The sequence below is a fragment of the Lytechinus pictus genome, chromosome 2 (genome assembly GCF_037042905.1).
Source record: "Lytechinus pictus isolate F3 Inbred chromosome 2, Lp3.0, whole genome shotgun sequence".
NCBI classification, from domain to species: domain Eukaryota; kingdom Metazoa; phylum Echinodermata; class Echinoidea; order Temnopleuroida; family Toxopneustidae; genus Lytechinus; species Lytechinus pictus.
This window is the reverse complement of record NC_087246.1, coordinates 19,151,600-19,223,688: the sequence shown is the minus strand read 5'-3', so window position 1 is coordinate 19,223,688 and position 72,089 is coordinate 19,151,600. Positions and strand designations below refer to the sequence as shown.

The following is a 72,089-nucleotide window of genomic DNA, read 5'->3' as shown; positions in this document are numbered from 1 at the left end:
ACACATGTTTTCACCGGTTTCTCACCTAAGCTATCCCACGGTTAACAAAAGACTTTATGCATGGCTGATCGTCAACAAAACGGAGTGTCGAGTAAGTCTTAAAGATATCCAGTAAAACCTCTTCATTTTATGACATTCATGGAATTCAAGATTTATTTCAAATAAACAAAACTTTGTTACTTCTAGACCGTTTCCTGTAATTGAGGTATCAAATTAAAGAGCAGATATTGAACTTTTTTTTAATGTGATTTTCTTTTTGAAACTCAGATACCGCCCGCCAAGTAACTTTTTGATTTCCTTTGTTCAAATTGTATTTGCTCACTCATTCATGAATGACGAATAATCTAAGTTATTTCAAGTGAAAAAGGAGACTCTCAGCTTTACAATGATAGGTCATTTGTCTATTGTATTTGTGATTAAGTTATTAAGTTATGACAAATCATCGATAAATCTCGGTTTCATTTTTTCTGGGACGCACTGTATATATATATATATATATATATATATATGCAAAGGTCACACTTATATATATGCAAAAGTCACACTTATATACATGACTTATATATATATAAGTGTGACTTTGACAAAAGAGAGAGGCTGCAAGACGTAGCAATATTGTCCGACTCCTTTATTAGGCCAAGCTTTCGACCGTGTAACCGGTCTTCCTCAGGGCTTTGAGGGACACAAAAGAATATAAACGAAAATAAACAAAAATAATTAAAGATGTAATGACTGTAACATAAACACAATCCAAACAAGCGTGCAACGGAAACAAAAAACAAAAAACAAAAGGTAAACAACAGAACACAAGAAAACAATAATTGTGTAACATAACAAAACTTAATAATAATTGAAGGAAACTTTTTTTTATCTCAAAGATGTTTAACGGAAAGTGAAAATAATATTTGAAAGTTACCTTGAAAGGAGGATGGGAAGGGTTTGGTAGGTACGTGTTGTGAGATATTCCCGACCTTTCGTTGGAGAACGCGAACGCTTATTTGCGACGGTAGTTGATTTTGGAAGAGACTTTTGGGCCCGTCTTAATGGTCGTAAAACTCTGTCCTACAATGCAAATTGTGTGACATGATATTTTTTTCCGTTTCGCATCTGGAACGGAAACATGCAATCTGCGTTTCGTGTGCAAAACTCTGGTTGCTACTATGGTAACAGCGATATATCCGATTTAGGACGACTTTCCAAAGCCACATTTGGTTCCTCCCAGAGCTCGAGAGGCCGGCCGGGGGGCCCACTTCCATTTAAGAGTGGATACCAGGCGCGACCACGCGTAAAAAGGGAAAGAGTGGGCAAGTACGTTACGTATAGGCCTATGTAACGTTATAAGGGTGTCAAAAACGATGTTTAAAATACTGAAAAGGAGGATATGTTTTCAATACTTGTAGGGTTTCACAAGCTAAATACTTGTTAAGAGATGCATTTTCATAATCTTTTCATAAGCTTTTCGAAACCGCATGGTCGTGCCTGGTATCCACTCATCAATGGAAGTGGTCCCCCCGGGAATTTGAATCTAATCCCATTTCTGGGGAAAGTAAAACATAATTAATGTCCATTACATTGTGTGCTAGAGGCATACCGTTTGTATAGAAGGAGCATACAAAAGAAGAAAAAAACGCAAATACGTCTGAATTTCAGTCGAATTTGAGGGTTTTTTTCTTTTGTTTACTCCTACACAAACAATATGCCTCTAGCACACAGTGTATATAGGCCTATTGCATATGCTGTCTACATATCAACGCATGCGAAATGGTTTCGGCTGGAGCGGTGATCTGACCCATGGAATCAATTGCCAGTGATCCACCAATAATCCATATTAAATGCAATACCAATTCGATGGACTAATGATCTATATCTAAGCCTTAATTCAGTAACTTTTCCCTCACTCAAAGTACTCGATTTGTTTAAAAAACCACTTTCTTATCCATGTCATAATCTATTGTAGGTCCTGCATTTCGAATATCTCCAGCCATCAGTCGTAATGTACATGCATGTATGGTACGGGTGTCGTGGGAAAGAATTTTGCACACGAAAAACAGATCTGTAGGGCCTGTAACCCCCCCCCCCCCCCCCCACCCCCTAACACAAAGCTTATAGCATTGATTGTAGAGCAGTTCTCTACGTTTGATTCTATTGACTATAATGTACAATCAATCTTAAAAATCAAGTGTATGATTAAGCGTTAACTTTTGTGTTAGGGGACCCTAATATTGGCGTCCGTGAGGATTGCGAAAGGTCCCAAGTGTCTGGTGCGGCGAATGCAGCGAGGGAAGTGGTGAAGGCATGCAGTGGGATCACCCGAAAAGTTTCTATAGGTGGGCATTGGGGTGTGAAGATGCTGTGGAGGAAAGGCTGGGGGGTGTCAAAAAATGTGGGGGACCTTAATGTAAAGGTTCGTTCTATAGGTACAGATAAAAACTACGTAGGCCTATTAATATATCATTACACCTATTTTTGTATACACAATATACGGAATGAAATAAACAAAAATATAGGGAAATACTAGTGTAACTTATTGCACATGTCTAATATACATACATACGAGTCATGGTTTGACGGTCTGCGAGCGTGTTTGTGTAATAAAAATGCGAAGACGAGAATACAAATAGAAAATTGGAATACATAACACAATGTACGATAAATAGAAGGGAATATATATATATGAGTATAAATAACCGGGAGTCTCCTTCAAACTCCTTAGGTATATCTCCCGGGGGCCACTTCCATTGACGAGTGGATACCATGCGCGACCATGGGGTCTCGAAAAGCACGCTAAACACGTAATTTCCATATTCTGAAAATGCACCCCTTAACAAGTATTGGCGTGTGAAACCCCACCCTTAACAAGTATTGGAGAAAAAAAAACGATACTCTTGGCTAATATTTCCTGAAATGAACCCCTAAACAAGTACAGGAATGTTTTATTGTTATGTCACGGGCCCTTCGGTCGTCGGTCTTACCTTTTATATACACATCATTTGGTTTAGTACGACCCCACATTCTACACCTCGCGCAAATCGGACTCTAAACACGTAGTGTTGGGGCAAAAAGGACATCCTTTATAAAACATTTTAATTTTGTTTTATCATCCCCGCAAATTTGACCCTAAACACGTAATTTTCATAGCGAAATAGATACCCTTTTTTCATTATTTTTGTGTTTTTGCCACCCTTATCACGTTACGTACGTAACGTGCCCTATCTTGAAAAAGACATCCTTTTTACGTGTTTTTTGGGTCGCGCATGGTATCCACTCGTCAATGTAAGTGGCCCCCCGGGCAGGTATTTTGGTAATGTGAAAGCAAACTACGCGTAATTTCCCCGAAAGAAAATACCCGCTAAATAGTAGGTACTTGGCGAAATTACGAGAACTTTCGCGGGGATTTTTCCATGGTCGCAGGTATTTTGGCAATGTGAAAGCAATTTACGGGAAATTTTAGCCCAGCGTGTAGTTGGGCGCGGGCGCCGTGGGTGGCTGCTGAGCTAGTGGTTTTGAATCTCGCGCCTTGCCTGCTTATCAGACCATACTGCACATGCTCCTAACTTCAGGAATTTATCCTGAAGGGTATGTTTCGGGGCGGTGTGAGTGCAGGAATAATTAATGGGTATTTTTTAGCCTAAAAAATCTCTCGTAATTTAACGGTGATTCTTATGATCGAGGCGGTTTGAAACCCACTTGGACATTTCGTGTGCCCCAATCTATTATCCCTTTCAAGATAGGCCTTTCGGGGTAGGCCTATAGACCGCCTCGAAGTTCGTCAGTTCCAGGTATTCTCTGATCGGGAAATTTACCCCGATCAGAAAATACCAGGTATTTTGGTAATGTGAAAGCAAACTACGCGTAATATCCCCGAAAGAAAATACCCGCTAAATAGTAGGTAGGCCTACTTGGCGAAATTACGAGAACTTTCGCGGGGATTTTTTCAAGGTCGTGGGTATTTTGGCAATCTGAAAGCAAACTATATACGGGAACTTGTATCCCATCGATCACCGCGAGAACTGAATTTCCGGTTCATAGCCCGCGCTGTTCGATATGCATGGATATGCGAGGCTAGCTGATGCGAAGCCTACCAGCAAGCCAGCGCCAGTGCAGTGCATATGCAGCGATAAACATACGTACACTTTTCATGCGACGTGACCCGGGGTTCGACTTTGACTAGGCGGTTTGATTCTTCTTCTTAAAAAAATAGTTTTACGAATTAAGGGTGATATTTACCGGTATTCTACATTTTCACACCAGATGACATCGCACTGGAGTGAGGAGGCCACCAAGGCCTTAATTTCAATGTGGAGAGAAATCTAGTGCAATTGCAGATGATCAAGGGAACAATGATTTGCGCATACGATCGAGTATAGTTATTACATACGGCTATTATACAAATAGCGAATAGGCATGAGTGCGATGGTGCGAGATTTCGCATGAGGTGAAAGAAAGATGCTCTATTCAACGAGGCGTTAGCCGAGTTGAATAGAGTGTTTCTTTCTTTCACCGAATGCGAAATCTCGCACCATTGCACGAATACGAATATTCGCTATTTGTGTTGTACAACGCCTCGGAGTTTAGCGAATTTATGAAAAAACAAAGAGTTTTTCCTGCAGTAATCTATGAAAAGGGAGCAAAAATATGAAAAGCGAAAAGCAAAATCCCACAAGCGAACACCTCGGGCATCATTGCGCATTTAGCCAGCAGGCTATACGCGTATTGCACCTGCATTTTTACTGAGCGCAATGAATTGAATCGTATTGTGACGTCACCTCCTGAAGCCGTGCAACGGTACATTTTGGACGGTACATTTTGGATGGTACGTCTTTTGTGCAACGGTACGAATGTTTGACATTCAGCCTCCCATTTGCTCGCGTACAACAAGCTAAGTAGGCGTTGTACAATAAACAAATATATCAGGCTTTGAGAAAGTATAGTGGAATTATTTATCCGAGGCTGGTCTGGCAATTACTATTTTTCCCGAGGGGCGAAGCCCCGAGGGAAATATAGTAGTTTTGCGAGTCCAACCGAGGATTAATAATTCCCACTATGCTTTCGAATGAAACGCCTGATATATTTGTTTTATATCCTACTTTATATCCTCATTTATAACCAAAATCTATGCGCTGAGCTTGCAAATTCCGGTTACTTGCGTTGAATTACCTACTTTTCTCCGAGCCACCGCGCTCAGCGGAACGCAGATTAGTGTCTGCGCTGACGCATCGCGCTGGACTTGCGCGCCCGGGAGAGAGAGCGCGCAAGCCGGTGCGCCGAGATATCCAGTTTTGTGAAATAATGACGTCAGAATATTGGTATATCCAAAAATATATCGAGGTCTGACGTCACGCAACATCATAGTTGAAATATATTCGGTCACATGATGCTACTTGAACCAATCACTGTACAGGATTCAATCTATGTAGGATATAATACGTGCTAGAGCTACTCTGGCCGCAGGCGGATTTCCCGCCCCGGCCGTCCCTCGATCGTACCGCTAAAAGCGCGCGCTTCTTCGTCTGCTACCAGACAGTACTGCGCATGCTCATAACTTCGATAAATTTCCCCCAAAGAGTGTGTTTCGGGGCGGTCTGAATGCGGGAATAATAATATTATCTGGTATTTTCTCGTAATTTAACGGGGATTCTTGTGATCGAGGCGGTTTGAAACCACCTAATCCACATCATGTCTAAAAACTTTTCATTTTCTGTCTTTACCCCTTGTTTTTGTGACCTACAGGTGATAATAGGCTTAATAATTGCTGATATCACAACATTTGCTCTTCCGGCTTACACTTGGTACTTCGTCAAGAAGCAGGCAAAAGTTGGCCGGATGTCTGCCACCGAACAAGTTAATATTTAGTTTTATAGTCCATCCGCCGTTCCAGATAATTTTTATTTGCCTTCTTCCTGTTAAAAATTAGCTTTTCTGATTTCCATTTGGTACTACAATTGCTCGTAAAATCCGATGCAAATTAGGTTAATGTCAATGTTATTGTCGTAATAACTATCATTTTTGTTTTGATTGTGGTTTCATTAGTTTCCCACACAGCATCAATGACTATCAGGGTCATCAGAAGTCCCAGATTTCAAGAAAGAGTCCCGTATTCCAGCAATTTGTCCTGCGTCCAAGTATGACCCTAAATCACTGGCGTAAATCCCGGGCGGGATGGGGAATATACCCCCCCACACTTTTCGAGGAGGGGGGGTGGCCTGTACACACATCCCCCCCCCCCCACTTTTTACGAAAGAAATGAAAAAAAAATCACGAGAGATAATTGTTTTATTGGTAAAAATTCTTCCTGAAATACCGCTTAACAAATCAATTATTATTGAATCATAAAATGCTTTTTAAGAGCCTGTTCACCATTTCCAAACGAAATGCTTATGTCCTTTTTATAACATTGTAGAGAAACCCCGTTTCTTCCAATTCATCAATGTTGAGGTCTTTGGGTATGAGCGCCGATTGTACCAATATTATATAGAACAATTATTTGTTATATAATCATTATTTATTAAATAATAACTATTATTTGTATATAATTTACATTTTATTTGTAAATAATTACTATTATATAAAATAACATTTCTAATTATTTATATATAATTCCAAGTAATACTTCATTATTTGTAAATGATAATAGTTCGACATTCCATTATTTATAAATAATGATTATTTGTTTTTCATTATTCATAAATAATGATTATTTGATTTTCATTATTTATAAATAATGATTATTTGTTTTTCATTATTTATAAATAATGATTATTTGTTTTTCATTATTTATAAATAATGATTATTTGATTTTCATTATTTATAAATAATGATTATTTGTTTTTCATTATTTATAAATAATGATTATTTGTTTTTCATTATTTATAAATAATGATTATTTGTTTTTCATTATTTATAAATATAATGATTTATTGTTTTTCATTATTTATAAATAATGATAATTTGTTTTTCATTATTTATAAATAATGATTATTTGTTTTTCATTATTTATGAATAATGATTATTCAGTGCCTTTTATTATTTATAAATAATGATGTTCGTTTTTCATTATTTATAAATAATGACACTACATACTTCATTATTTATAAATAATCGCAATTCGTTTTTCCATTATTCATAAATAAGTTTTCTATTATTTATAAATAATAATTATTTATTAACAATGCCAGTGCACATTTCTTTATTTATAAATAATTTGTTGAGTTTCCCATTATTTATAAATAATGATTATTTGTTAAATAATGAAAACGTCTACTTCATTATTTATAAATAATTTTTTCGAGTGCGCCATTATTTTCATTATTTATAAATTATCATTATTTAATGTTCGAGTTTTCCATTATTTATAAATAAAGATTATTTGTTAAATAATGAAATATCTACTTCATTATTTATGAATAATAATTTTGTTTCAATATCCCATTATTTATAAATAATCATTATTTATAAACAATTTTTACAGTTTGCCATTATATACAAATAATCATTATTTATATACAAATAACCATTATTTATAAATAATGGAAAACTCGCCATAACATGCAAATGTGGGACCGCCCATGATATGAATATTCATGATGCGATTTCCTTTTTCGTGATTTTTCTTCACAAATTTTTGTCCATTTCCTCTTCATAATGACATTTCTTGAAGCAATTTTCTAGGGATATGGTCTGATTGTAATATTCTTCATTTTCTATATAACTTCGTCTTCGTAGAAATATCAAAAAGTGTAATTTTATACGATTTTTCCTACAGCTCACAATCCCCATAGGCGCGCGTGTATTTCACCTTTTCTCTCTGATCGTAGGAACAACCAAGGGTTCATTACATGTTGTCGCGCACAGAAAAATCAAGCCATTGAAGTTGCGTGTTGTGGACACCAGAAGTGAGATCCCAGCACGCGAGACCCACTTGTTAGAAATCCACTGAAAAATGCAGTTCATGGTGCGACCTTAGTATACGGTACCTCGCAATACGTGTGAGTGGGAACAACCGGTGAATCGACGAAATGCTCTTCATCGAAATATTACGTTGGTTGGTCCCCGGAACTGTCGGGCGGATTTAGCCCGAAATCCTCATGGAATCCTTAATGGAAGTGGATCAAGTGCATATGAGCTGAGAAAGTGAGTGCATCAGGCCCTTCTACTTTCTATAATTTTTTGTTTTTTTGTTTTTGTTAAGTTAATTTTTCCCCAAAATGCTCGCAACGACCATACGGGGGCATGATGACCCCTAAATTTTTGAAAACTTATTTTTCTATTGAAAATTTTCACCAAAAGTGTGCACGAAAGCCTTCATATTTCACTTTTAAAACTCCAAAAAGTGCCCAAATGACAAGCTTGGTCGCTTCGCTGTGTCGCTTTCAACTTGAGAACGAGTTTACGCGCATGCTCCCCCCCCCCCGAAAGAAATTCTGTGTACGGCCATGCTCAAAAGAGCATATGGCACCATTGATTTATATATACTTTTCGGGGGGGGGGGGAGCGAGCATGACGCGCGTAAAGTTTCTCAAAAAAAATCTTTAAAAAGCGAAGCGACCAAGCTTGTCATTTGAGCTTGGTCGCGTCGCTGTCTCGCTTTCAAGATTTTTTTAGAAAGTTTACGCGCGTCCTGCCCCCCCCCCCCCTGGAAAAAAATTCGGCATAAGGCCATGATGATAATGTGATAAAAATAATGAAAATGAAAAGTATATATAAATCAATGGTGCCATATGCTCTTTTGAGCATGGCCGTTCACATAATTTTTTTTCGGGAGGTGGGGGCAGACGCGCGTAAACGCTCTCAAGTTGAAAGCGAGACAGCGAAGCGACCAAGCTTGTCATTTTGGCTTGGTCGCGTGGTTGTCTCGCTTTCAAGGTTTTTTTTTAGAAAGTTTATGCGCGTCATGCTCCCCCCCCCCCCCCCCCTGAAAAAATTCTGCGAGAGGCCATGGTGATAATGAGATAAAAATCTAAAAATAATGAAAATGAAAAGTATATATAAATCAATGTGCCAGGCTCTTTTGAGCATGGCCGTACACAGAATTTCTTGCGGGGGGGGGGGAACATGCGCGCAAACTCGTTCTCAAGTTGAAAGCGACACAGCGAAGCGACCAAGCTTGTCATTTGGGCACTTTTTGGAGTTTTAAAAGTGAAATATGAAGGCTTTCGTGCACGCTTTTGGTGAATTTTGTGATAATTTTCAATAGAAAAATAAGTTTTCAAAAATTTAGGGGTCATCATGCCCCCGTATTGTCGTTGCGAGCATTTTGGGGAAAAATTAACTTTCTCAGCTCATATGCACTTGATCCACTTCCATTAAGGATCCGGATTTCGGGCTAAATCCGCCCGACAGTTCCGGGGACCAACCAACGTAATATTTCGATGAAGAGCATTTCGTCGATTCACCGGTTGTTCCCACTCACACGTATTGCGAGGTACCGTATACTAAGGTCGCACCATGAACTGCATTTTTCAGTGGATTTCTAACAAGTGGGTCTCGCGTGCTGGGATCTCACTTCTGGTGTCCACAACACGCAACTTCAATGGCTTGATTTTTCTGTGCGCGACAACATGTAATGAACCCTTGGTTGTTCCTACGATCAGAGAGAAAAGGTGAAATACACGCGCGCCTATGGGGATTGTAAACTGTAGGAAAAATCGTATAAAATTACACTTTTTGATATTTCTACGAAGACGAAGTTATACAGTGCGTATCAAAAAAAAGTTTACACTTAGAAAATATCCTGTAAAATTATACATTTGTAATATCCTGAAGATTTTTCCACATTGTAACATTGGTACAGATCCATTTAAGCAAATGACGATATAACTGTCGAAAAATATTTCCGCTTGAGTGAACACCACTTACTTTTGAAAAGTTAGTGAAAAATGATTTGCGCAGAACTTTGAAATAGTTATGCGAATAAAAGTAGACCTTAATCATGAAGAACAAGTTGAATTTATCTATTAAAATTGATTTGAAGATATCTTTTACCTTTTAAAACTTTTTTCCTTGCCCAAAACACTTCGAAGAGTGCATTGCGCCCCATCCCACCGTCCCCCACACACTGAGGCATTCGTGACGATATTTGCTTTACACTGAGCTGTGATTTACATGAAATGGCTTAGGCTTGATTTTCATTTTGTTAATCATTGTAAAGCTTGGAAAAGGTGTGGAGAAACAGGTATTAAATAAAAATGAAATGTAAACCCACTATAAATGATAAAAACGTAGTGAAAAAATGCTAGAGATGTCTGATATAAACTTTTGTTCAGATTTAGTTATGTCCTCAGATCCAGCTGGCACAAAAAGGTTAAAGGTTATGCTTATTAAGTGTTGAAATTTCAATTTGGGTGGCAAAATTGTTACAAAATGCTTGAATGTATCCGTCTAATTTCTATTGACTAAAAGTGCAAGGGAAATGTATGAGAAATGTTTCGCAGGGTAAATTTGATTTCGCCCTTTCTCCTTGACACTGCGTGAAAACGAGCATTTCTGTGCAATAGATTTCTGCGAGCTTTACAAAAATGGACAGTGCTCACTCAAGTGTAATATTCTGTCAAAACTTTTACTTGCATTGGATAGATGAGGCCCAAACCTAAGATTATATGTGAAAAAATTACCCACATGTTGTATATTTTTTAATTCCCAGGGCTTTTTCAAAGTGTAAACTTTTTTTTGATACGCACTGTATAGAAAATGAAGAATATTACAATCAGACCATATCCCTAGAAAATTGCTTCAAGAAATGTCATTATGAAGAGGAAATGGACAAAAATTTGTGAAGAAAAATCACGAAAAGGGAAATCGCATCATGAATATTCATATCATGGGCGGTCCCACATTTGCATGTTATAGCGAGTTTTCCATTATTTATAAATAATGGTTATTTGTATATAAATAATGATTATTTGTATATAATGGCAAACTGTAAAAGTTGTTTATAAATAATGATTATTTATAAATAATGGGATATTGAAACAAAATTATTATTTATAAATGGTATCCACTCGTCAATGGAAGTGGCCCCTCCGGGGTATATCTGCAATAAATACTATTTAGGCACTTAGGTATACATACATGAGTACATGCGAATAAGCGTGGACTAATACATATGCGTATCGTTACAGGCAGATATAAACATAAATGCGAGTATATACATAATACATATATAACTTGACTGGTATATATATATGTATCACTATGCATGTATATACATTTCCATACCATCACGTGAACGTTACATTATGAAGATGTGGAGATTCGAACAGGGACCTGACAAGCGGGGGTGCTGGGGGTGCTGCGTGTATTATTTTCCATAGGCAGCACCCCCATGACATCCCCCCTGTATTTTTTTAAATATGTTATAATATACATAATTATGACATCCGACAATCGCAAATCATTTACATAGTCTTTCACATATTCCAATAACATCCCTCCTATAACGCGACTCAATCAAGCTCCGGCAATCCGATACAGACGTTAGTCCGGGTTATAATTGAGCAAGGTGCCACACGGAAAAGGAGAAATTTTCATATAGTGCTTCTAGACCAATTTTTCACGCTGAATATGAATATATGAGGTAACCAGGCTGTATCCTGAAAATTAACCCGTGAGGGCGCTTTTTTCAAAATGGCCGCCAAATTTTCAGAACATTTGAATTTTCGTACATAGATTTTGACATAAACATTCCATTGCCACAGAATTAGTGTTATATGAAAGACAAATAAATTTCCTACAATTTGGTACCATTTATAGGGGATAAGTAGGTTATTTGGCTGAGATTTGAAGTAGAAAACTGCATTTTTTGTCATTTTTTTCCAAAAATTGAAAATTTTGCAAATACATGATTTTACATATTTCTAAGAAAAATGAATCAATTACCTTGAAATGTTCCAGAAAACTTTATTGATATACTATTATCATATGGATGAAATTCCAACTCTGTATCATTCTTCTTAGCAAATTTATAAGGTATCAAACTTGAATACTTCAATTTCAGATATGTCGCTTTTTGTATGCATTTCCATAGACTAATACGTATAACATGTATAATATGTATAATGTATAGTTACAAATTAAAGGCAATTATCTCTGCTCGTTAATCACTTGGATAGTTAAAAGTAGGCTTTTCTCTATCAGCTACATAAAACAAAATGTTGGCACATCAAGGCCTAACACTCTCATGGGGTGGGGGTGTCGAAGCCCCCCCCCCCCCCCCTTGGCTATATCATGTTGTTGTATATTGCCTATTTGTTGGAAAAAAATCACTGTTTTTTTGGAGCACCCATTGAGGCAAAAGGCATTTCTGCTATACAATACAGCCACTTTAATTACTTTCAAACCACTTGGAGAGGAAAAGAGTAGGCTTTGTTCTACCAGCTACATCAAAAGAAGTGGCACGTACATCGTAGCCAACCCCTCTCGGGGGGGGGGGGCTGGGGGCGCTGGGGAAGTCACCCCTCCCCTTTTTGCTAATTGCCAATTTATTTGAAAATTCACCATTTTGGACCCAACATTGAGGTAAAAAAGTGTTTGTGCTTTATAGTATTTTATTGCTTTGAGAGAGTAGAATTAGTTCTAGCAGCTACATAAATAAGCGCTAGCACATCGAACCCTATCCCTCTCAGGGGCTGTCAAAGTCACCCCCTCCTCTATATCATGTATATTGCCTACTTATAGAAAAATTTCACCATTTTGGATCACCCATTGAGGCATAAGGGCGTTTCTATATCATACAGCCAATTTTATTTTCTTGCAATGACTTGGAGAGGAAAGAGTAGGCTTTGCTCTATCAGCTACATATAAACAAGTGCTGGCAAAGAAAAGCCTACCCCCTCCGGGAAGCTGTTGAAACCACCCCATCCCTTTTGCATTATAGCATAATTATTGAAAAATTCACAATTTTGAAGCCCCCATTTACGCAAAAAGGGGTTTCTGATATATAGTTATGCCACTTTTACTGCCTTGAAACCACTTAGGGAGGAAAGAATGGGTTTTGTTTTATCAGCCACATAAAGAAGTGCAGGCAAATAAAAGCATACCCCCTCCGGGAGGCTGTTGAAATCACCCCATCCCTTTTGCATTATTGCCTATTTATTGGAAAATTCACCATTTTGGAGCCCGCATTGGGGCAAAAAGGTGTTTCTGATATATAGTTCTGCCACTTTTAATGCCTTGAAACCACTTAGGGAGGAAAGAATAGGTTTTGCTTTATCAGCCACATATAAAGGTGCAGGCAAATAAAAGCCTACTTCCTTCAGGGGACTGTCGAAATTACCCCCCCCCCCCCCTTGAAGTTCACCATTTTGGAGCCCGCATTGGGGCAAAAAGGTGTTTCTGATATATAGTTCTGCCACTTTTAATGCCTTGAAACCACTTAGGGAGGAAAGAATAGGTTTTGCTTTATCAGCCACATATAAAGGTGCAGGCAAATAAAAGCCTACCCCCTCCAGGAGGCTGTCGAAATCACCCATCCCTTTTGCATTGCCTATTTATTGAAAAAGTCACCACTTTGGAGCCCCCATTGAGGCAGAAAGTCATTTCTGATTATGTTTCTGCCGTTTTTCACCCTTGATAATATTTTGAGAGAAAAAGAATAGGCTTTGCTTTAACAGCTACATATAAAGACATGCTCGCAAAAAAGGCCTATCCCCATCAGAGGGCTGTTGAATTCACCCCACCCCTATTTCATTATTGCTTATTTATTGGAAAATTGACCATTTTTGAGCCCCCATTTAGGCAAAAAGGCGGTTCTGATACAAATATACAGTTCTGCCACTATTACCGCCTTAAAACTACTTGGAGAGGAAAGAGTAGGGTTTCCTCTAACAGGTACATATAAAGAAGTGGCTCTACTATATACCAGAAACACGTTTTTTGCCTCAATGGGGGCTCCAAAATGGCGAGTTTTCCAATGAATTGGTAAAAATCGTAAAAAAGGTGGGGTAAAATCATGAAAAAGGTGAGGTAACATCTACATGTATCGTCCCCTGAAGTGGGTCAGGCTTCGATATGGCAGCAATTCGTTATATATATCTGAAAGAGGGGAACCTACTCTTTCCTCTCCAAGGGTTTCAAGAAAGAGAAATTGGGTGTTTTATACAGCAGAAGTGCATATCGCCTCAATGGGGGCTCAAAAATTGTGAATTTTCAAATAATTAGGCAATAATGCAAGAGGGGTGGGGTGATTTGACAGCCGCCCAGATGGGTAAGCTTCAATGTGCCAGCACTTCTTTACAGAGCAAAGCATATTCTTTCCTCCTTAATTGGTTTCAAGGCAGTAAAAGTGGCAGAACTATATATCAGTGATGCCTCTTTACCTCAATGGGGGCTCAAAAATTGGGAATTTCCAATAAATAGGCAATAACGCAAAGGGGTGAGGGGGCTGATTTCGACAGCCCCCGGAAGGGGTAGGCTTTTATTTGCCAGCACAAAATTATGCAGCTGATTGAGCAAAGCCTATTCTTTCCTCTCTAAATGGTTTCAAGGCAATAAAAGTGGCAGAACTATATATCAGAGACACCTTTTTGCTTCAGTGGGGGCTCCAAAATGGTGACTTTTCAACAAATAGCCAAATACCGAAAATTAGTGGGGTAACTTCTAAAGCCGCCTGAAGGATATAGGCTTCGATTTGCCAACACTTATGTAGCTGATAGAGCAAAGCCTACTCTTTCTTCTCAAAGTCATTGCAAGAAAATAAAATTGGCTGTACTATATAGTAGGAACGCGCTTTTGCCTCAATGGGTGATCTAAAGTGGTGAAATATCCAATAAATCGGCAATATACTTGATATAGAGGGGGGGTGACTTAGACAGCCCCTGAGAGGGCTAGGGTTCGATGTGCCAGTGCTTATTTATATGTAGCTGGTAGAACAAACTATACTCTTTCCTAAGTGGTTTCAAATCAATAAAATGGGGTGTACAACAAAGCACAAACGCTCTTTGGCCTCAATGTTGGGTCAAAAATTGTGAATTTTCAAATAAATATGCAATATTAAGCAAAAGCCCCCCCCCCCCGAGAGGGGTAGGCTTCGATGTTCCACTTCTTTGGATGTAGCTGGTAGAACAAAGCCTACTCTTTCCTATCCAAGTGGTTTCAAAGCAATCAAAGTGGCTGTACTGTATAGTAGAAATGCCTGTTTTTGCTTCAATGGGTGCTCCAAAAAACAGTGATTTTTTTTTCAACAAATAGGCAATATACAACAACATGATATAGCCAAGGGGGGGGGGGCTTCGACACTCCCACCCCATGAGAGTGTTAGGCCTTGATGTGCCAACATTTTGTTTTATGTAGCTGATAGAGAAAAGCCTACTTTTAACTATCCAAGTGATTAACGAGCAGAGATAATTGCATTTAATTTGTAACTATACATTATACATATTATACATGTTATAGGTATTAGTCTATGAAAATGCATACAAAAAGCGACATTTCTGAAATTGAAGTATTCAAGTTTGATACCTTATAAATTTGCTAAGAAGAATGATACAGAGTTGGAATTTCATCCACATGATAATAGTATATCAATAAAGTTTTCTGGAACATTTCAAGATAATTGATTCATTTTTCTTAGAATTATGTAAAATCATGTATTTGCAAAATTTTCAATTTTTTGAAAAAAATGACAAAAAATGCAGTTTTCTACTTCAAATCTCAGCCAAATGACTTACTTATCCCCTATAAATGGTACCAAATTGTAGGAAATTTATTTGTCTTTCATATGACACTAATTTTGTGGCAATGGAATGTTTATGTCAAAATCTATGTACGAAAATTCAAATGTTCTGAAAATTTGGCGGCCATTTTGAAAAAAGCGCCCTCACGGGTTAATTTTCAAGATACAGCCTGGTTACCTCATATATTCATATTCAGCGTAAAAAACTGGTCTAGAAGCATTATATGAAAATTTCTCCTTTTCCGTGTGGCACCTTGCTCAATTATAACCCGGACTACGTGGTCGCGCTCGATACGTGATAACCATAGTTTACACACTACTCGATAGCAGGGAGGGACATATGGGATATGGGTGTGGTTGGACTTAAAACTTCCAGGTTTTATGTCGAATCAAGTGTGCGCGCGCCCGACCGCCCGTGTTTGAAATCAAATTTCACAGTCTTTTTCGCCCTGTCCCATGGCCCTGGGAAGCGGGGGTGCTGGATGTGTTATTTTCCATAGGCAGCACCTCCTGGAAAGCTAGTGGTAGGTATGATAAATGACAGAAATGTAATCAAAATGAACGACGTTTTGTAGAACCCCCCCCCCCCGCCTTTCAGAATTTTCCGATACAGTACTTAACATAAAATAGTGTTTAAATTCACCCTTTTTCAGATCGGAATATCAAATATTTTCGGTCGCGCTTCGCGCTCGCATTATTGATTTTTATAATAAAAATGTATTCAGAATGCCCAGATACTAGTTCTAACTCTTAATACGCGCACGCATGTTTATTCAGATACGCAGCTTGTTTTGGGGGTACTCCGGGCTGAAAATATTTATATCAAATACATTTTATCAAAATAAATAAATTTTATGAAAATCTGATAACAAATAGTTAAGTTATTTAATTCTAAAGTTTAGCAATATTTTATGAAAATGGTGATATGCATGTCGTCATGAATATTCAATAGGTGGGTTGACATGGGCGGAAATCTGACCCAAAAAGGTAAGGGGACCAGGGCCTGTAAAATTTGACAAGCAAAAAAAAAAGGTTATCACCCTAAATGTAAGGTCATTTTAATCCTAACAAAATTTGACAAGCCCCCCCCCCCCCCATAAAAAAAGGTTTTCACCCAAAATGTAAGGACATTTAGTCTTAAATACATGTATTATTTCGATTGTAAAGTGATGTATTTTTCTCCATCATGAAAGACCAAAATAGTAGGGGGGGGCATTTGATATTGTGTCCCCCTGTCCCCTCTGGGATTTCCGCCCATGTGGGTTAAAGATGTCACATCCCTACTATCCTGTTTCTTGTGTTATTTCATGGAATCAAAATTGTTTCATTTTTTTCATACCAGTGTGAATAATAAGTCTCCCTTATAATGAAATAAGATGCAGCAAAGAGTATCTAATGGACTAAATCAGTTGTCAATTCAACTATTTTGGTTCTTGAAGGGAAAATATTGAATAAACCTAATTCTATATAATAAAATACAAAAGAACAAGTGGGGATATGACATCATCAGTTTGCTCATTGAATATTAATGAAGACTGTTTCACCGGAATAATGCTAATCTTTAAAATGCAATAACTTTGATATTCTAGCTTGTCGGATTTCTATTAAATCTTTATTCTTATGTTCGTCTGATTTTTCTTTATCTGTTCAAACCAAATTACATTCAGTGCGGAGTTTCAGATCAGAATATCAAAAAAATTCTGCTCGCGCTTCGCGCTCTCATTATTAATGTCAGAATATATCCAATTACCCATCATTTTCTTGATTTACAAAGCATGAATAGAATGTCCCGTTTATAGGTCTGAAATCTCAATTTTGTTTCCGCTCGCATCAATTGTATAAATATATACCTATCCTGTTCATGATTAGAAAAGTGCTTAAGATGTCCTGTTTTTAGGACTGTAATCTCGTTTTTATTTCCGCTCGCATCAATTGTATATATATACCTATCCTGTTCATGATTAGAAAAGTGCTTAAGATGTCCTGTTTTTAGGTCTGAAATCTCATTTTTATTTCCGCTCACGCTTCGCGCTCGCTTCAATTGTTTAGGTATATACCTATCCTCTTCATGATTAGAAAAGTGCTTAGAATGTCTCGTTTGTTGGTCTGAATCTCAATTTTGTTTCCGCTCGCGCTTCGCGCTCGCATCAGTTGTATATTTATATACCTATCCTGTTCATGATTACAAAAGTGCTTAGAATGTCCAGTATTTGGGTCGGAATGTCAAATTTTTCAGCTCGTGCCTCGCGCTCGCATTATTTGATTGTTGATATATATATCGTCTTAATGGGTAACTGCAAACAGTCCTTATAACACGTCCCTTTTGATCAGGCCAGAGCGTATATAAAGAATATCTGCTTGCGCTGATCACGTTCGCAGTTATTATTTGTTACATACGCATCTTGTTCAGGACCACAAACATTGCCCAAAATGTTACATTTTCAGGACAAAATACATGAAATCCCCCCCCCCCGAAAAAAAAATAGCTCGCGCATCGCGCTCGATTTATCTAATTATATATTTATGTTCTTTTATAAGAAGAAAGCTAAGAATGACTGTCATACATATGTGTATATATATCAGTAGTGTGTGTGTGTGTGTGTGGGTGTGGGTGTGAGGGTGCATGTGTTAGGGTATGTGTGAGTGTGTGTGTGTGGTGCACTATTGTGTGTGTGTGTGTGTAATTATGGAAAACTCAATTGTGTCCACCCCCACCATTGAGGAGAGATTTCAGCACCCCCACTGAAAAAATCGTTCCCAGGTCCCTGGATTCGAAGGTGGGGACGATGGTTGGGGGAAATTTTGAGTGCTTAGGGTTCTGCGTTGCTTGATTTCGTGTGGTCGTGAAGTTTGTAATTTGGAGATCCAGTAGGACTCGCGCTTTAGTATGATTTGGGGCTCTTGTTTCTTGATGAGTTCTATGCCTGTGATTTGTACATTGTTAACAGAGTGATTAGGTAAATTGAAGTGTACGGTATAGGGGAGGGTCTTGTGGTTGGACGAGTTGTAATTGATTATTTCAGAGCGCGTGTTATTTAAGCGGGTGTAGAGGGATGTTTGAGTTTTACCTACATATTGCAGTTTGCATTCAGTACATGCGATTAAATAAATTACCCAGGAAGATTTGCAATCGATATGGTCTGTTATGAAATAAGTCATCTTTGTGGAAGTGCTCGTGAAAGTGAGGGTTTCTTGGATGTGTTGATGTAAGATGCATTTTTTAATTTGCATCTGTGGAAGCCAAGTTTTGCAGAGGCTGGTTGTGTGACTCGATTAAGCGTGGTGTCTGGGGTGATGTGAGGATATTCATCGTTGCTTTGCAAAGCATCTTCTTCGATTGCTTCTACTAGCATAGATATTGTTTGGGGGTCTTCATTTTGGTCTTGGTCTGTGTTGAAAGTGTGTGTGGGTGATTTTGAGTTGACAAGTATGTCACGTAAGGATCTAGTGCGTCGATAAGAAGTGACTGGTGGTTTGGGGAAAATTCTGCGCAGTTTGTCACATTCGTTAATTAGGGGGAAGTGTTTGTGAATGATGCAGGAAACATTGGCTGTGGCGGGTGTGTAGGTGATGGGAAAGTGTATGTCGTCGGATGAGTTTCGATTTTTGTATTTGAGGAGGTCTTCGCGAGGGGTCTGTGATGCCCGGGATATTTGTTGTTTGACCATGTTTTGGTTATAGTTTCTTTGTGTTAGGTGTGTCTCTAATTGTTGGAGGTGGTGGGAGCCTGGCTGTATGGAATGCTGGTGAATGTATGTTTGGGATGACATGATGAGGGGAGTAGGTATATGCGTGTCGGTAGGTTTGGTATGTAGTTTAGTGTGTAATGTACCGTTTTCATTGTATAGAGTTACATGTGTATATATATATATGTATATATATATAATATATTTCGGGAGAGGAAACAAATATGAGAGGAGAAAATATGCAGGTTTATGGGAAGCGGCCTACTTGACCAAGCCAGTAGTCAAGCAAATTTGATGCAGTTTATGATATTGAATGATGAAATAAAAAAAATCATAAAATATGAACAAATATATAGCTATAACATAAAAATACCATATCATAGGCGTGATTTTGGGGAGCTGCAACCGTTGACACAATTAACACTTGCCCCGCAGCACCGGCGACAATAGTCCAGATTGGACCTTGTTGTTTGAAAGTGCCCTTTCCCAAAATCAACATAGAGGGCACATGACTCTCAATCTCTTATCAGCGCCAATCCACTCATCTTCCCTCCCCAGGGAAGATGAATGGATTGGCGCTGATAAGAGATTGAGAGTCATGTGCCCTCTATGTTGATTTTGGGAAAGGGCACTTTCAAACAACAAGGTCCAATCTGGACTACATCAGGGGCGGATCCAGTTTTTTTCCAAGGGGGGGGGGGGTTGACCAGAAGGACCATCATCCGCGAAGCGGCGAGCTGATTTAAGTGATGATTTCCTGGCATCTATATACTAACGCAATGGAAACCATAAAAGGCAGTTAAAGGTCAAGTCCACCCCAGAAAAATGGTGATTTGAATCAATAGAGAAAAATCCAACAAGCGTAATGCTGAAAATTTCATCAAAATCGGATGTAAAATAAGAAAGTTATGGCATTTTAAAGTTTCGCTTATTTTTCACAAAATAGTTATATGAACAAGTCAGCAACATGCAAATGAGAGAGTCGATGATGTCCCTCACTCACTATTCCTTTTGTTTTTTTATTGTTTGAATTACACAATATTTCAATTTTTACAAATTTGACAATAGGGACCAACTTAATTGAACCATAAAATGTTAAAACAATGGTAATTCCACGTGTTCAGAGAGGAACAAAACTTTCTTTCACATGACAAAGAGGGGAAAATTAGAATAATTCATATTTCAAATAATAAAATACAAAAGAAATAGTGAGTGGATGATATCATCAGTTCCCTCATTTGCATACAGACCAGGATGTGCATATGACAGTTTTGTGAAATTAAGCGAAATTTAAAAATGTCATAACTTTCTTATTTTACATCCGATTTCGATAAAATTTTCAGCGTTGTGCTTGTTGGATTTTTCTCTTTTTATTCAAAACAACTTTTTTGTTGGGGTGGACTTGTCCTTTAATGCTTTCGGAATATATTTTTAGGGTCTGGACATAATAATAGGATTAAACCGGTATTAAAGTACACACGCAAAACGTGCCAACATTTCCAGAGTGCGCGTTCCCTAGGGGGGAAGGGCAGAGAATCTTTCGATGTCTAATCAAATTCAAATCAAAAGAAGACGTCTCCTGTGTCTCTAGTACCCTTTTCAGCTCGAATTCGAATCGTCTCAATTGCTGTGTTAATTTTTTTTTGCGTAAATAGGAAAAGGTTGAGGAATTTGAAATAATCCCTCTTCCTGCGCGAAGTGCATTCATTGAGTGGTATAAAATGCCAAACTTGGCATAATTGCCTACCTTGGTCAGATCAGATTTGAGAGAGAGAGAGAGAGAAAAAAAGATAGCCACATTATCTTTAACTCGCAAAACAGAGTAGAAGACGGTTATGCAGGGATTAGATATTTCTTTCCACGAATAACGTTGAACCTCTGAAATTTCGAAATTTTAATGAAACCTTAACTTGCTCTAATTCATCGGATTTTTCTTAGACTATGAACAAAAAAGAGCTTAAAATGGGAAAGGGGTGGTACAAGGAGAGAGACTCTTCCTTTTCCTTGCACGCGAAGCACCTAAACCTCTGTGGTTTATTTTTTTCAACGTGTATTTCGCTCACATTAAGTGCTTCTTTTTGCATGATCAAGAAACTTGAGTGATATTCAAAATGTTAAATTAATTGCCCAAATCAAGACAGGAGATGAATGTGCAGCGATATCGAATAAAGTTTCATCGGATTTATTTTTGCATAAAGCGCGGCACGAACTTTATGCCTGCCCCTTAGAGAAGACACTTTCCCAAAATTGCTTGCTGAAAAAAGAAGAAGCATATGAAGAGTGGGGGTAGTATTTACCATATTCGACCAAAAGAGCGGAAATTTTGAGTCAATGCAATTTAAAGAAATTACTCTTTATTCTGTACACTAATGTATACTTTATAATTTCTGGCAACTATAGCCGGGGAGGGGAAAACGGAGTAGAGAAATGGTGTGGGGAAACAAAGAGAAAGCCAATTTCAGCGCGGAGCACGGAAGCCAATTTTTTTTTATGAAGAAAAAAAAAACGTATGGATTAGGTTTTTATTCTATTTTGACAAAGAAAAAATAGAAAACTATAAAGCTATATCCTTCTTCCATTTTCTCCCTCCGCTTTTTCCTTTCTCCCTCCGCTTTTTCCTTTCTCCGCTTCTTTTTAATATTTAATGGATATTATTTAGTTTTACTTAGCAGCTCATTTAATTTGGGTACCGTTCCGTACGGCTGCACTGTGTTTATTCCAGTAGCGTCTCAGTAAACCATGTGGGCTTTGGAGTGAGGTGAATGTCGCCATCTAGTGGCATTCGCGAATTATTAGGTTTTTTTCATTATTATCTTAACTTTTTTGTAAAGGCATGACATTCAACACAATCCACTCTATTTTCCAACCACATTAGCCCCCTCTTAATTGTTAACTTTTTTATATTTGTTTTGTCAGTTGCTGGAACTAAATAAAGACTTAATATCTTGATTTTTTTATTTGATTCAATGAGAATCGATTTGATAATATCAGGCTATTTCAGGCTATTGAATAAATAGGCCTGTATTTCTAAGTGTATATGCATAACTTCGCTCTTGATCCGTGGATCGTGGATCCGTACGAAAATCGTACGACCATCGTACAATTGTGGTACCCCTTTCATAAACCTATCCTCCAATTAGCCGCCTAATAGTAATGCGGATAATTCAATAAAAATTGCGTTCACAAACTCCGAAAATTATCCGCATTATTTTTACGAGCGCCCGTCCTGAAAAAGGTGGATAATCGTCATGACAACTGGACACGCCCCCTCCGATGCGGTTGTGTTGGAAAAGGGTGACCTTGTGACCGCACCATGGCAATTATCAGCATTATTTGGAAATACGTTCATAAACTCAAAATCTTGTCCCGATGTTGCTATTATGCGGATAATTGCAGCATCAAAATAATGCGGATAATTCTGGTCCTCCTCCGATTTTACGACCAAATTATGCTGCTATTAGCCGCATAATTTTTTTTTTTTTTTTTTTTTTTTTTTGGGGGGGGGGCTTATTTCAACAATAACCAGTATAATCAATGTTGAATGAGTGTTGATAAATATGATCATGACAAAATGGCCCAAACTTTTATTTAGGGTCGTCCACTGCATGTCTTGCTTCCGCTTTTTTTCTAATGTAGATGACTTAGGACAGTTTGCCTACACATCTAAATGCAGAAACACGAGGGTATTTAATTCATAGCATGAAATAAAAAACCATTTAAAAAAACAACGCAAATACACTCAGGTATTATACCGATGTCCTTCCTCCTTAAACTGGGTTACATTGAAAATAAATGAAAATGTTAGTACATAATCTGTATACATACTAGTACTTCATCGGGTGTGGTAATATTTATCCTTATTAAAATTAAGATTTTTAAGACATTATACATGGCTTTTCAGATTCATGAAGATGTATTATTTTATTATGTAGGCCTATATTTACACGGCGCGCAACATGCTGTTCTGTAGGCCTTTATATAGTACTTACATGCGAGCATTCCATAAAATAATCAACCTTTTTGTACGCCCGACCCCCATGTTTCTCAAGTATTACTTCACTTCATAAACTGACCAAGTCATGGTCCATTGAGAACATTACAGACTGGAGCAAGAAATTAGAGACATAAATTTCATGAAGGTTCCACATATAGGGGGTCGGACGTACATATATTATGGAATTGCTCAATGCCCATGCATATAATATGTATGTATTCAAATTTCAGAGTAGGTCATGTAAAATATCGTCCAACTCCTTAAATGGTCAATTCCATGCACCCTAATTTAAAAATTTGAAATAAATGATAAATGTTAGAAGTCAAACAATTTACTACCATTGACTTCGTGAGATAAGCATCCCAAATAGATACATGTTTGGAATGTTAATGAAACGACATGAAGACAATCGATATGACTTCATAGACGAAACGACGAATGACCATCCATAATAGGTCAATGTTGAAATCAGTTCTATCTTTGAAAAGAATAAAACTCAATGTCGATTATCGCTTTCTTGTCTGGTTGTGACGTCTGGTACCAATCATGAATATTCATATCTAACATTCTGAAATCTAAACTGAATGCACCAGTCCTTTTATGGACAATTAATGCACATTATTCCAGTCTGACCAGGAAACTGAAGCAACCTAGCCGGATGCAGTGGGGATCGGTCGAGGGGTGGGGTGGTCTATTACTTTTAACAAAGCTAACAATTAGACTAATTGGAGATCCCATTTAATTCCCTTTGTTTTGGCGCAGGAGGATAAATTTGATCCAACCTTATTTCATTTTCATGATACCATTTTGAATGTTAATTTCATCATCACCACTATTTGTGTATTCATTCATTCTTTCGTTTATTCAGTTATTTATGAATTCGTTTCATTCTATTAATTAATTATTTTTTTATTATTATTCACAACTCCTATGTTGATCTCCCAGAGCGCTTACATGTATGACTATACTACATGGTACATGAATGAGAACAAATTCAACACGCTAACACGGGTAAAGGGTACTCTAATTATTTTGAATATGTTAAATAACTAGCAAGCTTAATCTAATCTAAAACATGAACTGTTTGACATGAGAATCAATATTGGAAGTGTTTATCAAATAAAGACATTTTCAAGGTATGCCTACATCTTGTTTACTGACAGGGAAGAGGTTTGTAGAACTTTCTTTCCGGATTCACACTGGTTTCTGGAGATCTACATGAACATATTTACTGCACTTAAAATTCGAACTAACAGCAAGCAAAATCCCTTTCGTACCCGTCTATCATGTTGATGTCCACTCGCTTAGAAAACACGATTGATTCGAAAACGTTTTTATATTTATATAATTCAAAAACTCAATGAAAATATCACACAACATTATCACGCACCGCAGACCTATACTCCCTTTTGAAGCTGCTTACAAAAGTCAATAATACTGTCTATTCCAGGCTTACTCGGTTAGCAAAACACCAAACACAGCAGATGAACTGATTTTATTGTTTCCATCAGGGGCGGATCCAGGATTTTTCGCAAGGGGTGGGGGCACATTTTCCCTAGGAAAAAATTTGACAAGCCAAAAAAAGGGTGTTTTAACCAAAAATTAAGGGGATTTCGATATCCTTTATTTTTCATTTGGAGAAACGGATCATCCTAAAAATGGCAATTCATAGAGGCATGTCAATATTTGCCGGGGGGGGGGGGCTTTCATTGACGAATGGATACCATGCGTGACCATGGGGTTTCAAAAAGCACCACAAAAGCACCCTAAACAAGTATTTCCATGTTCTGAAAACGTACCCCTTAACAAGTATTGGCGTGTAAAACCGTACCCTTAACAAGTAATGGGTACAAAACGGTACCCTTGACAAGTATTCCCTGAATTGACCCCTAAACAAGTAAAACGATATCTTATAATCGTTATGTCACGGACGTCGGCTATAATACGATTTTAAAAGTTATTAACTGAATACGAATGAAGACTGGTAACAGAGTAGTATTCAATTGCTTAAAGGACAAGTCCACCCCAACAAAAAGTTGATTTGAATAAAAAGAGAAAAATCCAACAAACATAACACTGAAAATTTCATCAAAATCGGATGTAAAATAAGAAAGTTATGACATTTTAAAGTTTCGCTTAATTAAAAAAAACAGTTACATGCACATCCTGGTCGGTATGCAAATGAGGAGACTGATGACATCATCCACTCACTATTTCTTTTGTATTTTATTATATGAAATATGAAATATTCTAATTTTCTCCTCATTGTCAAGTGAAGCAACGATTAATTCCTCCTGAACATGTGGAAATAGGATTGTTTAATACTATTTGGTTCAGTCAAGTTGGTCCTCATTGTCAAATCTGTAAAAAATGAAATATTGTATAATTCAAACAATAAAAAACAAAAGAAATTGTGAGTGAGTGACATCATCGACTCTCTCATTTGCATGTCACTGAGTTGTGCATATCACTGTTTTGTGAAAAAATAAGCGAAACTTTAAATGCCATAACTTTCTTATTTTACATCCGATTTTGATGAAATTTTCAGTGTTCTGCTTGATTAATTTTTCTCTATTTATTCAAATAAACATTTTTCTGGGGTGGACTTGACCTTTAAGAAGACATATTCACATAACCTTCTCATGTTCTGTCTTTCACGAGTATTCAACAAGTTATTTCCGTAATAAAAGTTCACTTTTCATCACTAGGATCTTATTGGTATATGACCATGGTGACATGAACGTGACGATCGCGATCATGAGAATCACAGACAGATCACATAATTTGTCCTCATAACGAATTCAAATACTATTTTTCTATTATTATTGTTAACAACCATTCAAGAATAGGCTCGGTGTAAAAATGGCAGAGGTAAAAATGGGAGAGGTAATGATGGCAGAGGTAAAAATGAAAGAGGTATAATCCAAAAGCCCCTCTATGTACAGTAGATTAAATAATATAGGTTCTGAGAAGAAAATTAGAATGATAATGTTTGACTAATGGAAAGGGTAACATTTTTAAATCATACTGTAGATTTTCTGCACCAATTTGATAACACCTGAGTTGGTTTTTCTTAATTTATTCCTGGACTTACATGCACAGCTTTCTCATGTCAAATCGCTCTTCTAATATTCAAATTTGAAGCACACTTTGGATCCCAAGTATTGTACTTAGTTCATTAAAGGGGAAATTCACCTTGACATAAAGTTTATTGTAAAAATAGCAGAAAATAATTTAAATGATATTGGTTAGGGTTTAAGGGAATCCATCAAAGATTTAAAAAGTTATTAGAATTTTATATTTTAATGTTGAAGTCATTTGCGAGCAGTTTCTTTTTCCAAATCTGGTGTAATAAAAAATATCAATGAAATGTCATTTAAAAAAAATGAAAATATTTTTTATTGTTTTTCAATTTTTTTTCAATTTTCAATTCATTTCATTTTCAACAGAACGAAGTAAAGTGGTCGAAATAATTACAATGAATTTATACAGACAATATAAATTGAGGCATGTATAATGAATGATATTTTTCCATAAGTAAAACAAAACAAATGGAGGGATCCACTATAAAAAAAGCAGTGCTTGTATTGTTTGGACCCCTCTAAATAAGTATTGTAGTATACCAACATACAAATCATTTCACATCCGCTCCTGAAAGACTTTTTTTTAGCAATCATGAACCACTGGTTAAAAATTTGAAAAGTAATACGGGGCAGCTGCTCGTATATGACGTCACAGATCAAAAACTCAAACTTCTAATAACTTTCTAAATCTTTAATGGGTTTTCCGTAACCTTCACCAATAATTTTTTCTGCTATTTTTACAGTAAATCATTTGTCAGGGTGAATTTCCCCTTCAAAACAGGTCGATATAAATGGTACCTAAGAAATGCCTATAAATTTGAAATAAAATCCTTGATTCGCTACACATTTCCAAATTCATGCGGTAAATGTTACCATAGAAACTAGTGTAGGAACTTGCCATCCATTGGACTAGCTGCAATGAAGTATTGCTCTGAAAAATTAAACACTAATTGCTATTGTTATACCATTTACATTAAACTATATACGTATCATATCAATATCTATTCGGATCCATTATGATGTTGAAATATGAAAAATTACTTTTATTACAGAACGTTTTTTTTTATTTTTCTCTTATCCAAGTAATACAAGTGGTTCGAAGAAATCCCGAACTTGTCTATTTCAGTGTGTTAATGGTAGCGCACATTTTGGTGTTTACATTGAAATTCGTTATGTATGTGATGAAGTGCTGTTCTACTTTACTTTACGAAATGGTCAAGATAAATCCTTTCATCACTCACTAATTGAAATCATTTTGGCATGAAAATGTTTGAGTATAATCATATCAACGATTAAGTATAGAGCTGACCTAAAATGATTAAAAATCTAAATAATATCTTTCTAGTTCATAATGCTCATTCCGTCGATAGGATTCCATTCAAGGTCAATAATTATGACTGATATTAACTGGAAAGGCTCTATCTTTTCCTTGTTGATGTAGCATGTCATGATCTTTACCTCAGTCATTTTTAACTCTGCCATTTTAACCTCTGCCATTATTACCTCTGCCATTTTTACCTCTGCCATTTTTACCTCTGCCATTATTACCTCTGCCATTTTTACCTCTGCCATTATTACCTCTGCCATTTTTACCTCTGCCATTTTAACCTCTGCCATTAGTACCTCTGCCATTTTTACCTCTGCCATTTTTACCTCTGCCATTTTTACCTCTGCCATTATTACCTCTGCCATTTTTACCTCTGCCATTTTACCTCTGCCATTATTACCTCTGCCATTTTACCTGGCACCCAAGAATATACATGTAACAATATTCATGAAGTGTATGTTTCGGTACATTCTAGTGCACTTTTTAAAAATACAATCCAATCATTATTACTTCATTTTCTGAAAACGAATCTCCGTTGCTTTTCGTCTGACGTAATTATGTGGAACAGCTAGATCGACCATAATATGCGATTATTTGCTTTGTTGTAATATTAAATCAATTTCTTTCCTGGGGCCCGTTTCATAAAGGAGTTGCAACTGTTGTAACTGTGCCATTATGGCAACTACCATGGCAACCTTGATTCTGATTTGTTGCTGAGCCCTGTTACCATGGTAGTTGCCATAATGGTAAAGTTACAAGTACAACAGTTGCAAGTCCTTTATGAAACGGGCTCCTGATCGGTAATACTTTCAAATTTTTTCCTATTTAATCTTGCGGTCTGGCATCATTGTTTTATCATCATGAATTTTTGATAGTTTTTATTTCCTTTTCTTCACATTTTATCTCTTAATTTTCGAGAAGAGGTTAATATACCAAGGGTAAGTTCAAAAGATACAATAGGTGAATCAGGGGAAGGAGTACTTGCGACATTCTGACATTGACAAAAACTGAAGGATTACTTTTTTTCACACCCCAACATGGGATTAGGGATTGTAGCGTTTTTCGATTGGATATTTTCGCAATTTTTTTGTGATATTCCCTTTAAATGGGAAAATTCCTTTCATTCAAATTGCCCCTTAACCGAGTACTTTGTTTTATAACTTCAGATCTAGATAAGTCTCTGGCCGTGACTTTCACATCCAAATAGAGTTTTGTTCCTATTCATTATGATAGAGATTATGTAATTACATCCATTATTCAAATCACATTTTCTAATCGTCATTTACCTATCCCTATTCTGTTTACCCTTGATACCGACATTCAGCACATTTATGCGAGGCGATCTGGAAATAAAAATTATGGTGGTCATAATGAAAGCATGTCAATATTTGGTGGACCATGTACAGGATCCGCCTACTTATATAAGCGCCCATTTCCGCATTTCTGAGGTTTTCTTTCTCTTTCCATTTTCTCAACGCCAGTAGTTCTATGCATGGAGCTACTGTGGTCCATGGGTCGCATTTATTTTGTTTATAGAAAGTCATGACTGCAAAGGCGCAGTTAGCCGTTAAAATAGTATAGAGCAAAATTACAGCCATTAATTCCTGGTTTGTATTGATAATTCGCAACACAGAACAAACATTTCAGCTCATCAAACACCCCCCTCCGGCCTCTCTCTCACTCTCTCTCTCTTTCTCGTCTATTGTATACACTGTCACGGTCGACCAGGTTTAGACGACACATGTGGAGAGATCATGCGGATGCAATCGAAGCTCGTTTATATAGCTCGCTACTTTATATTGATTGGGACTCTGCTTGCATTGTGTGGAAGGAGCCAAGCAGTTACATAAACCTAGCTCTTGTTTATCCAACGACCATTTTATTACTCGAGTCTAAAAGTGTACTTTCCTTGTAGGAGTGGGATCAAAGTCATAGAACCACTTAAGACCAGGCAACAGAGTTGAGGACAACATGGCTAACTTTCAGAGGAATGGTCGAGAACCCAAAAGAGGGGTAAGTCAGTTTTTGGTAGTTGGATCAACAGGGGATCTACATGATCAAGGGGTAACTCCTTGTTTGGATTGTGGATTGGCGGAATGTAAAGTGTTCATATATATATATATATATATATATATATATATATATATTGATTGGGACTCTGCTTGCAGCTCTTATTTATATATCCAACGACCATGAATAGAAAGAAGATTATTGAAGATTATGTCTCCTCACGGTCTTCTTTTGTTGAAATATAGATGTTTTCTAATTTCTTTCCGTGACGGAAAACTTATTTCATTATATCGACCATTTGTCGTAAATAGTATCCAACTTCATGGATTAAAGATTCGACTTTACCCCGGATCGAATTTGAAATTATCATTGTTATTATGATACCATGGATACCGTCCTTCGTCGAATTTTAATCATTAACTACGACAAGTATAGGTATATTGCACATTTTGACTATGTACTTCTTTTCACATATACAGTTAGTCCTGTGATAATGACTATTGCTAGGCATGCACGATGTCAGAAGAATATTTTTGTGTCTTAAGTAAATTTACTCTCGACCTCGGGTAAATACAATTAGAATCACTTGCGGATCGAGCTGTAATTGATAAGTGGACCGTGCTGATTTTTGAAACAATCTCGCGGTATTAGTTCTGTAAAAGGCTACCGTTCCTACATGCATCCTTCCCCTCCTCCTTCGCCTATTCTTCTTTTATCGGCCTTCATATTTCCCCCTCTCCTTGTCTCTTTCTTTCCTTCCTTCCTCTTTCCTTCATTCATTTTATTTTTTTCTTTCTTTCTTTCTTTCTTTTTTTATTTCTTTATTTCTCTTTCTGTCTTTTTCTTCTCCTCTTTCTTCTTCTTAATTCTCCTCCTCCTTCTTCTTAATTCCAATTCTTCTTCCAATATACTGGGTTCCAGAAGAAACTGATCAAAATTTCCACTCAGTCAAAATGAACATTGTTTTTACACAGGCTAGCTTCAGTTATCTTTACTTAGCACATGTCAATAGTGAATACATTGGTTCAATCACAGAGAGGCTATATATCCCCTCATATCCATTGGGTTTAGCACCCAAAGTCACAAACTCGCAAAAGAAAGACCAGTGGAAATGGGATGGGTTCAAACCCCCGGGGGGGGGGGGCACTTACATTGACGAGTGGATTAATGCGCGACCAAAAACACGTAAAGATCATTTGCTTTTGCATGCCACACTTTGTGGAATAGCCTTCATGAAGACATACAAAAATGTACCTCTGTCGAAACTTTCAAAAATCTTCTACAAACTTTTTTTTATTTAACTCTTAGCTCTTTATGCGCCTTGAGCACTCTACAGAGTGGATTTGGTGCTTTATAAGTCACATTATTAGTATTATTATTTATTCATTATTTATTTTTTTATTCATTTATTTATTTGTTTTTTTGGTTGGAGGCTCCCAAATAAAAGGTGATTAAACAAGAGTCAATGAATGGAACATAATATTACTTATACGGTGGCTAGATTTGTATTGGAATGGTGCAGTGGCGTACCCAGGGGCTGGGGGTTCAACCCCCTTAATCTTTTTTTATACCCAACCCCCCCCCCCCCCCCCTTAAATTTTTTTTTGAAGACTTTGTTTTTGCTCGTCAATTTTTTGGGGGTACGAAACCACCTAAAATTGGTGGTGAAGACTCTCTTTTTTTTTGGGGGGGGGGGGACGTCAACATTTCATTCAGCTTGAACCCCTCCCTTTAAAAAATCCCGCGTACATGTACGCTACTGGAATGGTGTATACTCCAATCATGGACCTATTACAAATGCTCCAACAGCACGAGTTTAGGACTCTCCTTTTCATGTTCATTTATGTCATGGGTGTCCTGCCTGGTAGGTTTAGGATGTCAGAGTACTCTTTCTTTCTTCCGCTTTCTCTTCCATATCCTGTGCCTATGTCCAATAAAACTTGAAACATTCCTCCCCGGTCTTGATGATATTAAAGAGGTTTCTTCACTTTGCCGATGGGTGTGTATACAAGTCACCTACATGAATTCTCAGTCTCTTTAACGAAACATATACCCCTTTCATAAACCCATCCTCCAATTAGCCGCCTAAGAGTAATGCGGATAATTCAATAAAAATTGCGTTCACAAACTCCGAAAATAATCCGCACTATTTTTACGAGCGTCCGTCCTGAAAAAGGCGGATAATCGTCATGGCAACCGCACACACCCCCTCCGATGCGGTTATGTTGGAAAAGGGTGACCTTGTGACCGCACCATGGCAATTATCCGCATTACTTTGGAAATTCGTTCATAAAGTCAAAATCTGGTCCCGATGCCGCTATTATGCGGATAATTGCAGCATCAAAATAATGCGGATAACTCTGGTCCTCCTCCGAGTTTACGACCAAATTATGCTGCTATTAGCCGCATAATTGGGTTTATGAAAGGGGTATTAGTGTCGAGCATGCTTTCGGAGAAAGAAACTCCAAGGAAATTTGGTACATCATGTACATAGTGAATCTCAGGTAAAAGGACTGTGTGTATCAGGATAGTCTGATAAACCGAACTTTTCGCATTTACTACGGGGAAATTACTCTCTATAACGCACAAATTAATTTGAAAATACATGTCTAATCACAATGGAGAGCTGAGAGGCTTTTGTCGTTGGTGGGTGGGCAGTTGGTGGGCCTGGACAGCAACGGAATCTCTTGACTCTGGACAACGACACATTCGCAATTGTACGTCAGGTACAAATCTAATGATCTGCTGTCCCAGTCCACCAACTTTTGACAAAACCTCTCAGCTCTCTGAGCTCTGTATTGTCATTTTATTTGTATTTTTAAAGGAATCGTTGCGTTGTAGAGAGTCGATCTCCACGTCGTGTATGAGAAAACAACCTATCAAGACTCAAAGTATGTCTCCTTTCAGAAAGCAATCGGTAATTTCGAATATATAGATTATTGGAGAGCTTGGGGACAATGCAAATAATATTGTGTTGGTAGAAAAAATTCTTAAAGCCTTTTAAGCCAATTTTTTTATTTAAAAAATCTGTGAAAGAATTATATGATGGTTATTATTCTTTGGTAGGATTGGAACGTGATACTGATCCTAAACGAAATTTCAGACGGGCTTTAATTGTAGCCATGTCGTATCATCAAGCTTTTTCCTGCGGAAGCATTCTTGTAACATATAACCTTCTTGTATACGTTCCTTTACTTCTTCCTTACCTTTGAATCCTTTCATGCATTCAATGGTATATCAGTCTACTTCTCCTCTTTATTCCCGGGACTTTATATTTTAAGTCTACTGAGAGATTTGTAATTATTCAAGTATTTTAAGCTTAAAATTTCTCAAAAGCTTATCAAAGAAGGAATTAAAAGGATTTAAGTCTAAGGATATAGTGTGTTACCATGGACCCAGAGTAGTAAGTCCATGGTGTTACTTAACAAGTAAGTCTGTTGGGGCTTTGACTGCCATGACTGCCGAATCTAACATTTCAATATACCCAAGCTAGAAAAACGTAATTCAGTTTAACATCGAGATGCTTTCACAATTATGTTATACATCATGAAGGGCCAAATACATGTTGTTACATTTGGGAACATATTTTGAAAATATGACTGGAATGTTTGTTTTAAGAGAACTTTGTTATGCGTGAAAGAAAACAAACTGGGACCATACAATTATAAAGGAAACTCGGTTCGGAATCTCGGTTCCGAAGAGATTAGAATTGTTTTGGCTCGAATCGTATGGGGGAAAGAGAAGCATCGGAGATTAATCATGATAGACAGACACTCATATACGAATAAATGATAGCCATTTATGATAAAATTAGAGATTCGGAAAATAATTTCCCCTGAAAAGCAACCGGATATGCCCAAAGTCTTCTCTCTTTAGGTCAACTGGGTATGATGAACTGTAATCGTTCAGAAATAGAACAAATCCGGTTGATTCCAATATTATATTTTGTTTTCAACGGGAAAAAGAACCGACCCTGGTTTTACGCGGAATCACTAGCGTACCTATGGTTGGGGGCAGACTGCCCCCCCCCCCTGACGAGTCGCAAACCAATGCATGCAAGGGACGTATCCTTGCCCCCCTGATGAGTCACAACTGATCCCTGACGAGCCACATGTTGCCCCCTCCTTTTGAAGTTGAAGACCTTTTTTTTTTTTTTTTTTGCTTGTCAATTTGTTTTCTGGTGCGAAATGTCCTTTATATCCTGTCGAGGACCTTTTTTTTTTGCTTGTCAATTTTTTTTCTGGTACGAAATCCTTTATTTCGGGTAGAAGACCTTTTTTTTTTTTTTGCTTGTCAAACTTTTTGGCGGACGATTTTGCCCCTACCTGTGGAAAATCCTAGGTACGCTACTGCGCGGAATAGAATACTTTTCGCGAAATGATAATCAGTTACATTATAATGAATCAATGAGCTTGTATTTGCTTTCAAAAAATTATTTCTATATACTTTAGAAAGTGGCTTTACCAACACTATGGGATTGTGGGCGGCACCTTCTTTTGTAAATGCTGCTTGTTTCCCCATTTTCCGTATCCGGTCCCCTCAAAGCCGATATACATCAGTGTGTATCCAAAATAGTTAACACTTTGAAAAAAAGATACATAAATAAATGGAAATATTTGTAATATCCTGAAGCCCTTTTCAGACTCTTTTTTAAAAGTCTCGTTTAAGCGAATGGGTAGGCCTCGCTAGATAGTCGGGGCTATTAACAAGGAACCGTACATTCATACTTAAGGATCCATGGTGTTATCGCCACAATAGAAACGAATTTACATAAACTCGAATCGCCGAGTCCAAAGTCCTTTCACAAAAATACACTGACATAAAGACGCATTTCGTTCCGTTCTAAACACAGATAATGGGTCGAAGTTTATAATAATAGTTTTTATTGTCGCGGGCATGTTTTAATAAAATAATGCACACAATGCTATTCCATGCTTTTATTGCTTAAAAATGTAGGGTTCGCGATTGTCAACTATTCATTTGATAGCAGTTGATGCCAGCTTTGATTCAAAGAGCAATAAATCAATTTTTGATAAGAGTTCAATATTAACGTCATTGTTTACCAAGTGTCGGTCTTCTAATCGAATAATAAAATTCCACCCTTTTGGGGACAAAATTTGTTATACAAAATAATGGTTGGGGTTTAATTTCATAAAGAAAATATGATAAATAGTTTGCAGCAAAAGTAGTAAACTCTCCTACATAATAGTAATAGACGTATTAGGCAGGAGAGGATCCATCATTGTCTAATAGGAAGAGAAGTAAGGGGGGGGTGGTGTAATTTTTTCCCCGATCGAATGAAGCTATCTAATAGCTTCATTATGCTTGTGTGTAAATGGGGGGGGGGGGGGCTAGTCTTAAATATATTAAAGTACATGTTAGTTTTTTTTTTCAAACAAGATAAGATACTCTGTTAAGGTAAAAAAAAAGTCTAATAAAAATGAGCTCAGCATGGCGTAAAAGTAAAATGAGGAAGTTAGAAAATATCACTTCGAACGGTGATTTCATTTTTGTTTAGCCATTTTTTAAGTAGGCTAAACATAGCCTTAATGGCAGTCTTGACGCTCATCCTGTTCCCATTTCGTGACCCAGGATCATGGATGCCAATTTGTCATAAATATGTTCTGGAATGTCTCCTATAATTCCTTTATCGAAATTAACCGTTTTTCTTAAAGGCAATGCTCACCCAAAAGCGTATTTTTTAATAATAAAAAGAACATGATTTCATTGAAATCAGAGGAAAACATGTAAAATAAGAAAGTTTCGAAAACTGTTCTACCAGCGGGCCCTGCTGTTATTATTACCCCGGCCTTAGCTGAGCTGCCTAGGCGCTCAAGCATTCAAGGAATTTCTTCCTACCGGGTACCCATTCACCTCACCTGGGTTGAGTGCAGCACCATGTGGATGAGTTTCTTGCTGAAGGAAATTACGCCATGGCTGGGATTCGAACCCACGACCCTATATCATTAAATACGTCTTGACTGCTTCTTTGTTGTCAAATCTTTAAGAAATTAATTATTTAGTTATATAGATTGCATTCAATGAAATATGGAATAGTGAAATAGATATCGAGTGTACAACGCTTGCACTAATTTGCATTATCATCAATAGTATGTTTTGTAAAACCCTCCTATTTAGCGTCCGATTTTGATGAAATTATCTGTCTAGATCATTTTACCTGGTCAACTATGTTTAATGGCCATTTTCTATTAAAATCACCTTGTTGTTGAGATGGACTTCACCTATAATAATGTTCATCTAGCATTTAAAACATTCCTAATACTGCATACTTGTGTTTTTCCCCGTGTTATATTATCAGGGGCGGATCCAGCTTCCGCCAATAGGTGGGGGGTGAAAAAAAATATGTACCCATATTTTCCCCGATCGGCCGCTCAAAGTTGATTTTTGTTTCTCTGAAGGGGTAGTCGTGACAGTCACTCCTAAGCTTTATTTCTAAATGTGTAATAATCTCACACATGTATCCCTTTTTTAAAAGTGCGAGCGCGAAGCGCGAGCAAAACTTTTTGGAAATTTCATGTATTTTGTCCTGAAAATTGAAAATTCTGGGCAATGTTTGTGATCCTGAACAAAATGTGTATGTAACTAGATGATTACTGCGAGCGCGGAGCTTGATGCGTTCTAGCCTGATTTAACAGGGACATGTTAAGAACTTTTTGCAGTTACCCTTTAAGACGATGTATATTTCAAAAGATTGAATACAAATCTTTGACATTCCGACCTAAAAAAATCAACATTCTAAGCACTTTTTGTAATCATGAACGGGATAGGTCTATAACTAAACAAATGAGATTTCAGACCTAAAAAGGGGACATTCTGCTCCTGTTTTGTAATTCATGAAAAAGTATGGGTAATTTGGTATCTTTCTACATTAATAATAGGAGCACGAAGCGCGAACAGAAATTTTTATGATATTCCGATCTGAAACTGGAAGTCCGTTTTAAATAAAGAAAAGGCTCAATAAACATGTGTGCGCGTGTTTTAGAGAAAGGCAGATTCTGGGCATTTAGAATACATATTTCATTCACATGAATTTCAACAATGCGATCGCGGTCAAAATGCGAGCGTACAGCGCTAGCTCATAGGCCTACGTTTTGACAATCAGACACATGAGGATATTTTGAAAACTGCATGGAATACACAAAGAAAATAGGTACTTGGCAAATCAAATAATGCGAGCGCACAGCGCACGGTGAAAATGCTGATATTCACACCAGAGCACTAAGAAAAAAAAACAATTTGTAAATCAAACAAAATAATGAAAGCTCGATGTCCGAGCTGAAATATGTTTTGTATATTGACTTTAAACTATTTTAAGCTCGATATATCAGCCTATTGAGCAAGATAATTATGTAGCCCTATCTCATCGAACAGGCAATGCGTGCGTGAAGTGCTAGCGGAAAATTATATATAGTGACATGAAAGAAAAAAAAATCAAAGTCTTCCTCTGACCTTATTTTAATCTCTCGTCTTCCTCTTATTTTTCCTCACATTTTTTCTCCTCTCTTTCCCTTTCTTTTCCTTTTTTCTTTCTTTCTCCTTTTTTTGCTCCACCTTTGCAAATGAATAGATCGCTCATTGTTTTTTTTTTCATTTCGATTCAAGTTTTTTTGTTTTTAATAATTTTTTTTTCCTTTCCAGACTAGGAATTCCAAACATAAACGTGTCTTTTATTCGAATATTTATACTTTGCTCGCTGGACACTCTTTGACAGACGATATGAAAACAAGAATTTTGTTTTCATTTCAATTTGATCATGTATCCGTTCATTATCTTTCAAATAGGGATCTCCAAATATAAAACCGTCAACCACTAAATACGACTACTCGACATACCGGCTATCATCCCCGCTAACCGAAATAAAAGCCACGTACGATGTGGTGGTTATCGGATCCGGTTACGGAGCGTCTATTGCTGCTAGTCGGTGTGCTAGAGCCGGTCAGACGGTTTGCGTTCTAGAAAGAGGGAAGGAGTGGTGGCCAGGAGACTTCCCAGAAAGCGAACTCAAATCTTTCAACGAGTTACAGGTGACAAGACCGGGACATAAAGCCATTTTTGGTGAGGAACATAATTTGAAATCGAATTACCATCACACTCAAATTACAAAGAAAAAATCACACTAAAATTAAGGCAGGGATGAAAATTGAAATTAGAAATTGAATTTGAATTTCAAATTCAATTCAAATTCAAATCCAAATCGAAAGCCAAACCCAAAGATACAATGCCAGGCAAGAATCAATAGATTTGGTATAACAATCTTTCTTTAATTTCAGCTAATTACATAACAACAACAAAGGGAAACCTATAAATTCATCACTTCATAATCAAAGCTGTAAAATCGTGACGATGTGACTATATCCATGATAAAACAACGAAAGTACATGGGCTTATATACTTTCATAATTATGGTATTTTACTTGTAAGAAGTAATGTTCAAATCAAAATAAATTTTAGACATATATTTGATTTCAGCACCTATTTTACGTCATGTTTTTTTTTCGGGTGGTCGTCGACATCCAGGTAAAGAGACTGGACTTTTCGATATGGTGGTCGGGAAGGATGTCAGTGTTCTGCAGGGCTGTGGACTGGGAGGAACATCTCTTATAAACGCTAATGTCGGTCTCGAGTGCGACATCCGGGTCTTTGATGATGAGGTAATTATAGCAATAACGATGGTGATTGGTTAAGATATTTTATTATCACAATATCTTTAATATGATGTTAATTTCAAGTTTTCCATGATTTGTTCTCCTTATCCTCGTATTTTTTTCCTTTAACAGTTTAATATCATTATCATTGTTGTTGTTTTCATAAATATTATTATTTATTATATTCCGCTTTAGAAACGTTATTGGTATCATGTAGGCCTATATAACTTTCATTATTATACGTATCACATAATATTCCATGTTCAACTATTAAACCCAATCGTTTTTCTTTTTCATTGTTGTCAGGCCTGTTATTAATACAGACTTGTAATCATGTACAATCCGACACTCATTTCCTTGACAATACATCGGTTTTCTATCAACAGCGACACTTGAGAGCAGTGAAAGTGAAATTCCGATTGAAAATTGTACCATTGAGCAAATATTGATTTCTTTTCGATGTGCCCTTTGCAATTAAAACCGTAAACATCCTATAAAGTTCGCAGGATGTGATATTACCATGATTACCAGGGTACCATGCAAGAGGGAAGGGATAGATCGCAGGATAATGCGAGTGACTAAGAGAGAAAGGGGGAGAGGATGGGGGAGAGAAAAAGAGGAAGAAAGACGGAGTGAGAGCAAGGAGAATGTGTGCGCCGTTGTGTGGGCGATTTGGAGGGTGTGTGTGTGTGAAAGGATGCGCGTTTGATTGAGAGTGTGTTGATGGGATGGGGCAAATGAAGAAATGAAGAGAGTGTGCTGGAGAGCTGGAGAGAATGAAATACAAATAAAATAGATACCAAAACATTGAGTTAGTAGTTCGTAAATATTGGTCAAATAGTTTCGCAAAAAATAGTTTCATTTTGTGTTATCACTTACAAATTTTGTTATTTTCTAAAATATTTATCTTTATAAATGTTATAGAATATAAGAGTGAAATTAGATTGTTTTATTTTTAAAATATCCAACTTACTGACGTTGTATTTCATTAGATTTTAAATGCAATATGATTGAAAATAAGTGAACATTTCAGTGTTATTACTAATTTATAGAGCGCAGAAACTATTCGATAACGTATATATTCTACTGCACTTTTTTAGGACTCCTAAAGTTATGCTTGTTATTAATTAAATAGATGTGGAAGCACCGTGGTGTAGCGGTTCTGACTCTCGCCTTGTAATCAGAGGGTCGTGTGTTCGAATCCCACCTTGGTCTAGCGTCCTTTGGCAAGGCGTCAATCCACACTTTGCCACTCTCACCCAGGTGCTAATTGGGTACCGGTAGGAAACAACCGTCATTGTTGTTGGTTTAGCAAGTTTGCGCCTAACAGACTGCTTGAAATGCTATGAATCCAGTGACCGGGTAATAATAATTGTGAAGCGCTTTGAACAGTCGTAGATTGATAAAGCGCAATATAAATGCCAATTATTATGTGTTTCGAGCTTTGATTTAAAGTTGTTTACCGATGGTGCTTTCCTAACTTCCAGGGATAAGCTATTCCAAAACTTACCCCTGGAAGTTAGGAAAGCACGAACTATGTACCAATTGATACTTTCGTTTGACCTTTGTTTTTTTTTGTTTTGATTTTGTTTTACAGAGTTATGCATACGCACTATAAGTTGCGGAGCCAGTGTATTTTTTGTGGGGAGGGGTGGGGAAAGACGACCTCAGTATATAAGATGACCTCATAGTTATTTTTGTTTCAATTGAATAACAGGGGTAATAAATAGTTACAGGATCAAAACCTCTCTTTTTAATATGTTTCCTTCTTCCCTTTTCTACCACCCGTTTCTCACTTCTCCCCTCCTTTTATCTGTTTTAAAGAGGAAGTTCAACTTGACAAAACGTTTATTGTAAAAGATTGTAGAAAATATATTGCCGAAGGTTTGAGAGAAATCCACCAAAGAATAAAAAAAAGTTATTCGAATTTTAATCATGTGATTTGTGACGTCATATAGGAGCAGCTTCCCTGCATATCTTATGGTAAACACTCCCCCTTCAACTACATACATTAAAAAAATCATAGGGGCAGTAACCGCCACCCCTGTACCTGGCCACCCTGTGACCATGCAAAAAGGATCTAAAGATCAAAGATTTTGAATAGTATATCGTCCATTTTTTTTAAATAAGACATATCTCAAATCATTATCATTTTTTCCAGCGCTGGCCAAAGGAACTTCGCGAGGACTTAACCGTGATGTATGGCGATGACAGGCAGCATGTATATGATATGTTAAGACCGGAGAGATACCCAAATGACTTCCCTGAACTTTCCAAGATGAAAGCGCTTAAACTAGGAGCTGCCCACCTCGTCAAAGATATCGAGGATTTACAGGTTTCTGATGTTTTCAGCAGGTAATATCCTTCTCTATATCCTCATGGAGAATCATGACTCGGCAGCTATAATTTGTAATGAGAACTGTTTCAAGAAAATGACCAGGAAGAACGCCAGTTAGTGAATTTTGTATTTGGACTTCCTGGTTCAGAAATAAAGTTATCACAGTCTCATGAAAGAGTTAATATTTTTGTCTTTGAAATGAGTAATCCAGTGTTACCCGGGGAGCACCTTTAAAATGCGCAACTTTCCTCCTATTTGCTTCAGAGGTGCCTTTATAATGTACAACTTACACCTTTTACGGAAATTAAAGATATGTAATGTTTTGGTATTGCTGAAGGTGCTGTGTTGAATCATTAATTATACCCCCAAAAAATAACAAAAAAATAAATCACTTGGTTAAGGTGAGGAGGATCTTTCCTTATATTGAACCATTTTATTGATGAATAGCCTTAGTCATATTCACGCAGTTGTCACGGACGATAATTACGTAAACCTCGTTAGTGTGTTTACTATTTATTTATTTGTATTTTCAGTGTTATCTATCAAGGTGGCCTCTCCAGTTATCATGGTGATATAAACAGCCATCCTTGTTTGTTAGAAACAGAAACTTGAAATACTTTATTTCCGCGTATTAACTTTGCCAGTTCATAGCATTAAAATACGATCTTGATCTATTAACTTTCATATCTTGTCAAATTTGAAAGGTTATTATATATGTTTGTTTATTGTATTTCCGTATAATAAAATAACAAATACAGAGTACAAATAAAAATAAATAAAACATGAAACGATAAGGTCACGGTTGCAATACAGTAATAAATGGTAAGGATGAAAAAGTAAAGCATACGGCTGGTAGTCCATATTCAGCTGCAATATATATATATATATATATTGCTGCTGGTCTTCCGTAGAGCCAGTTTACTTGAATAATGGCTATGGTTATCATAATGTGTAAGAAGTTGACCATCAAGGTGAGATTAGGCAAGCCAGTTCTTGAAAAGACATATTTTGTTCATGTATAATCAGCCGAAATATTCTTCCTCATTACAAGTAAGTTCGCACATAAATAGCATTAATTGCCAAAGATAATGTGTTTTAAACCAGACAGAATGCATTCAACGGCCGTTAATGGTTAACAGATAAATGATGTCATACGTACATCGACAAAGTTATATTGTTCATATTCTTAAAATATGGTGATCCCTTTAAAAACACAATACAACCACAATGAACATTATCCAATCTGCCCTTATGTTACAGGGTGCCGCTATATGTCAATTTTAAACATGCTGAGAAGAACGAATTTGGAATACCCCAGCCTGCATGCAACGGGTGTGGCAATTGTGTTGGAGGGTGCAACGTAGGGGCTAAGAACACCCTCAACTTCAATTATCTGCCAGACGCAAGAACATTTGGTGCTGACATCTTCACGCAGGTGGGTGGTTTATGTATGCATTCACTAATCTAGTTAATACATTAGGATGAGGATCAAAAGATCCGTAATAAAATTGTACGTAGATCTAAAAGCAGCTAGCCCTCTATTTCCCTCCGTCTGAAAGTATTTCAGGAGACAGTCCTGAGTGTGTAGGAAAAGAATTGACTTTAGATATGTAACAGAGTGAATTTGATTCCGTTTGCAATTTGCAAATGATATAATACATAATCACAAAATAATATGATATATATGAATTGTATCTTGAAGAAAAACCCTCATAAATTAAGATTACCTTGGAAAACCTATTAGCGTAGTGTGTAACAAAACAATTCGTTTTAATGCATTTTTAGTCTATCGATAATGCAGCATTAAATACTTTCTTATACTCATTGCCTTTCGGATCATACAGGCTAAAGTAAAAGCAGTTCTTCGTGAAGAATCTAAAGGCATGTGGAAGGTGTTTTACGAAGTGCTGGTCCAGGATGTCTTCCATGTGGTCGAGCAGACGGTACGGGCAAAATTTGTCATCATCGGCGCGGGTTCTCTTGGATCCACCAATATCTTGATGAACTCTGCTGAACGAGGCTTGCAGCTATCTGACAAACTAGGAGAGGGATTCACGACAAACGGTGATGCTGTGAACTTTAGTTACAATACGGCACATAAAGTCAAATGTGTCGGTGTCAAAACGAGTGATGCCAAACCAGGACATGGTCCAGGGCCTTGCATTGCATCTGTCGTTGATATGAGGCTCCCTAATGCCCCACTGGAAGACGGATACGTACTTGAGGACGGGACACCCCCTGTCGCTTGGGAGGCTCCTTTGAAAATACTTCTCAAGACCACACGTGGAATAAAGCTCTCTCATGGCAACAACACACGTGAAGCACTACGTGCCATATCTGGCCAGGCCGTCAAGAATACTCTATCTGTCCTTTCCATGAGCCATGATTCTGCAGATGGAAAACTGGTTCATGACAAGGTCAGTGGGCGAGTCACGGTTGATTTCCCGATGGTTGGATGTGGAGATAACTTTCATAAGATCTTCGAAGGGTCGAAGAAGTTGACATCTGCTTTGGAAGGACATCACATCCCCAACCCGTTCTGGAAGGGTATGCTGAGTGAGCTGAGGAATACCAAGGGTGTCATAACAGTACACCCACTTGGTGGTTGCTGCATGGGCGAGTCTGGAAAGCAAGGCGTCGTCAATCATGCCGGTCAAGTTTTCGTTGGCAACTTCGATAACGTCTACCCTGGCCTTCTTGTAGTTGATGGAGCAATCATGCCAAGGAGCCTTGGTGTGAATCCAACACTGACAATTTCCATGGTTGCTGAACGATGTATACGTCTTCTAGCAAACAGGCAGGGTTGGACCATAGACTATCCATCTAGACGAAACATAGGTTTGCTAAGTTCTTTCATCTTTGACTCCATTTTATAATATTCATAATGTAACGACAGTTCGGTATCAAAATCAGGTTCTATATGTATTGTACTATATTTTTAATTCTTACCGTAGGCCTAATTTCTTTCTATCTACGACCTTTCTATTTTTATTAACTTAGTGGCATATGTCGGCGGGACTTCTGCGGTCATGAATAACGTAATATTGATTATACGAGTTGAAATAACAAAAAATACATTTGCACAGGCTATATTCTACATCACAATTTGCAATGAATTTTACATACAATTCCCATCTTTGAGCAATTTTTGGTCTGATGAAATAATAATTTCAAGGGTAAGAAAATTATATTTATTCAGAAATGAGTAGTACCTTTGGCCATTTTTTGCCAATACAAGTTATGGAAAACTATGGGGTGTCACTTAGTTCCAAAACCAGTAAGCCCAAGTCGAAGAAGAAACGAGATCAAGAATGGTCAATTTAAAGAGTTTACAGACGTGCTATTCTACTCACCTGGTATATGTAATTTCTGCATCATGCTATGTAATAAATATCTTGCTTTGAAAATTGCCTATGCTAATATAATAAAAGAAAGGTCATTTGAAACGATTTGACGGTAAGGTAACTACAAACTGGTCTATTGAGCTTGCACAGTATACTTCGCCGTTGTATTTAACTTCTTGTTTTATGTTATATTATTTATCTTATCAATCTAGCTACAGTATACAGGAAGACCAAACCCGGATTCCGCTTCACAGAGAAGATGACCGGTAAACTGATTATTGGCAACGAGAAGGCCCAGTTTCACTTCAAACTTACCATCGAATCGAAAGATATATACCACATGCTGATTCTCGATCCTAACCATCGCGCCGGAATCTTCGGTATTGTCAAGTGTGATGCACTGTCAAATACGCCACTGACTGTTTCTGATGGCGTCTTTCAGTTGTTTGCAGAGAGCGAAGACAGGGTTGAGACCAAAGAAATGATCTACAAAATGACCTTGACCGATGGAGAGGGACGCGTTTTCTACTTCCATGGTGAAAAATGCATCCATAAGAATGGTGTCCTGGCAACTGGTCTTACTGATACGACGCATATGAACTTCACCGTGACGAAGGGGTCCGATGCGTCATCAGAGAAAGTCGGGGAAGGTAAGCTGAAGCTCAAGATCCGTGACTTCATGAAACAGCTCACGACCATCGAGGTCACCAACTGCAACAATGCCAAAGAGAGATTGAGATGGAAGACCAAATTCTGCAAATTCTTCGCTGGTTCTCTATGGGAGGTCTATGGCATATTTAGTCCTTCCACAACACCGTTTGATCCCGATGCATCTCCGAGGGAAAGAAGACTCCTAAAGATGGATCAAGATGACATTGTTCCCATGGAGCTTCCTGCAGGAGATGGTGTACCGCTTGTCCTAACGCGTTACAGAGGAGGGGGGAAAGGTCCTATTCTACTACTTCATGGGCTAGGTGTTTCAAGTCGCATCTTCACTATTGATACAGTCAACAAGAACCTGGTGGAGTACCTGGTAGAGAAAGGATTTGACGTTTGGTCCATGGATATGCGGTACTCAATATCGCTGCCGTCTCACAAGAATGGATGTACTGTCATAGATGCAGCAGAGTTCGATGTTCCCGTCGCAATTGACCACATTCTTCAGGCGACCAAGATAGCCAGCGTCCAGATCTTCGGCCATGGAGTCGGATCCCTGGTTGCATTTGCTTCACTCCTCGGAGGTTATCTCGCCAAAGAGAAAGTCAGTAGTATTGTATCATCTCAGCTTGGGTTCGTAGTCAAGCCCTCTGCATCATCCACTACCGGTCCAAACTTCATTGGCGATGGTGTTGATGCGTACACCGACACTAACGAGAACTGGATGGGGAGAGTGTTCAATGTCATATCGGACAGATATGCCAGCTTTGTGACGTCAGCTAAGGAACATTGTGACAGCCACGTTTGTCACCGTGTCACTTTCTTGTATCGGCCGTCTTGGCAGCACAGTAATCTGAACAAGAATACTCATGACACCTTGCACGAATGGAACGGCTTTACGAACAAGGATCTCTTCAAGCACCTTGCAAAGTCTTCTAACAAGAAGGTGTTGTGCAACCGTGATGGGGACAAGCCTCTCATTCCCAAGTATGACGCAAAGAACTACCATGAGCATACAGAGTACAAGGAAGCTATGTCACGCCTCAACGTTCCCATCCTTTACTTCATGGGAGAGAAGAACAGTCGTTGGGATAAGAAGTCGGTCCAACGTAGCCACCAAAGATGCCAGGAAAGTCATCCAGATCAGCACTATGAATGCTTCATGGTACCTGCTTATAACCACTTAGACTGCATCGTTGGCAAGAACGCCGAAAAAGATGTCTTTCCACGATTCTTGCCATTCCTCGAAAAATACTCAATTCCACATGACATATCTGATAACTCAGATTTATAAACTGCCTCACTGAGAGAGGAACCCAATGAGTTTATTTGTCACAAATTGCTTGGGTTTGTCGTTGTGTACATAAACTTATTTTATTTATCATTCCACTTATATAGCATATTCAAATAAACTTGATGAAACTCAAGCACTGATGCAGTGATCCTTATCCTGGAGGGATATGATATAGTATAGGAGTGAGAAGACAATTATTGCAAATATTAGACTTCAGGAGCTCGCTTTCCTGTGCATTAATGACATAATGCAACACGATATACGGACTGCTAGTTTGCCACATACATAGCTCACAACCACCGACACATTCTTAAAAAAATCTAATGATAATGCTGCACTTAAAGCCTATATGTAACAGATTTGTTTAATGATTAGATGTATGTATATATTTGCATTGTTGCGGGGACTGACTGATGCTAATCTTTTTGAAGCTGTCAATGAATTCAATATTGTATCGTAGAACTTCTGATTCGGATAGTAGTGGACCATGGTTGCCGTGAATGATGTATAAACGGAATGTAATACTTTGTATAAGGTCGTATATAATACGTATATGGGTGTATGATAACATTTTATTAAAAAAAAAACACTTTAACCCTTAAAAAATGGGCTATTTAGACGCCCAAGAAGACGGGGACTGATTCAGGACCCACACCCTTATCATCTCGGCCGTCGACCACGCTATCGCGACGAAAGTCGGCACGCGCTTTACCAATGGCGTAATCTACAAAACTGTATGATCAATTATTCTTCAAACAATTTCATTACCATTTAAATATGCTAATTTATATTTTAAAAATGAAAAAAATGCTCTAATTAACTAAATATGTCACCCAAACGGCCCCAAAAAATACAGACTCTTCGTAGGATTCTGATCAAGTGTACTCAAACAAAAACTCAATATCACAATTTTTTCTCATGTATTTTTCTTCTAACGTGTTAATTTGTTTTCCGGCTTTAAAGAAATTCGAAATCGTCGGCGAATTTATTCTGATTATAAACAAGACGAAATTCATTGAGTTTAATCAGTAAAAGTAGAAATTGTACTTTTACGATTTTTGGCTAAAACACAATTTCCATTGGATTTTTCCAACGTTAGTGCTTTGAGGGTATAAAGTACGCCCCTCACGTCTTATGTTTCTCCTCTCATGTAAACTTTAGGCAACGCTCTTTCCACTCATATTTTCATTCATATTTCCTATAGCCTTCTTACATCCCACCCCCCCCCCCCTCTCTTTAATCTACAGATGCTACATACGAATACAGAGCAAATGTATATATTGATGTATACCAATGCAGTGTTAACATAACTTGTATAGATATACAGTGCGTATTAAAAAAAACGGGACAGATTTGAAAATTTTATCAAATTTTTGTTTCAAATAATGATGTCTATATTTTAGTGTTAATAGATGCTCTAAGGTCTTATCTTTTAAATGCAATTTAAAAAAATAAATTTTATTCATGCTTGAGCGAACACATGACGTTTTTGTTGGGGGTTCAAAAAGAGGCTTGCGCCAGAATTGCAGAATATGTGTAATACAGTGATCAGACTTTTTGCTAATCAGGAGACTTCCTCTTGACCTTTTCATTATCTGTGCCACAATTTTCAAATTATGCTGTCAAATTTCACTTACAAAGTTATTTATTTAATTGAATTATTTTGTTTTTCATTTAGACTTCTCTTACCTTTTAATTTTCCTTCATAAGTAACTGAGGAAAGAAGATTTTTTTTGTCAACCCAAGCAAGAAGATTTGAATTATTAATTGGGAAAACTTGTGATTATTCAAATCGTTTTATTATGTGAAACAAATTATGTTATGTACCTTTAAAAGACATGAATCTATTTTCCAATGGGTCATTAATTCCTTGACCAAGTTAATTGCTTGACAGGAAACACAGGAAGGGATTCATGTCTTTCAATGACCATGATGTATTGAGTGAATTTTGAAGGAGCTAGATATGGCAGATCGAGTAAAATGTATTAAAAAGTTGTGAGCGAGCGAAGTGAGCACGCAAATATTCCCACTTTTTTAAATTACAATATCAAAGTTTGTGATAGAATTTGACATAATATTCAGAAAATAATATCATATTTTACTTTCTATCTTTCCTTTTATTTCCTGTCCACTTTTTTCTTGGTCATGATTTTTTTAATTAAGGGGGGGGGGGAGCAACCCGAGCGCCCGCCCATCTGTGTGGCTTTGTTCAAAAGGAACCATAACCTTTGTAGCACATAATGAAAGGATTTGAATAAAAAAAATCCATGCTCTCCCATAATTCGGTTGTAAAGAAAAATTTTTGCTTGAAGAAGGAATATTCAAAGCTAACAGAGAGCATATTAAAAAGAAATAACAGAATAATTCAAGCAAATAAATAGATCTGAAAATGAATTTTGACCGCATGATTTGAAAATTATGGCAAAGATAATGAAAAGGTTAAGAGGAAGTCTGCTAATTAGATAGAAGTCCGATCATCATATTACTCATATTCTGCAATTCTGGCGCAAGCCTCTTTTTGAACCCCCAACAAAAACGTCCCGTGTTCGCTCAAGCATGAACGAAACTAATTTTTTTTAATAGCATTTGAAAGACAAGACCTTAGAGCACCTATTAACACCAAAATATAGACATAATAATTTGAAACTAAAATTTTATAGACTTTTCAAGTCTGTCCCGTTTTTGTCTCACCTGCATAGCAGAGTGAGACTATAGGCGCCGCTTTTCCGACGGCGACGGCGACGGCGGCGGCGACGGCGACGGCGGCGGCGGCGTCAACACCAAATCTTAACCTGAGGTTAAGTTTTTGAAATGACAGCATAACTTAGAAAGTATATGGACCTAGTTCATGAAACTTGGCCATAAGGTTAATCAAGTATTACTGAACATCCTGCCTGAGTTTCATGTCACATGACTAAGGTCAAAGGTCATTTAGGGTCAATGAACTTAGACCATGTTGGGGGAATCAACATCAAAATCTTAACCTAAGGTTAAGTTTTTGAAATGTCATCATAACTTAGAAAATATATGGACCTAGTTCATGAAACTTATACATAAGGTTAATCAAGTATCACTGAACATCCTGCATGAGTTTCACGTCACATGACCAAGGTCAAAGGTCATTTAGGGTCAATGAACTTTGGCCGAATTGGGGGTATCTGTTGAATTACCATCATAACTTTGAAAGTTTATGGATCTGATTCATGAAACTTGGACATAATAGTAATCAAGTATTACTGAACATCCTGTGCAAGTTTCAGGTCACATGATTAAGGTCAAAGGTCATTTAGGGTCAATGAACTTTGGCCAAATTGGGGTATTTGTTGAATTACAGCCATAAATTTAAAAGTGTGTTGGTCTAGTTCATAAAACTTGGACATAATAGTAATCAAGTATCACTGAACATCCTGTGCGAGTTTCAGGTCACATGATCAAGGTCAAAGGTCATGTAAGGTCAAAGAACTTTGGCCACGTTGGGGGTATTTTTTGAATTGCCATCATATCTCTATAAGTGTATTGGTCTAGTTCATAAAACGTGGAAATAAGAGTAACCAAGTATCACTGAACATCTTGTGCGAGTTATAGTAGTTTTCAAAATCAGCACTGCTGCTATATTGAATCGCGTGATGCAGGTGAGACGGCCAGAGGCATTCCACTTGTTGTTGATACGCACTGTAGATCACCATTCATATACTCAGCACCTGAATTAATTTTGCACAACTGTAACCATGAAAGAAAATGCGTTCATAAATATCTTATATGTAGTGTAGTAATTCCCTCCTATTGTACAAAACATAGCGATTACACCTCTTGAAGTACATTATGTTGGACATCGTACAGTATATTTAAAGATATAGTTATAAAGCTTACGAATATCGGATATTTTATTTAACTTTTTCTTGCCACAAATTTAATGGAGATTATATAAGAAAATTTGTTGAAAGATATTCAATTTTTAACTTATTTAAGCATACGCAGCGATTTATTCTGGCTAAATATGCCACACATTATTTCAGTAAAGTTTATACAATTAGGGCAAACAGTAATAAATTAAGATTTCTTTATCACTGTTTATAGCAGTGGCTACACATGAATTCCATATATTGCATTTCTTAATATTGAAATGATTTACCCCAATATAAAAACATCATTAGACATGTTAGATTTACAATTTATAGTGTATTGTTTGAAAACAAAATTTATGGAATTTATGATACATATATACTCGCCAATGGCATCATGAAATTAAAACTCATGGGTTATGAGTTCACTGTAAAAACTGCGGTGTTAAAACTGACACCAGTTGGTGTTAATAGAGGACCAAACCCCGAGGTGTTAAAATTACACCCGAGAGATTGAACATAACACCAAAGAGTGTAAATGTAACAACCACAGGTGTTGTAATAACACCTATAGGTGTAAAACTAACAGCACCAATTTAACACCGGTGTAAAATAACTGGTGTGGTCCTCTATGTACACCGGTTAACACCACAGTTTTTGCTGTGTTGGTGTGTGTAATTGCACGCGTATTACTGATGGCGTGCGCAGGTGTGTGCAGTTCTATGGTGCAGTCCAAGTCTGACGGCATTTCTCATACTAACTTACTAATAATTTTCGTTCAGTACATCTACCACAGTTATGCAATGTTCTACTTTATCAAATATATAAAAAAATAATTAGAAAACCAACCAATATTACTATTTTTAATAATACACCAAATAAATGACGCAAATAAAATGCTTTAACAGTGAAAAAAAAGTGTATGGTTTATTTTCGCGTGTTTTGTGTGTATTCCCTTTCACAAAGATGGCCAATGGGGCGTATAAAATTACAATCATTCGATCAATTGTATTAACTGTTGATCTGCTTCTTACAACAAGCAGGGCAAACCGATTTGCTACAGCTAAAATTTGTATTCCCACGAGGCCGATTATTCCCTACGAAACCGAGGCCCGTATTCTGAAGTCAGGTTTAACTTAGACCACAGTCTAATTCTGTGCTAAAATTATGGAGAGCCAAAATTATAATATTCTGTTTATATTGTATATTTCTTATGTTTACTATTTTGTTTCCTTTTGCTTTCTTTATGATGAAAAATACTTCAAAATACTTCAGTTACCATTCCCAGACATTTTGGTTGTCATATGAGTTAATAAATTGGATGTTTACTGTTGGGGATTTGTGCCCCAATTGGCTCTCCATAGTTAAACCACAACTTTAAACCAGGGTTTAATTTGAACCCGAGTTCAGAATACGGGCCCGAGGGTTCACAATGATGAGGGTCCACGAGGCCGATTATTCTCGCATCTTCTGGCATTAGGATATCTTGTTTGGGTCCGTGGAAAGTTTCCACTAAGCATATTCTCAAATGAAGACTGGAAGTTGCGGATAGTAACAACGTGGATTAATTTGCGGATGCTTTGGTATTAAAATCTGGTCAATATTATTTATACTTGAGAATCATCTCTTCCATTTTATAAGTGTAGTGGCCCTTGGGTCCCTTTTCAACCGTATATTCCTTGTGAAAACTAAACATTTTGGTTTGAAACAATTTGTCTTGTTTTTCATATTATTTCTTGGTTATGTTTTTTTTTTTTAAAGGGGCATTTGCAAGCTTATTACAAATTACAGACAAAGATCAAATTCGGAAATCTTTAGAACATGACATGTTCGATAAGTGTTTTGATAGTTGATTCGGAAATTCTTCAGACCATGATTGAGAAATACTGCATAATAAAAAAAGCAAGATACGCAGATGCCCGATCCAAATAAAATTTCATGTAAAATCGCAAAAAAAAATATCCAGTAAAATGCAATGTATGACACCTAGATAGATCCTTGTCCTTTGATCGGTTGTTTGATGTCGATCATTTAGCCCATTTTACAATGATGTCATCATCTTTGCAATTTTGGATCCATACCATACACGTAAAAACAGACGCACTTGTGTTTACAGTGCGCGTGTTTGTATGTATGCGACAATAAACAGACCGCGTTCGCACTGAATGCACTTTTGCATTCAAATCTATAAATTCCAAATGACAGGGATCTATTTTTAGGTGTCATATAAAACAAATAATGAATGTTCTTTTCATTCGTACAATGAACATAATACTTTTATTTGGTGAAAGATGAAATGAATAATCCATTCAACTTGGCTACGCCTTATGAAGTATTCTATCCATTGCACTCATCAAAATTCATTATTTGTATACTATTATTCCATATCCTCCAGATCATAACTGTTTCAAGACAAACACAACGTGGGGAAAATAATCGACCTCGTGGACTCGCCCCAAGGGGAAGGCCTGTCCGATACTTTCTGTAATCCCTTGCTAGGAGTAACATCAATTGTTTGGATACCATGAATACCAAGATAAAAAAATGTATCATCAATAATGAAAAGCGTTTGAAGTGTCTCTGAAATAAAATTTATAAATGAAGCACAGTAGCACGAAATCATCAAATAATACCTCCATAAACTCCTGACCATTTCATTATTATTATCACTGAAAAGTACTGAACACGAGATTGGGAACGAATACAAATGGCTTCTTTTCAGGATTCTTTTCCTTTAGTACTATTTGTATTTGGTGGAATTTCATTGTCCAATATATCTAGAAGTATAGGCTTACTCATTCATCTAGTCTGTCAGGTTTTGGGTTTATAATTAATAACAAAATAAGTTATTATTACGTAAACACATTTTGAAGTAAATGATCTCAAAATAATTGATCGATTACTGTATCTCATTCACACACTTATTATACAAAAAAACATATTCTTTAACACACATTTTGTAAATCAAGCACATTCATATATATCCCGGACCATAATTACTGGTTACAAGGGTAGGTGCCTGTCTCACGTGATCTGAAAGAAGCACCTGATTGGCTGCGATTCTTCCTGTTGATACGGCTCGTTCCATCAGGGCTGATGGGTAATGTGTGTGCAACCAATCGCCTGCAAAGTTCAGATTCGTAACTCCACACTCCGATGGGAAATTGACGGTTGGTCTGATATGTTCAAGACTGGCGGGGAATGATGCAAATTCCTTTCCGGAATGGACGAAATGACCTAATATTTTGAAATTCTTGACAAATATTTCGGGGTAAATGTTTTTAACCGTAGGAGCTATCTTTGTCCATACATTTCTGTCCTCCACGTCGCCATACGACCAATCATAGAGGTGAAACTCGATAATAGATCCACCAGTCCGCTGACTCCACTCACGTGACTTCTCTTCAATAAGATGATACTGTACAACTAAGTTGATAGGATGAAATTCGGGCGTTTGTAGAATTGGCGGGTGAGTTGATGAGAGTTGTTTATCGAACCAAACCCTAAGTACCTTATAAGGAGGTGCTAGGGGAAGTTGCTGGAGCCTCTCCTGGATGCAATTCACTTGCTTACTTCTAGGAAAATGTAGGATAGTTTTCGTGAAGATCGCTTTTACGGCCGACAAGTCGGTTGCTAATATTACATGATCGTACGACTCATGTGCGCCAGGCGATATACCAGACACGTGCCAGTCCTTGTTGTTAAATCTTAGATCAGTGACAAAAGTATTCTTCTCTATTCTGAAAAGAAAAAAAGGAGGTATCGTAGGAGTAAACCTAGTCGGTGTTGCGTTACGTATGATTAATCCCATCATGCACTTGTTTGAAGTCCCTAGATATTGTAAACATACTGGCCTTGAGCCTAGGGATGCATACTTCTCGTGTTTATTTTAAGGTGAGATACTGTAATGTGTATACTGTAAACAGTCAGATTTCCGCCCTTCAATACTGTCTGTCAGTTTGTTATAGAGACCACATCTTGTGGCAGCGGTGGTATTCGAACCCACGCCATGGAATCTCGATTCTATAACTTCAGACAGGGTCTCAGTATAAGATGTAAATTATCATAAAAACCCTCGTAAAAAAATCATCGTTTCCCCCATTTATAATGGTTTCTAATTTACCCTATTTAATCTTCGGTTAATATGACAAATATATGGTATGACTGGAAATCACGGCTCAGTATTTAAGCTTAGATCCTTGCTCTATATTATCAATCTTCCACGTAATCAATTTCTATCAAATGGAAACGTCGTAAAATACAAAATAACATTTTAACTCCAAGTGTCTTATGGTAGTTTCAGTAACTTCTTATCAATGGAGAATAGGGCATAGAACGAGACGTAGAGGACTCACTTTACGCCTAGAGACTTCAATCTATGTTCCCATGGGTCAAATACAGCAGTCCGATGATCCACTTTAGCTATCAAACGTTGATCGGCCTATTAAAACAAATGGTAGTATAGTACTTTGTACCGGTAATGAATGGGATGTACATATTGATAGTTTGATAATTATCTATAGCAAAACTAATTATCAATATTATACTGTGTAGTACCGTCTTGTATAAGCACTGAAGACGAATTATCCCAAGTACAAACATTTATTTTACAGCCGATATTTTTGTCCGCAATTTACACATAGGATGACTAGGCGATTTCTAAGAAATATAATTTACCAGAAGAAACGCTTCTTAAATGAAGTGCACTCTGTACACTCCAAAGACTCCAAATTTTACCGCTACGAAGCGTTGCAAAATGTCAAAATTAACGTACTAATTGTTTAGGTCATCCATCCAAATCACCACTAAAGCGTCTGCATGCTTCTCTACTGCGAATTTGATTCCTTATTCTTCTCAACATAATAGTAATATGGAAATATGATGACTGATGACTACTATCAAGTTTCCATACAAATTCCTCCGTCCACCCCCCCCCCCCAAAAAAAAAAAAATACAACGCTTGGCTGACAAAATGATATTCAATAATAAATATGATAATTATCACCTTCTCATCTCCAGTGAAATAAAAGTGCGAGTACATCAGAATCTCTGCGGCATTGAGAACAGTTCGCTCATTGAAGGTTACAGAAAGAGCAGGACGTAGGACAGTATCCGCAAACCACACTGGTGCTCTTTCTGCTTCCGCCCACTCATCTACAAGAAATAAAGGGGAAGCATGAGACTACTGCTGCACCGCACTTGTAAGCCTCATTTCAAATTAGTATAAATACATTTTAGTTACTTTGGGGATTTTCTTTTCCATATTATTTACAGGCATCCTTGGGAGTGCGCACAGCAAGGAAGGATCATCTACAACAGAGGCTACTATCACCAAGTTGTGAATATGGGACTCGAAATACAACTTCCTTTCTTGAGTTAAATGGTTAGAAACATAAAATGCAGGCCTAAATCATCTTCTGGGTATTCAATAAAGCAGTCGATCGCTCTTAATGCGTCATATCACTTTCTTATGGTAACTTTGCCATCCAATGGAAAGTTGTATGTAATCCTTGATTTTAATTGGTTGGTGATCAGAGTTACCATGGTGATTACCATTGGATGGCAAAGTAACCATGATAGTAACCTTTATGCAAAGGGGCCCAGATATGCATATTTAAACATTCTTGAGCAACGGTGGTTGAAATCAGAAGGCTTTATATGCATACATGTTAAACCTATTACACAGTGCCATCTTAGATAGTGAAATGGCATACCCACCGAATGTGATGTTTCCGTATCGCTGGTAGACAGTGTCATGGTTGTAGTACGCAAAGAACAGAGATATACGCAAGATACCAAATATATCTGAGACCTTAAAATTCGGGCTCTTCAGGAGTGTAGCTGCAGAAAACATCAAGTAATCAAAATATCAACAAGACAAACATTTAGGCGGAACTTGATGCCAATCATACATCCAGAAAAGAGTGCTATGGTGACCCTTCATATTTCCCTTTCGTTTTGCCGACCTGTCCACAAGGTTGGACCGATGTGATTCAGAAATCTATCTTAAGCGAATCTTTGTACCGATCGAGAAGTCAACCTCACCATTTTGGGGTTTTTTTATGGGTGGCTTTGAATCTTGACATTTAGAATTATGCCAATGTTGACTATAAGACCAGATCCTTTCAAATTACGGTATTAACTCAACTAAGCAAAATTCAGGTTTCTTTAAATCGTGTCTATGTTTTACTAGAGACAAGGAAATTGGAGGCACAATTTGATTTCATTTTCTTCCGTTTTTTGTTCAATAATTTGGTAATATTTACTATAATAAAAACGAGATAATATTTTTCAGAAAAAAAATTCAGTCTGTATAAATATAATGAAGAAAATATGATTTGGGATATGATTAGAGCATCTGGACGTAATACTAGGCCTACTGTACAAAGACTTACCTACTACGTTGAAAGGATAGGGGCCTTTACTTTCCACGACTTCATCCTTATATGTTCTGAACCGGAAGTGATTTGCCCCCCATCTCTGGAAGTTGTCGTTGATACCCAAACGGTGTAGTACGTCCTTAAATGTGTAATAATTATAAAACAATGCTGCGCCAAAGAAAATGAAAATTTTCATTAATTCATAAATTTTAATCCATTGCTCATATCAATAGCCAGAACAACAACTCAATTCTACCAACGTGTGTAGGTGCAACGGTTACCTCATTTTGAGAGTAACACAACATGCATAGTTAGACTTACGTACAGGCCGGCTTATTCTACCAGATAAATGCCATAACTACCTATAGCAATTAACAAAAAATAAATAAAACAGAAAGGTTACATTGTTTTAAAGAAAAAAACAGATCATGCATCTGTTAACCAGACAAACTTACGGTTGGTTTCAAGTCTTTGTAACATCCACATTCTTTGACTTTAGTAACTCGGAAGCTTTAAAATATGGTTCTAATGTTACAACGACCATTACAAAGCGACATATATGTTCTGGTACATAGCTAATTAATATTTTCAGCCTCTGAAATAAATTTAAGAAAAATACGTTCTGCAATACTAAAAGAAAACCCAATAATAATGATGAGATGACCGAGACCAGGCAGAGAAGCCACTGGACCACAGCTGCGATCTGACTTCACTGATAATCTTTTTGAAGCACAGTCATGTTAGAAAATAGGAAGAAGCCAAGTGAAAGCATAATTTCATATTTGATAAACTATTCAACGTTACTAAAACATTATTCTGAAAATATACCCACAGAAATTCTAATTGATCATGATTTGGTCGGCCCCTGTTGTCCTCTGCTCAACAGCAGGGAGTTTTTGCAACAGCTACGCAGACACTTTCTGTAACGTACAGAATCTATTGTCAAATGCCCTTCATGACAATGAAGTCTTCGTCGAGGATCGGTAATTCGAAACGGCAGTTTCGTCCGTTACTCTGACCGAACGAGATATTTGCGGCATTATTTCGTCAGCGTCGAAACGTCGACATCGGACGAAAGCGCAGATACGATTCACCACTTTTTGACAAAGACCTCCCAGGTTTTCGTTGTGATTACACTTGCATTAATAAATACTATTACAAAACAAAAAATTCTCAATGCATTTGCTGCATGCTAGGATTGATTCTGCCACGCTATGCAAAAACTCCCTAGTGACATGCATGGGAATTTCAGGGACAACAATTTTCTGACAACTGAAAAATTGAATTTACCATGGAAGCCATGATCTACTCTAAAAGTTTCCCCCAGGATTTCGGCCTCGGTGGACTTGAGACGTCCTCCAAGCATTGGGCTAGCCTCCTTTACAGTCACATTATATCCCCTCTCCGCAAGCTCCAAAGCCGCCGATAGGCCTGCTAGACCACCACCTAAATAATCATGGTAAAAATGGTTATGGATGGTTTGTATTTTAAAAAAATCTCGGAGCGTATTTGCAAATAGGCCTGTTATGAAATACCGAATTAATCATTTCAATGCAATTTCTACCTCTTTCATTATTTTGGAAGTAGATTTTTCGATCAAAATTGTTCCAAAGACTTCTCTCCCAGGATCCGTTGCATGAAGTACTGCGATCAATCGTTGCATGAAGTACTGCGATTCAACCAATGAAACACGCATATTAAACACTTAGGCTCGAGTTGCGTTTAAATTTATCTCTTTCTGCAACGGGCCACGGGGTTCTATATACTCTATATATAAATTTTTACTTTCCTCCAATAGACAATTTTCATATAAATTCATACAAACCAATTATAGTACAAAACATAGTTAATATACATGGACTTGGATAGCGGATGTGCTGAAGCACCCCCAAGATTTTCCTTGGGGGTGCTGCGTGTATTATTTTCCATAGGCAGCACCCCCAGGAATTCTGGACGGTGTGACAAAATGGAAAACGTAGCCAAAATTACCAACATTTTTTAAAAGAAACCCTTTATTTTTTGTCAAATTTCTTGGGACGAAAATGACCTTTATTTTGGAATGAAACTTTTTGTTTATTTTGCTTGTCAAATAGACATCAGCACCGGACATGGACGGAAATCACAGGGGGACGCCCCCCCCCCCCACACTTTTTTTAAAGGGAGGCACAATATCAAATGTCCCTCCCCACTACTTGTAGAAGGGACAAAGAAAGGAAAACAGGAGAAAATGAAAAGGAAAAATAAGAGTAGGAAGACGAATGAATGAAATATGGTGAGGGAAGACATTTTTCCTGTCACTATATACAATTTTCGCTCACGCTTCGTGCTCGCATTGTCTGTTCTATACTTATCTTGCTCACTAGGATGATATGGAGCTTAAAATATTAAGTGTTTTTAGTATATAATTATACAAAACATTTATCAGACATGATGACAAAATATCCTTAGAATGACCCGGCCGTAGGTCAAAATTATATTTAAAAAGTATCAGCTCGCGCTTCGCGTTCGCGTCATTTATTAAGTGCGATCCCTATCCAATTCAAAATTTTCCTACACAGTGCTTGAAATAGTGCATAAATTCACCCTTTTCAAATCGGAATATCAAATATTTTCAACTCGCGCTTCGCGCTCGCATCATTGATTTTTATAACAAAAAAATGTAAGCCTATTTAGAATGCCCAGATTCGAGGTCTAAATCTAAACACGCGTATGCATATTTATTGAGACACGCTTGTTCTTTATTTAAAACGTGCTTAAATGGTCCAGATTCAGAAGAGAATACAAAAAAAAATATGCTCGCACTTCGCGCTCACATTATGAATGTAGAAAGATATATACCCAATTTCCTATCCTTTTCCTGATTTACAAAACATGAATAGAGTTTCCCGTTTATAGGTGTAAATCTCAATTTTGTTTCCGCTCGCGCTTAGCATTCGCACCAATATTATTGTATAGTTATATACCTATCCTGTTCATGATTACAAAAAGGGTTTCGAATATACATGTATGTCCAGTTTTTAGGAACGGGATGTCAAAAATGTTCACCTCGCGCTTCGTGCTCGCATTATTTGATTGTTGAAATATGTATCGTCTCCATAGGAAGCTGCAAAAAGCCGTTTTGTCCGCATAGTATCCCACGTACACTATGTGTATGCCATTTCATGAAATGAATAAACCAATGTCGAAAATTTCTCGAGTCCCCAGAAGGCCTCAACCCCCCCCCCCTAAAAAAAAAAAAAAACTCTCAGTCTGGAATCGCGCTTGCTTCTCGTCCTGTATCATACAGTTCCTAACCACTAATATATTTTTTTTAAATACAAGCAATACCTTACCAACTATAAGGACACTTCGGTGGATCCCAGAAGGTAGAGAGATCGGATCAGTCGGATTAACAGGTTCAATATAAACAGGGTCGTTGCATCCAAGATACCGAAGGAATATTATTGCCACTGAAGAAAAAAATATATATCGTAAGCACTTTTTTATTTGATACGGGATTCATTTGCTAATTATTTCATGATCGAATTTTAAAATCAGTAAAAATTGAATGAATTTCATCTCGAAAATGGAAGAGTTATCATGGTTATGTTTTATATCAACACGGTCAAACCAACTCTCTGAATTCCTTGCAATAGATTGCGATCAGGGACCAATCCAAAGAAGTTTTCAATCAAATAAATGTAGAATTCAATCGTATTCGATGAAACTTTCGATCCAATTTCGGATTTGCCCCTGAAAACAATATGTTAGATTGACATTCAATATACGCAATTTACCGCCCTTTCACACGGTAAAAAAGTCATAATTTGAATGATGATTCCAATGAAAAATAAGGCTATATAATGACGAATATTTAGCACGCGTGAAACCAAACTAGAACATGATTAGAATCACGAATGCTAATCACAGTCACGATTACAATAGAAATCCTCATTACAATGATGATTCAAGATTCACGTGTGAAAAGGCCCGTAGAGAGAACAGTCAATTAATAAAGAATAAGTTTCTGAACAATATTTTGTTGTGCTTTTGTCATGTGATGTTCATCATCATAAAACCATCACCATACACTACCACCACCACCACGCACAACCGTGACCTACACCAATTTAACTTTCAGATCACGATCCCCCTAATGTTTGCCTGCAATATCCGTTTTTAATCTGTCTTGGGCCTACTATGTACATTGAGTAGTTAATGTTTGAATTTGAAAATAAACGTTACAAATTTTAATAACAATTATTCAGGGCATGAGAAGGCAGGAATCAATGAATTATGAACCAATCCATATTTGATACAAAGTTCAACGCCAATCTCTATGTGTCTGTTAACATGGTTAATGAATGATATGAAACGGATAAGAGGAGCTGATTCCTTTTATCATTTGTATTGTTCTATCGAGCACTGGCGTATAGGTGTGTGTGTGGTTTTTATGGGGGCGGGCTTTGGGGCCATGCCTCCACCCCCCCCCCCCCCAAAAAAAAAAAAAAAAAAAAAAAAAAAAAAAAAAAACTTTCTTTTTCACGACCAAGAAAAAAGGCATAAAAAAAGGAAAAAAATAAAAAAAAATGTGTGAGATGTGATTTCTGAAATTCTAAATTATGTAAAAATTTAATGGAATTTATTCTTTTGCCCTCAGTCATGTAAAAATATTTGCCCGCTCGCTTCGCTAACTCGGGGTCATTTAAATGATTTTTGTGAAAGACGCCATGCTGTGCCCCTTAGCTCATTACGCTCCGTAACCTCGCCCTTTGGCAAGTTCAACATTTTCTAAATGTTTTTTTTTCGCTTAGGCCTTTAATTGATGATCGATCTTTACAGACTGCTGATGAAATTGCATTTTATAGCTTTAATTATGTTTGATATAAAAGTGAACATACTGGTGACGTGATTACTCATAAAATAATTATATTCTCTTTTGAAACCAAATCGAACGAGAATTCTTAAAACTTGTAAAAAAAAAATATATATATATGTTTCACAGAAGGGCCTGAACGGTATATGATAAGAACGCCCGCTGAATGATCTATACAACCATGACAACTGTCAGTTCCGACGAGATCGTTGGCCGTTGGTGAAGAATTCGACGGGATATCAGAGTTCCACTTCCATTCGCATGCACATCAAGTTGGGGTAAGGGCAACCACTATTTTTAGTCGTTATTTTAATTATTTAGTTATTTAACTCAGTTAAAAACATATACATTATCTGATAAAATATTATTTAAAAAAAATAATAAACGTAACTGCAGTTGAGCAAAAGCATGCACTATGAGCCCCTATGAGTCATAATACAGGATATATAAGAGTTTGAAACTGGGTAATGCCTATAGTCTAAGAAATACAGCATATGGCATAAAAATGAGTTTGCAGCAAAGCAATCGAATCAAATAAAACTGAATGAGTATAATGCACCTAAGCATATCGAAAACTTGTATGCAGTGTACCGGACATGTAAAAACATAGCAGACGACGTTTGCAGACCTCGCGATCATCGTATGACTAGTGGTGCGGAATGTTCCATTGCGGCTTTATGGGGGAAATAGCATTACAGAGGGATAAAATGTATACACAGATAATGTTTCAGCGTTGATTCGCAATATTTTGAGTCAATTTTCATGAATTATCGTTGTTTGAATATTTAAACATCATTATAAAATGAAAGAAATAAGCAAAACTTAATTTTCAGACTTAGCTATGCAGTGGTAAGCTAGGATGCACCCCTCGTATACATAATGGACCCGTCACGAGTGTAGGTTTGCTCTTCGGACATCACTATCACAAAGAAAATCTCCTCTGATTTGATGATAAAAGTGCCCTATTTCCTTATTAACCAATCTCCATGGTTCTTTCATGAGTATTTGCCTTACAATGTGCCCTTTATTGTTATCTGGGCGGAAATTCATGATACCACCACCCACCGATGTGACGACGGATATAATCCACCCGGGTACTATAAAAATGTCCCCCTAACCCATTATCCCAATACATATTCCTGACTATGGATGGTTTTGAGTGATTTTAATGTAATAAAGTGCCATATTTCCCACCAATTGAATGTAAAAAGAATTATGGTCATCTGATAGAAGAAGTTGTTACCATTCATTTCAGGGGGGCGGAAATTCTATCTGAATCAACGCTTGTCCTTGATACACATTTGTTTGTGAAAAAAGGGTATAATGCAAGGGAATTCTGCGTGTTATAAGGGTGCGCGCGTGCAGCGAGGACCTTCTGTCCGCTAGTTTTCCATATGCTTCCCCACCCAAACCACCCACCCCTCCCCCCTTAAACAAATCCTTCCCAGCCCAGGAAGCTCGGCCTGCTTCCCTCCCCTTTCTCGCAATCTGTGAGTTGGCTCTGGGTCCATCAAACCAGCGGATACGAAACACCGGGACGAACATATATTGATTCCCCTTTTTCAAAGTGATCAAATGATTTATCCATTAAATGTGTCTAATTCCTCTTTATTTTGATTCATGCAGGCTCATGTTTACAAGAGCAAGAACAAGAACTCGAGTTTGAAATACCAACCAACTTTGAATTAATTGCGCAGAAAAAAATGGTAACGATTTGTGGAAGATACGACGGCCTGACGTAAGCAAGGATGATTTCTTGTGCTTTTTTTTTTGTTAAGTTTATTCATTTTATTATTAATGTCAAAATGAGAGTGGGCTCGAATTAACACGAAATATTACATTCTATGCCCAAATGAGCAATGACACCCGGACAGAACAACGCTCCATGATATTTCATCTAAGTTAATGAAAAGGTGACATAAATGAAAATCCCGGATGATAATAGACCCGAGACTGTCACTCGAGACTGGATTTCGATCAAAATTCTCTCGTAGCGTACTAGTCATGCTAGTATATAAACATCTCTAACTCCCAATTCGCTGGTATGTAGGCCTACATACAATCGCCGCGCGGACTGATTATATCCACAAATTTTAACTTCGGGATATAAACTGGAATAATTTTCTCCTATAAAGATACATTTTCTCTGTAAGGGTCCATTGCGTAAGCCTTGAATTCAGTCGAGGGAAATTGTGTTACAGAATACATGCATGGAAGGGACAAAGGCCATTGACCTGACCCGGGACCTGTAATACAGCGCGAGAGTGCAGACTATGAAATAGCGTGGACTCTCGTGCCAACTGACCTCAACGAAACGTGCGTGTACTGTACGCACGTGTTACACACATTCTTCACTTGGCATGTTCAACTATACAAGACCGTCTACCGTTTGCACTAATCATTAAAAAACATGTTGCAAATGATCGTTTGATATAGCAGATCACTTTACCTGTTAGTACGAATATGGACTTGAGCAGTGCCTCCATCTTTCAGAATGCGTTGTCTGGTAGATCATCAGCTAAAGGTGAAACCATCACATTACGAGTGCCATTAATTTAATTGATGTTTTTAAGGAGAGTTTGGAATCGTCTGCTACGAGAAGGGGCCTATCAGTCTACATGGCCTCGACACTTGACCAGATTACATCGCCGTCAAGTCAAAGTTCTCTGCATACTGCATGTGTGTTCAAGGTGGGCTGAGCAGATATACATCGATCATTGACGATACAATACAATCACATGTTATCTAATCGTCGATGCTCCAGGGTCGAGAAAGCAATTAGTTTGTAAATGGGTAAACACAAAGCTAATTCAACATATTCACAAATGTTTCTAATTGTAATAGGTCAATGCGTCAAGCGTAATGATTACACACATGTCCAGTCGGAGCATTAGGCTGCGAAATTCAGACCACTTTGCTCACAAACGTAAGGATTTTATGCAATAAAACGACGCAATCTGAAACAGACTAACTCGCTTCGCACCATATCCCTTGCCTGCTGTACAAACCCTTCACTCGAGTTAAAGGGTCTGAATGTGCAGCCTACAATGCATTGTGTACTGAAGTACCTCTCGATCAGCAAGTTATATGCTAGTCTTCGCTTGGAGACTCACTTATGTTGATCAAAGTTTTGATCTGCAGGGTCTGTCCCTGCAGACTACTCCATCCCGAGGGTGGAATGACTGATAGGCCCCGCCTCTCGTTTGTCCTGGGATATATAGGCATACAAAGTCTTTTTTTCTCAAATCAATAATTTTCGTTATATATGGATAATTTAATATTAGGATTTACAGTTTTTTTTAAATTATTATGTCTTATTGGGTCAACAATGGCCAAATATAAACATAATATAACAAATCAAATACGATTACGATTTATGTTTGTTGCTGCCCCCCCCCCCCCTCCAATCATTATGAACATGCGGTGATTGATTTATCTCAATGATGTCGAACTTTCAAACAAATACCTGTTATTGATGAAAATGCTGTAATGAATAACTTGACTTTTCTATTGAGCTCATCTGTTACCATGGAGCTACTTGGAAAACACAGGATATTAATGAGTGATACTGAACAATATTTGAAGATTATTTTCCCTTTTGGGGTCATGCACAACGTATATAACAAAACATTATTAAAAAAAAACACCAGCTGGAAGGGAAAGTAGGCCTACTCACGTAAATCTGGGGCTAATGTTATAATTAATGGAATTATATATATATTTACTCTAAAATGTACATTCTTTATATAGAAGCACCGATCAGATGAATCTTATTCAGAATTAACAAATAACAATAATCATATGACTATATAATCACATTTTACTGACCAATCATGGAAGTAAACTTATTAGTTTTGGTTATTGACCGCCATTAATCCATAAACTGTACATGCCTTAAAGTTAAGCTTAATTGATATGTGTTTATATCAAAACCAATGGCTTCATAATTGAATTGTATTGGATTGAATATTGGAAATTGTAGGGTATGGGGCTTTTTTAATCAATAAAAGTAATCCAAGATTCTATTATACCGCCAGCTACGTTGGTGTTTATGGAATCTCTATCCAAAGCCTCGTATATTATTTTTATTTATTTACCTATTATTTTTATGCTGCTTGAATTCACATTAAATTCAAAATCAAATTGGGCCATTTATTTGAATCCATGCAATTCAGATCGTATGGAAACTAGTTGTTTTTACCCCCCCCCCCCTGAAAATTTCATCGAAAATCGGACAACAAATACAAATTTAAAGAAACTTCCTTATTGTGAGTTATTATGAAAATGCGAAGAGCGAGTTGATAATGCCATGTGACTGCCGGAAAGAACATAAAGCTACTGTGTTCAGTGTTCGCAAAGTAATTCCACAGCTATAAATTGGAACAAGATTGTTCACTGTATACCAGGGACCTGTTAGTAGGTCCATGGTAAAACATATGCAGTGTGTACGTCAACATTAAACCCAGTGACCTAACCACAGAATGAAATTTTCTTTTCTCCCTGTTCACATAGTCAAAATGTGAGACACTTGGACACCGTTCTCATTAAGCTTTCTAAAACTAGTTTACTGGTAAATGCGGTTCAGGAAACCAGTTTGGAAGATCGATTTTGCTAGCGTTCCCATTTGATCACCCGAAAGTGGTTTTCAAAATCACTTCATCATGTTCATGTAAAGCAATCTTGTTGCTATGGGAACGCTCTCAGTGGGATGACACGTTTCGCGCGAAATTCGAAACCGCGCAGTGTAGGCATTCTACTCACAGTGTGTGGAGTAGCGCGCTCAAAATGTGCGAAGATCGCTTCCCGAAGAGCGGTTGTGTCCACACGCTATAAAACCAGTTTAATGAGGCAAAGGTGGTTTATTAACCGGTTTGGAAGATCGCTTTTAAGATCGCTTCGACTGTTTTCACTACACGTTAAACTAGTTTCCACTAAACTAGTTTCCAGTAAACTAGTTTTAGGACGGTAGTGAGAACGGTGTTTTAGTTGAAAAACTGTGGTACGCAAAATGCATGTATCAATTTCATACCAGTGAAATGACTCTGTGGACACAACACTAACCAGTGTGAAACAGAGTTGACAACACTATTTTTCACTGTTTGTTCTTCCCGGGTGCAAAATGGCCGCGCATCCTCTAATACAGTATATCTACCCATATTGATCATTGTTATATAGTTACGGTTTTTAATTATTACATTTATTGTTACCATAATATTCGGATGTGATTATACGTCATCTATTTCCATTTTTGTTCAAAAATATATTTCCTAAATTATCCATGAAAAACAGCAGTGGTTATTTACTTTCCCCATCCGAAATTGATTTTTGTATGCATTAGGTATTCAGAATAATCATGCAAAATGGGTCTTACACACTCATGTGCCGAACTGTGTGGTACTGTAGGAACCACACTCTGCTGAACGAATGCAACACACTTGATATTGTAAGAGTAGAAATAATCAATATATGATTTAAATTAAGAAACGTTAGTTGAACTGTAATCGAAAGAGTTCACTAGCCCAATACTACTTTGTTTATGTCCACTTGTTCGCTACGTCACACTCACAAGGTTTCTTCCATAAAAATTACCATTAAGGACTCAAGGTTTCTTCTTCATATTTGGTTCTATCTTTCTCTCTCCCAATCTCTCTCTCCCACTCTTACTCACTGTGGTCTTTCTAAACACACCCATTTCCTTCTTATCCAGAAATGGTATGAGTCAACTGGTCCAAGAATATAGATACTATATCAAGTCCAGAGGATAACAGAGTACAAAATATATATTTCAGAGATTTTGGGGGTTATTGAGCTACCGCTCCACCCCGCATAAAATCACACAGTTTGTTCTCCTTGCCCATCCCATGGCCGTAAACAAAGGAGTCCTATAGCTTTCACATATATATTGTTATTCATAATTCTTCATTTGTATCCTCCCATCGTTATTCCATATTTGTGCTTCTCTTACATCCTTTCTACCATCAAGAAAGGGTGAATAAATATATAATATCGGAACCGAATAATCATCGCCTTCTTGTCATCTTTCTTCGTTTGTAACACGAAGAAGGATGACCTCGATACGCCACTGGCCTCGATACGCCATCGAACGGCTACCACAACTACAAAAAAATATATATTAACAATCATAAAATACACAGTGTTACTTCTTCATAGAGGGGTTCTTATCTTCACTGCGTGGGCATTATGTGAACACGATCTGGCACAGTTGCTTGTTATGGATCGACTTATGTGAACACAGTGTGATTGTCGTTATCACAAACATTAGAGAGTTTTCGCAATCACGACGCGGTTTCTCTCTTTACAACGCACCAATTCCTTTGAAAATGCAAGTCAAATCACAATGGAAAGCTCCCGGGAGAGCCGAGAGGCTTTTGTCGAAAGTTGATGGCCCGGGACAGCAGGTTATGCGAAGATTTGCACCGGACGAACAATTGTAAATATTTCGTTGCCCATAGTCACGAGACGACGCTGCTGTCCCGGTCCACCAACTTTCGACACAAACTTTTCACCTCCAATAGTGTTGCGTTGCAGAGAGCGGCCGCGTAGTGATTGCGAAAACTGTCTAAATCACAAGATGCGAACAATTCCGCTGTGTAGCAACCGGGTGTCGTTACCATGGTTACTATTTTGAGACACCAGACACAACGTGACCATACTGTGTTCATACATGACTATGATTTTGTTCCAACTAGCAACATATTGGAGAGGACCATCTTCTCCCCCCCCCCCCCCTCCGGAACGATACGTATATCGTATACATGGTATAGGGAATACCTCTGTTTTTTTCAGGTTTTTAAGAAAAGAAGAATGAAACTATACGTACTACTCACAGACCGAAAGTTGGATCTAAAAGAGAAGAAGAAGCTACATATGACCGTCTTATAGTCAATGTATTCCAATATATATATATATATATTATATTTAGATGAATAAATAAATATCAAACTTTATATTGTGCTTTAATAACATTCATAACATCATACCACTATTGATGAGACTCAGGATCTTCTCCAAGTCGCAGAAATGTGCAATTAGAGTGAAAATACTTATCATCTTTTATAATGAAAATTCCATGGAATGTAATGGTTATGATTAGGCCAATGTTGTTTTTTAACAGAGCCAAAGTCCATCTTTATGCCAAAATCTTGTTATGAATTGAATTGAATTGAATTTATTAGAACGTCACTGGCATTGGCCAATATTTTGTTCAAAACAAGAAGTACAAAATAATACAAAACAAATATACAATTCAAGGAATATAAGGAGATAAACAAAAACAAAATAGTATTTCGTTATGTAGATGGAGAGTATTTCATTTGATATAGGAAATTAATCCCATTTGATGTTGTTAACCTGTTATGATTTGTCACCAATGTCTTAATCTTGAATCCACTGATCTCATTGGCTGAAACGAATCGAATCAACCTTCGTGTCATTTTAAGAGGACTCGTCCCCACGCTTAACGAGTAGATTTGGGTGGACACAGAATCACACCGGCAGACCACTGGAAGTCTAAACAATATCGCTTTGAAATGCTGAATTTACAGCACCAACTTTCACAAAACAATGATAATTATGTGCATCATGTATGTTATGCAAATTAAGTAACCTGTGGTGATGACAATATTTTTTTCTTTCATTTTGTAAGAAGTTATTTCTAATTGTCATGAATTTGACGGCAAGATGCTCTTCACTAAATCACAATAAATTACAAATTTATTACTTGTATGTTACATGAGGATTAAATACAAATGGTATTCATAATACTAGACAAATTATATAGCTGATATTTATGCACAAATACAAGACATCTAGCAAGCATGGCGATTGTATAAGGCGACATCGGGTTCTTCGCCTTTTGGTTTTGGTAAAACTTCCAATTGTGCTTTTTTTGGCCCTAAAACAGAGAACGATGAATACATTTCTACTGTTGCAATGATAGGCCTATCGAAAAAAGGAGAAAAATAGTGAAAGTCAAAGACTGTTTTGTTCAAATATAGGTCTATTATGATCCATGAGGTAATTAATTTTCATTCAAAAACTCCTAATATAAAATAAAGAATACCAAATGTCATGTCTGAAAATACAGACTATATAGTTTGCTGACAGATTAATACGACGTTATTGCCCAATGTTTACGTTCGTCGAAAGTATTATCTCTCTTTTTATATTCCCTGCGCGGCCAGTTAAATGCAGTAGATTGGATAATGTAGCCCTTTTCCCCTAGTCAATAGTGAGCTAGCTTTCAAGCTAAGTAAAGCTAAATAACGCTCGGAGCTCGGAAGCGTAATGCATGACGTCACAATGCAAGGGCGCTTGCGGCTTCTAATTCATAGGAGGGGCTCAATAACAGAAAAAATAGAAGAAAAAATAGTAGGAGACGAAGATGTGACTAGCCCCTATATGCTTCAGCCTCGGTCGCTAAAGACGTCACACATTATATGAATGAATAGGAATTATTTTCTTTCCCTTTTGGGGGGAGGTAAATTTATTTGTAGTTAGAAATATTTGTCAATTTTAATTAGTTCAAAGTTAATTGTGCCACACGAGATGCTTGCCTAGAATCGATATTTAAAAAAAAATAATTAGAAGTTCAGGTGATTTGGAATTACAATCAAATTGAATTTTATAATGGATGGTGTATCTTTATTTGTTGTGAACAAGTGGTCAGCATATACATGTATTTACAAAATTGTTACATAAAAGATATACAACATATGGCTGACGTACGCTTGTTACTTAGGTGAAAATAACAATACAGCATATCGCCGTGTGAATTGACCGAGGGTTGAAATCAGTATGTATTGTCATAATAATGTCGAAAATGCAAGTTAATTGTATAATTGTTTAAATATAAGACATCTCAAGCAATTTCATGAAAACCAAAGGGAAATATATATATGTCTATATACATGTATATAAAGTAATCACAAAGGGTTTAATAAATGCCGTGGAAATAAAATCGTAGATTTTTATGTATATATATGTATATATAAAATATCATCTGATTTGCTTTCACCTTTTGATCTTTATTTAATTCTTTTTTTCGTTAACATCCAGAAATTTGAATTTTCATATTGCATCGCATACAGAAATGTATCTTGTTGCTCTATATATTTATGTATATTGGTATCTCCTTGTATTATTCTGTCTTTTCTTGCTTTATTTGTTTTAAAAAATCTGTCTTGCCGATATATTTGATTTAAGGTAGATTTGTTTGTATTTGTGCAATGCCAAACAAGATGATTGATTTGTATTCATAGATACATGTACATGTATTTGAAATTGTGTACTAATACGTCGATTAATTTAATTCTTGATGGGGGACCTACATAAACAATGTATGCTTTCCAGTAAATTCTCTTTCCATTTCATATCGTTGTTTCTTTTTTGTTATTTTGTTGCTGGAAATTTGAAAAGAAATAAATCTCGTATTAATCAATCAATCAATCAATTTGATTTCATTTTATTCCCCAAAAAATGCAATTACAAGGTTAAAAATATATACCAACATTAAAGGCTGCACACCAATATGGAATGACTTCGTTTTTGTATCACATACAGTGCCTTCGAAGTAATGATTGAAATAGATGATTTCTTGTAAAGAAAGGTTTTCATTTAAAATAAAGTTCTCAAAATCAAATTTTGTGATAGTCAAAATGATTTGCTGTGGGAGCTGGTAGCAAAATAATCTATAAAAAGATGGATTGTATGAAAGAAACCGAACTTCACTGCTTTACCGCACCCTTCGCTCACGCATATTTTTACAATACATGCATCCGAACACACAACACCATGCAAACAAACACACACACACAGACACCCACATCGACTGATAGGCGGATATCCCGCACACCCACTCACTCAATCACTATACTTCATGGTTGATAATTACACTGTATATTTTTTTACTGATTCTTGAAGTTGAAATCATCGAACCGAAATAGTTTTCTTATCATAATTATGTAAAAATTGATATAGGGTGAATTTTATCAACATGTTTTCAATCGATAATCCTCCATATCCTTCTAAAGGATGAAGGAAACCTATATATTCTCCATTCCCCGCGCTGCTCCTCCTCCCAATGAAAGCTCTAACGCAGACGATACAGCATCACTCTTTCGATTTACGCTTGGATCGAACACTCACTTTAATAATACAACGTCGCTGTTGGATAGTAAGAGGGGATTGCGCACAGTGAACACACTGACACGGGCTTTCAAAGAGAAGGCGGATCTCGTGGCAGCTTTACATCATAATTAATGACTTATCATTTTACTCATACGGGCAGAGGACGACTCACAACACGATTGTGGCTGATAGTGATCGCACATCTCATCTTCGTCATCTAGGAAGAATAAACGAAACACATGTTATTACGGATAAGAGGAGTATTATTCGACAGTTCAAGAATTGAGCGCAATGATATAACAGTATATGGATAGAAACGAAATTGCCGCCTATGGCTCTTGATGTGTGTCTGAAAATAGGGAATATCTTAATCTAATTGCATTCTCGGCGTAAAATATCTTGAATCACGTGCAGCTGAAAGTGAAGCGTGTTCGCGGAAACCTTTCCAGCATCAGGAGAGGCTGTGTGCTCAAGTGACATTTCAGAGAATCAATCTATATAATTGTGTTGATTACTAGTGGATAAATGCTCGTCATGCCACTTCAAATCGGTCGTCACAGGAGCTTGTCTCCGCAACCACATCATCGAAATGAATACCAACATTCGCCTCATCCTCCAAACCATCCGATGAAGCATCAACAACGACCTACGAATCGTGGACCTGAGGTATGTGGGAAAGCCTTGGGAACGCTGGTAGCCGGAGTGAGTCCTCCTCGTCTTCACTCTGGCATCGAAACTGGAGCGACCCGTTTACCCAGCAGGGAAGAGTCTGTGCTAGAGGCCGCCAATGTCCAAAA

At 37.2% G+C, this 72,089-nt stretch overlaps 2 protein-coding genes across 4 annotated transcripts; one reads left to right on the top strand and one right to left on the bottom strand.

Annotated features, from left to right (window-relative positions):
- The first annotated feature begins 29,088 nt into the window (after positions 1-29,088).
- On the top strand, positions 29,089-50,791 carry LOC129254620 (uncharacterized). The gene is made up of 7 exons (XM_054893124.2): positions 29,089-29,770; positions 37,570-37,843; positions 38,306-38,439; positions 40,595-40,788; positions 42,032-42,206; positions 42,616-43,609; positions 44,328-50,791. Exons 1-7 carry the CDS (start codon positions 29,729-29,731, stop codon positions 46,064-46,066), a joined length of 3,552 nt encoding a protein of 1,183 aa, XP_054749099.2. The 5' UTR covers positions 29,089-29,728; the 3' UTR covers positions 46,067-50,791.
- Positions 50,738-64,180, bottom strand: LOC129254621 (carotenoid phi-ring synthase-like). Of its 3 annotated transcripts, XM_054893125.2 has the most exons (8): positions 63,593-64,180; positions 59,621-59,737; positions 57,579-57,734; positions 56,304-56,456; positions 55,627-55,749; positions 54,914-55,062; positions 54,264-54,349; positions 50,738-53,648 (listed from the first exon to the last, which is right to left on the bottom strand). In XM_054893125.2, the coding sequence occupies exons 1-8, from the start codon at positions 63,627-63,629 to the stop codon at positions 52,883-52,885; spliced, it is 1,587 nt and encodes a 528-aa protein (XP_054749100.2). In that variant the 5' UTR covers positions 63,630-64,180; the 3' UTR covers positions 50,738-52,882. The 3 variants fall into 3 exon arrangements, with proteins under 3 accessions (XP_054749100.2, XP_063968270.1, XP_063968275.1); XM_064112200.1 differs by lacking the exon at positions 57,579-57,734 and having other exon boundaries at positions 63,593-63,995; XM_064112205.1 differs by lacking the exons at positions 57,579-57,734; positions 59,621-59,737 and having other exon boundaries at positions 63,593-64,027.
- Between the last annotated feature and the right edge of the window lie 7,909 nt (positions 64,181-72,089).

Coding starts and splice junctions, on each gene's coding strand:
- LOC129254620 (XM_054893124.2), top strand. CDS start 29,729: ATGGCTAACTTTCAGAGGAATGGTCGAGAACCCAAAAGAGGG. Junction 38,440..40,594: donor TCCGGGTCTTTGATGATGAG/GTAATTATAGCA, acceptor CATTTTTTCCAG/CGCTGGCCAAAGGAACTTCG. Junction 42,207..42,615: donor GTGCTGACATCTTCACGCAG/GTGGGTGGTTTA, acceptor CGGATCATACAG/GCTAAAGTAAAAGCAGTTCT.
- LOC129254621 (XM_054893125.2), bottom strand. CDS start 63,629: ATGGAGGCACTGCTCAAGTCCATATTCGTACTAACAG. Junction 59,738..63,592: donor GTCCATATTCGTACTAACAG/GTAAAGTGATCT, acceptor TTTTTTCTTCAG/TGGCAATAATATTCCTTCGG. Junction 55,063..55,626: donor ATACGGAAACATCACATTCG/GTGGGTATGCCA, acceptor TATTTCTTGTAG/ATGAGTGGGCGGAAGCAGAA.